The 72,089-nt window shown below is 37.4% G+C and overlaps 1 long non-coding RNA gene and 1 pseudogene across 1 annotated transcript; one reads left to right on the top strand and one right to left on the bottom strand.

Annotated features, from left to right (window-relative positions):
- The first annotated feature begins 16,789 nt into the window (after positions 1-16,789).
- On the top strand, positions 16,790-17,706 carry LOC123610695 (annotated as a pseudogene).
- A 14,509-nt stretch (positions 17,707-32,215) lies between these two features.
- Positions 32,216-45,991, bottom strand: LOC123610696. The gene is made up of 2 exons (XR_006718252.1): positions 45,679-45,991; positions 32,216-32,395 (listed from the first exon to the last, which is right to left on the bottom strand). It is a non-coding gene; the product is annotated as an uncharacterized LOC123610696 (long non-coding RNA).
- Positions 45,992-72,089: the final 26,098 nt, after the last annotated feature.

Below are 72,089 nucleotides of genomic sequence, written 5' to 3'. Positions count from 1 at the left end.
TTCATATGGCTGCAAGGAACCCAGACAAGCCAAAACAATCTCTAAAAGGAAGGATAAAGTTGGAGGATTCACACTTATAAGTTCAAAACTTAACTACAAAGTTCCAGTGATTAATACAGTACAGTACTAGTATAAGGGTAGATATATAGAACAATGAATGGAATAGAACTGTAATTCCAAACATACACTTTCCGCTTACGGTCAATCAATTTTCACAAGGGTGCCAAAGCAATTCAACAGGTCAAAAAAAAAATCTTTTTAAAAAGAATTCTGAGCCAACTGGATATCTATATGCCTAAGAATGAAGTTAGATCCTTACCTCATACAATATACAAACGTTAATTCAAGATGAATCACAGAATTAAATGTAAAATCTAAAACAATAAAACTCTTAAAAATAAACACAGGAGGGGCGCCTGCGTGGCTCAGCCAGTTAAGCGTCCAACTCTTGATTCCAGCTCAGGTCATGATCTCACAGTTTGTGAGTTCAAGCCCCACATGAAGCACTGCACTGACAGTGCAGAGTCTGCTTAGGATTCTGTCTCTCCCTCTCTCTGTGCCCGTCTCCTGCTCATTCTCTCTCTCTCTCTCTCTCTCTCTCTCTCTCTCTCTCTCAAATTAAATACATAAACTTAAAAAAAAAAAAGAAATTAACATAAGAATCAAATTTCATAACCTGAGATTAGACAATTATTTCCTAGATGCGACATCAAAATCACAAACAACAACAACAAAAACAGATAAATTACACTTCATCAAAATTAAAATGCTTTCTACTTCAAAGTCCACCATCAAGAAAATGAAAAAAAAAAAACTGAATGAAAGAAATATTTGCAAATCATGTATCTCATAAGGGACCTGTATTCAGAACATTTAAAGAATTCTTACAAGTTGGCAACAAAAAGATAATCAAACCAATTTAAAAATAAAGTATTTCAAGATATTTCTGAATTTATACAAATATCCCAATAAGCACAGGAAAAAATACCCAACATCATTAGTCATTAGAGAAATGCAAATCAAAACCACAATGTGGTATCAATTCACACACACTAGGATGGCTATAATAAAAAACACAAACAACAACAAGGGTTAGTGGGACTGTGGAATAATTAGAGCCCTCATACAATGCTGGTAGAAATTTAAAATTACACAGTCACTTTGGAAAATGGTTCCGAAATTCCTCAAAACAAAACATAAAGTTACCACTTGATCCAGCAGTTGCACTTCTAAATATATAACCAAGACAACTGAACTTGCACAGGAATGTCACAGCAGCATTACAGGAATGAACAGGAATGTCACAGCAGCTATTCACAATGGCCACAAAGTAGAAACAATCCAAATGCCCACTGACTGATGAATGAATAAATACAACGTGTCATATCCACATAATGGAATATTATTCAGTAACAAAAAGGAATGAAATACTGACACATGCTACAACATGGATGACCTTGAAAAGTTAACACTACATTAAAGAAAGTCTGTGGAGTAGGGAAATATGGAGAGAACTGACAGTAGGTATGGGCTTTCCTCTTTGCAGTGATGAAAATACTCTAAAATTGGATACTGATGATGGCTACTCAACTTCAAAGGGTGAATTTTACATGTGAATTATATCTCAATAAAGTATTATTTTAAAGCTTTTAATAAATAAATAAAAGACAGCTGGATTACCAAAAAAATGCCTAAAGTCGCCAGCTAAAAGGCAAAGAAGCTGGGAAATACACTATTTTTATTATAAACCCATTTTAATAACCATTTTACTATGCTATAGCCATATCTGAGCAGTAAATTGGAAAAGATCACCAAAAAGAGGTACACCGTCTCTAAAATTCCTGAATTCTATGGTTTAGTGCAAAGAGGTTGTATAGGTTTATACCTTACTAATAAGGAACAAAGTGGGTACCAGGAATAACAGACCCCAGTGACTTTAATGTAAAATCACAATCAAGAGCTAACTCTCTGAACTCACATTGACAAGTAGTTCTCAGCTTAAAAGAAAATACCTCCCCACCCCTCAACCCTGGAAAAAAAATTCCCTCCAATATATAAGACTGGCCACTATTGACCTAACTCTTCTATTCATACCTTAGTCACTAGTACCCCACTTTTCAACACTTTGCATATTATTAGCTTTCACAAACAAAACTCCCTACTCCATCAAACACTTCTACAATCTGCCTCACAAAAGTATCTCCATGATTCCAGAAAAAACTGACTCTGTTCAACAATCAAGTCAATCAACAGGTCAAGTAGTAAAAACTGAGATGTCCAATCAATGTTTCCCAAATGCAAAATCTATAAGGCACAGATTTCTACAATTCTACAGAACAGAGAACAGAAATAAGAAAGCCTGGGAGGGAGGACCAGGATGGAGGAACAACATGGAAGTTTTTTTGTGTCTCACATCCCTGAAATACAGCCAGATCAACACTAAACCATCCTGCACACCTAGAAAACTGATTTGAGGATTAACACAACAATCTGCACAACCTGAACCACAGAACTCAACAGGTATGTGGTGTGGAGAGGTGAACTGGGGGAGAGAGAGAAGCCATGGAGGGCAGGCAGCTGTTTTTGCGTGGGGAGAGAGGATGCAGATGGGGTATGGGGAGAATACGGGAAAAGCACCACCCCCAAAAGCAGCAGGAGAGGAAGTGGAAAAGTGGAAACAGCTGCAGAGACTGAACTAAAAAGGGAGAAAGGAGAAAGCTTAAATTCCATTAAGAATCTATAAACAGGGGGAGCACAGAGTCTGAAACTATGCAGCCCAATACCTGGCGGTGCTCTGGTGAGAAGGGCGAATCCCCAGAAGTAGAGTGAAGTCCAGCAGTCTTTGAACCACATGAGGAGAGGCGGTTCCCCTACTGGGAGGACATCTGATAGAGGCTGTGTGGCTCCCCCAAAGGCAAAGGCCCCAGTGGACCCAGGAGAACAGCCACATTCACTGGTGACGGAACAAAGTCATTGGGGGTAAAGCCTGGTGCCACATGTGTGTTGTGATTTGCCATAATCCCTGAAACGCTGCTGCTACACGATAGCATGAACTTTTTCTGGGGCGGGCTGGCACCCAGCCACAGTCTCTGGGCATTGGCAGCAGCATGGTCCCACGAACATTCCTGGGTGCTGCCGGCACCTGGCCATTGCTCTGTGAGACCCTCCCACATAGGGGCAGAACAGGTCAAAGATGCAGTCCCTCAGGAGTAAGGGGTCGGAAAAAACAGCCACATCTGAGACAAAACACAGGAGGGAGGTGCTGCCTGGGGCTTGGTCATGGACAGTGTAAAAGCAGGGAGTGGATGGAAGCTGAAGACAAAGGAGGAGTGGGTGATTGCTGACCAGGGAGAACAGAGTTCTGATACTAAAACTGGGTAGCTGGGTGATGCCATTTTCACCACTCCTGCACTATGCATACACACCTACAAGCACCACAAAAATCCACCCCAGTAAGCTAAGCAGAGCCATCTAGTGGAGAATGGAGCCATTACACTAAGCCCTGCCCAACTGGGCCAGCTTCCCTCTTCAGGAACACAAGTCTCTGCCTGCTTAGTTTATGGGCTATAAAGCACTTCATAGTTTGACCTGCAGGGGAAAATGAAGTAATTTCAATTATATTAAAGTCTGTTCACTGGTCCATCCATTCAACTTTCTTTTTTTTTTTCTCTCTCTCTTTTTAGTTTCTTTTCATTTTCTTGAATACATAAAGAAAATATTTTTTTATTTTCAATTTTTATTAAAAATATTTTTCTTTAATTTTTTTACTATATTTTTTACTTTTGTGTAAACTTTTTCAAATTCTATTTTACTTCCATCATTTCATTTTATTCTATTTCAGTGGATTCATTTTTTCATATTTTCAAACGATTTCCTTTTTTTTCCCACTTTTTGTCCAATCTATCAAGCCCCCTTCAACACCCAGACCAAAACACACCTAGGATCTAGCATCATTTATTTGATTTTGTGTGTGTGTGTGTGTGTGTGTGTGTGTGTGTGTGTTGTTTTTAATTTTTTAATTTATGTTTTTACTTTAATTTTTTCTACCTCATTAATTCTTTTTCTCCCTTCAAAATAATGAAATGAAGGAATTCACCCCAAAAGAAAGATCAGGAAGAAACGACAGACAGAGACTTAAACAACACAGATACAAGCAAGATGTCTGAGCCAGAATTTAGAATCACGATAAGAATACTAATTGGAGTCAAAAATAGATTAGAATCCCTTTCTGCAGAGATAAAAGAAGTAAAATAAAGTCAGGATGAAATAAAAAATGCTGTAACAGAGCTGCAATCTCAAATGGATGCCACGGCAGCAAGGATGGGTGAGGCAGAGTAGAGAATCAGCAACATAGAGGACAAACTTATGGAGAAGAATGAAGCAGAAAAAAAGAAAGAGACTAAGGCAAACGAGCATGATTTAAGAATTAGAGAAATCAGTGACTCACTAAAAGGGAATAACATCAGAATCATAGGGGTCCCAGAAGAGGAAGAGAGAGAAAAAGGGGTACAAGGGTTATGTGAACAAATCATAGTGGAAAACTTTCCTAACCTGGGGGAAGACACAGACATCAAAATCCAGGAAGCACAGAGGACTCCCGTTAGATTCAACAAAAAACTGACCATCAACAAGGGATATCATAGTCAAATTCACAAATTACCCAGGCAAGGGAAGATTCATGATAGTAGCAAGGGAAAAAAGTCCTTAACCTACAAGGAAGACAGATCAGGTTTGCAGCAGACCTATCCACAGAAACTTGGCAAGCCAGAAAGGAGTGGCAGGATATATTCAATGTGCTGAATCAGAAAAATATGCAGCCAAGAATTCTTTATCCAGCAAGGATGTCATTGAAAATAGAAGGAGAGATTAAAAGTTTCCCAGGAAAACAAAAATTAAAGGAGTTTGTGACCATTAAACCAGTCCTGAGAGAAATTTTAAGGGCAACTCTCTGAGAGGAGACAAGATTAAATAAATAAATAAATAAATAAATAAATAAATAAACAAACAAACAAACAAACAAAGACTAGAAAGGACCAGAGAACACCATAAGAAACTTCGACTCTACAAGCAGCATAATGGCAATAAATTCATATCTTTCAGTACTCACTCTAAACATCAATGGACTCAATGCTCCAATCAAAAGACACAGGGTAACAGAATGGATAAGAAAACAAGATCCATCTATATGCTGTTTACAAGAGACCCACTTTAAACCTAAAGACACCTTCAGATTGAAAGTAAAGGGATGGAGAACCATCTATCATACTAATGGTCAACAAAAGAAAGCCAGAGTGGCCATACTTATATCAGACAATTTAGACTTTAAAATAAAGACTGTAACAAGAGATAAAGAAGGGCATTATATCATAATTAAGGGGTCTATCCACCAAGAAGACCTAACAATTGTAAACATTTATGTGCCAAATGTGAGAGCACCCAAATATATAAATCAATTAATCACAAACACAAAGAAACTCATTGATAATAATACCATAATAGTAGGGGACTTCAACACCCCACTTACAACAATGGACAGATCATCTACTCAGAAAATCCACAAGGAAACATTGGCTTTGAATGACACACTGGACCAGATGGACTTAACAGATATATTCAGAACATTTCATCCAAAAGCAGTGCACATGGAACATTCTCCAGAATAGACCACATACTGGGACACAAATCAGCCCTCAAGAAGGACAAAAAGATCGAGATCATACGATGCATATTTTCAGACCACAATGCTATGAAGCTCGAAATCAACCACAAGAAAAAATTTGGAAAGGTAACAAATACTTGGAGACCAAAGAACATCCTATTAATGAATGGGCCAACCAAGAAGTTAAAGAATAAATCAGAAAGTACACGGAAGCCAATGAAAATGATAAGACCACAACCCAAAACCTCTGGGACGCAACAAAGGCTACAGAAATCCAGGCCCTAAAGAAGGAAGAAAGGTCTCAGATACACAACCTAACCTTACACCTTAAAGAGCTGGAAAAAGAACAGCATGTAAAACCCAAAACCAGCAGAAGACAGGAAATAATAAAGATTAGAGCAGAAATTGATGCTATCAAAACCAAAAAACAGTAGAACAGAATGAAACCAGAGGCTGACTCTTTGAAAGAATTAGCAAAATTGACAAACCACAACCAGTTTGATCAAAAAGAAAAAGTAAAGGACCCAAATAAATAAAATCGAGAATGAAAGAAGAGAGATCACAACCAAAAGAGTAGAAATAAAAACAATAATAAGAGAATATTATGAGCAATTATACACCAATAAAATGGGTAATCTGGAAGAAATGGGCAAATTCCTAGAAACACATACACTACAAAAACTGAAACAGGAAGAAATAGAAAATTTGAACAGACCCATAACCAGTAAAGAAATCAAATTAGTAATCAAAAATCTCCCAAAAAGCAAGAGTCCAGGGCCAGATGGCTTTCCAGGGGAATTCTACCAAACATTTAAGGAAGAGTTAACATCTATTCTCTTGAAGATATTCCAAAAAATAGAAATGGAAGGAAAACTTCCAAACTCTTTCTATGAGGCCAGCATTACCTTGAGTCCAAAACCAGAGACCCCATTAAAAAGGAGAACTATAGACCAATTTCCCTGATGAACATGGATGCAAATATCCTCAACAAGATATTAGCCAACTGGATCGAACAATGCATTAAAAAAATTATTCACCACAACCAAGTGGGATTTATACCTGGAATGGAGAGCTGGTTCAATATCCACAAAACAATCAATGTGATAACATCAATAAAAGAAAGGACAAGAACCATACGATCCTCTCAATAGATGCAGAGAAAGCATCTGACAAAATACAGCATCCTTTCTTGATAAAAACTCTCAAGACAGTAGGGATAGAAGAATCACACCTCAAGATCATAAAAGCCATATACGAAAGACCCACTGCTAATATCATCCTCAATGGGGAAAAACTGAAAGATTTCCCCCTAAGGTCAGGATGAAAGAAAGAAAGAAAGAAAGAAAGAAAGAAAGAAAGAAAGAAAGAAAGAAAGAAAGAAAGAAAGTGAGAAAGGTATGAAGGAAGGAAGGAAGGAAGGAAGGAAGGAAGGAAGGAAGGAAGGAAGGAAGGAAGGAGAAAGATGAGAGAAAGAAAGAAAGAAAGAAAGAAAGAAAGAAAGAAAGAAAGAAAGAAAGAAAGGAAAGAAAGGAAGAAAGAAAGGAAGAAAGAAAGCCAGCCAGCCTGTTAAGAGGGAAAGGGCACTTAAATATTCACAGGCCTCTGCCAGCTATTTATTCTATTCAGGACACTGAGAGTACAGGGGTTTCAGTCTTAGAATAAAGCAAACATACAATGATTTTCAGAGTTTGAAGACACCTCAGAAATCAAACAAATCAACCTCAGTGTTTTACAGGCTAGAAAAGTATAGTGTGAAGAAAAAAACACATATGATTAGCTCACAGTTAGCTGCAGATGTGGGGTCTGAATGCATGTTTCTTGATTCATGGACCAGTTGTCCTTTTGCAGTTTTAGCTCCCATGTCTTCAGAGCAAATGCAAATTGTTTGAGAAACTTGTCCTTTTTTAACAATACAAAGTACGCAGCCTAGAAGTAGAGTCCAGATGAGGAAGTTTAAATTACTCCTCCTGACCCTCTAAATTGCTCAGATAGAACCCCAGCACCACGAAATCTGTTTTCCTGTCAGTCTCAGATTTTTCCCTAAATGTAATACTACAAAGGTAGGTTAACTGTCTCAAAGACATGACTCATTGGAAGATGAACACTGAGTAATGTCCTTTACCTAAGAACCAAGAACTCAACATTGTGGATGATTCAAGAGAATAAGAATTTCTTCACCATTATTCCCTTATAACATTTCTCTTCTGTTCCTCTTTGCTGTTCCTGAACTCCTTTCCATTTCTCCTTTCCATCTCTCTACCAAAAAGTCCAAATATACAGCAGAGAGAGTAGGACAAATCAGAGAGGTGAAGATTGAATTTTCAATTCTCTTTGCTCCCCATAAAGATTCTCCCTATTCTCTGCACCCAACAAAATATATGAACAAGCTTTTCACTTACTGCCTGCTTTCCATTAATTCAATCCTCATTTCTTTTCAGCTCTTGGCACTTTGTATATAGGTACAGTCCTCTCACAATTTTTCATAAAATAAAAACCTAGTAGTGGGAGTGAGGAGCATTGACATTCTGATCATCTATTATAATAGTAATATTTTGTTGTTTTTTTTTTTAATTTTAAACAAGCTGCAATTTGGAAAAGCAATGTGTTTTGTTTATCATGTCAAGTTCTTATGAAAGTATTTGAGTTGGACTTCATCCAAAATCTATAATTCACCATGTAATGCATAATTTTGCTGTCATATGGCTGCAAATTTTGACACTTATTTTGCCAGAAAACACAGGTATGAATATGAAAGAGGCCCCCTCGGAGATTTATTGCTTAATATCCCACTAGTCCCCAGTCTTTCACTGTCAAAGCTCAGCCATCCATTATTTACCAAGCAGATTTTTTTGCTCTTTGTTTCTGCTCAGATTCACTTAAAAATCACCCTTTGAAAGATCCATAGCCTAGTTTTCATTGTTGTTAACTGTTTCAAATCCCTTATTATTAAATGTCATAAACTGTTCTGGATAAAGATTTTCACAGCAAAAATTAATATAGATGAGTTTACAATTCCCTTAAAATGGTCATAGTTGTATATATTAACAATAAAACTTTTTATTATTTCAATTTTTGTATTATTTCAATTTCAATAAAAATCACTCCTTCTCTTCTGGCTTATCTGCCCCAAAATACTTTGCTCCAGGTATACAAGAGTCATTATTGAAATAAAAATGGGTACTTTTCTAACCTAACAACTATTAAAATTGAAATAAGTCCAAAATTCAGCATTTTCTGGGTTAAATTAGTGCACTACTTCAGTATCTGCAATTCAAATAAGTCCTCTGAGAAATTGGCCTCCACAACCAGTGACGTGCTGCTGAACTGAACAGATCTCCAAAATATCCTAACAGATTTCTTTCTTTCATTGTAGAATTGTTTCCATCTGGTGCTTAGATATTAAACCTGGAATATGTAAAGACTCTCCCCTCTCACCCTGTTTGACTTCCAAATGCTGGCAAATAATATGCATTGTCAATGAATTGAGGATTAAAATTGTGAACTTAACTGTGTAGTTATAAGATGCACAATTTTAAATGATAGATCTTCAAAGTGGTGGATTTTTTGTCTTTTAATTCATCTTTCAAATTTGGACATTTGAAGTGTTTGTTGTTTGTAAAATATTCTAACTCAAACCTACTTTGTTTGAAAAAAATAAAAGTCTTTTTAATTTTTTTTCCAAGTTCAGAATGTTGAGAAATGAATTTATGAAGGCCAGTTTTTGTGAGTATGCATATATTCATAACAGAATGGGAGCATCTAAAAACACATGAATCTATTTGTTTAGATAGATGAGTGGATAGATATTTAGATGTATACATGTAGAAGTTTCCAAGATCCTGGGTCTATGGACAACAATTTCTTCATGAGAATTTTAGGATCCTTCACAACAACAAAAAATGTCTGACTTTTAAGACTGGCAACATTTTTCATAGCATCTTAATTAGAAAGCACAGAGTTACTTCTAAGAAACATAATTGCTTCCAGACATATTTAAACCACTAGGGGGATGTTTATATGAAATTAGCAATAAGTCACAGGAGTGAATAAACCAGTTCTATGCACTGAATGTTGCAGTGTAAAAGCTGAGGAGCACACATGGAGAGTTATAAGAGAACCATGTGTAAGACACAATCATTATGTTCAATCTCTTCCTTCTTGTTGTTAGTCTTGCAACTTCTACCCATCCCTCTTTTATTGGCATGGATCTTCCATGTCTTCCAGAGAACACAGTTATCCAGTTCTCTTGTTCAAATCTTCACACTTCATGCCTGGCCTCCCTTCACTGTTCTTTTCTTTTTAATATCCCATCATAATACTTTCTTCACATTGTCTCTTATTTAATTGCTTTCTTGAATCTCTTTCTCTTAATTTGATCTGCCTTGATCTCCTGGAATGTTTTCTGATGCACTTCTCCATTTCACATTCATTTCATGGCTAGTTAAAAAAAATAACTGAGTTCTTGGGACATCTGGGTGGCTCAATCGGTTAAGCATCCAACTCTTGATTTCAGCTCAGGTCATGATCTCATGGTTTGTGAGACTGAGCTCCACATCAGGGCTCTGTGCTGATAGCATGGAGCCTGCTTGGGATTCTCTCTCTGCCCTTCCCCCACCTCTCTCTCTCTCAAAAAATAAATTTAAGAAAATGTTTAAAAGTAACTGAGCTCCTCCTGTACAGCACATGAAACTACTTACCATTTCTATTCACTGTGCTGCTCCATTTAACTGTAAAAAAAATTTTTTTTTGAGGAGACTCACTGGAAAGGAATTGATACAGCTTTGGAACGGACAGTTAAGAATGTTTTGCTGAGAAGTATATAATTACTTGACTGATTCTAGCAAACATTTGTGGGAATCTTTTAAAGCAATTTTGTTCAGCTAAATCTCAGTTGGACACAGCATCTTGACCCAAAAACTTTCAAACAAAAAGATTCATTAAAATGAGCAAGAATTTTCCATAAAACTTCAAGATGCCATGCAATGAATTTCTATAGTTGCCTGCCATGCAAAATATTGTAGTATAAATTTAGAGATAACATTATAACTAATCTTTTAAAACAGACATTCTAAAAAACATTATATATGCTTGGGGCGACTGGGTGTCTCAGTCTGTTAAACGTCTGACTTCAGCTCAGGTCATGATCTCATGGTTCATGAGTTCGAGTCCCACATCCGGCTCTATGCTGACAGCTCAGAGCCTGGGGCCTGCATCGGATTCTGTGTCTCCCTCTCTCTCCAACGGTCCCCTGTTCACACTCTGTCTCTGTCTCAAAAATAAATAAACATTAAACATAAATAATAAATAAATAAATAAATAATATTCCATATGCTTTATTTTTTTAAGTTTATTTATTTATTTAGAGAGAGAGACAGCAGGCGAGCAGAGGAGGAGCAGAAAGAGAGGGAGAGAGAGAATCCGAAACAGACTCTGCATTGTTAGTGCAGAGCCCAATGTAGGGCTCAAACTCACTAATCATGAGATCATGACCTGAGCCAAAATCAAGAGTAGAATACTCAACCAACGGAGCCATCCAGGTGCCCCAATACTGTACATGCTTTAAAATAAAATCTGAGAAATACCCAAAACACCCATTGCAGTTGGCATCATATGAATATTATAGAAAATCACAATGTGTTCTTCTTGCTCACACAACAAACACAAAATATCTATGATAAGAAAGAATTGGGGTGCCTGCATACCTGAGTCAATTTCAGCTGAGGTCATGATCCCAGAGTTGTGGGATCAAGCCCTGTATTGGGCTCCATGCCAAGCATAGAACTCACTTAAGATTCTCTCTCTCTCTCTCTCTCTCTCTCTCTGCCCCCTCCCTGCTTGCGCTAAATAAAATAAAATAAAATAAAATAATAAAATAAAATGAAGGAATTGATGTAATGGTTTTGTGTCTTTTCATCTATTCAGAAAGCAGAAAGAAAAGAGAACTAACTTCATCTGATGAAAACTTGCATTTTCTTTTGCCTCCCTTTTCCCTTCCTCTCTCCCATCTGCCCTCCACTTCACCCTCCATCCCTTTAAGTTTTCTCCATTTGTATTACAGTGGCACAGATTCAGAGAAGGGGTGGAGTCTGGTATTTTGGGTGGTCTTAATAAACCTTTAGTCTTTGGCTAACCTCTCCTTAGACTGAAAAGTAGCCAAGAATTTCCAATATTAGGAAGAGTCACTTTGAAGAGCTATACATGTATGATGAAGTGCATGTCAATATATCTGCTCTAATTTAATAAACAAAACTGAACAACAGGGCCTTGTCAGCCAAAGCAACAACTATTTCTCCCAAACTTAAAACACATCCTTGTGTAAGTTATGGTTCTTATTTGGTTATTGTGTTCATTTATTTCAGTTTATTGTTTGACATCTCCCACCAGCTGAGCCAGGAAACTCATGGCAGTGCTTCAAAAAGTAACTCCACCCTACATTTAGTTTTTAATTTGTTCTGATTCTTTACTCTTTTAAACTCACAAAGTTTCATGGAATAAGTGCCCAAGGAAGATAGCATTTGCTTTTTATTTCTAAGCAGTTTTAGAAACCATATATAAAATCTCCCTTGCAGCTCCTCCTTTTTGTTAGAAAATTATATTAGATTCATATGTGTTTTGAGAAGTCAGTTGTATATTTTAATTAAAGGGAGAAATAAAAAGTCCTTTCTCCTAGTGGGCTTACAAAGAATGTAGAAGTTATTTCTCCCAATAATAACTTAACAAATGATGTTTTAGTCTCCTGAATTAGGGTAAAGATGAGGGGGAACAGTCATCTATACAGTGAGTATATATTATCATGGACTTTGAAAGTGCCTATCTTTTTGGTGCTTGGCAACACATAGTAAAAATATCCACAAGGGAAAAAAAAAAGTCAATGTTATTTCAACAAAAATAGCCAAACTGTTTCCAGACAACAAAATAGCAAATCCATCTAGGCTCACTGGTGCATGTCTGGACGTTCCAAATGAAACCTTGCATCAAAGAGAAAATGTGAGCACTTTCCTATAATATCAATAAAAATTAAACTACAATTGGTACAACTTTTAAGAGTTACAAATTTCCACTATTCTAATCCCTAATTCTTAAGAGCAATCTTTTTTGTTTGATTGCACTTTTGTCAGAAGAAAGAAAGAGGATATTTAAAATGAAGAATTTGTAATACAACACTGATTTCCTTTCTTAAGTGGTTGTCACTACAAAGAGCGCCAAAACTTTGTAAACTGGTACTGGAAAATGTAAACAACACTACAAAATAATGATGAGAACATTTTATCCAGGTTAGTACAAATAGATAAGACTTGCTTTTAAATGAAAAATTCCATGGAGACTAATGTACAAAAGGAGGGAGCATTTCAAGCTCACACTAGAAAGGTCATTGGCAGGGACCAATTTCATAGTATTTAGCATACCTGTCCTGGAACAAAATAGGGCTAAGCTGATTGAGCACGCATTTGAGTCTACAAAGGAATAAGTCCAGGTATTACAGATTAATGTTTAAAGAACTACACTACCTACTTTCAACATTCTCTTTATATATTTTGAGTTCTTGAATGAGTTCTAGAAGAACTCTATAACCCAAACCATTTTCAAAATGATAATGCACAGGAAGGTCCCCATATAATCAATCCTCTCTGAATGTGCCTCTGTTCCAGAAGAATGTAAGAAATTAGGTTTCTTCAGAAAGTGAGAAACCTAATTTCAATGATGATGACTTTTCCTTATTTTCAGTTGAAAAAGGGAAAAGAACTAACTTTGAATTTGAAGTTTTACAAGTCTACATTTTGAGAATATCTTTTTATCCTGAGAATACTTAGAAGAATGTTAATAATTACTTGCTAACTAATTTGGATATAAATTAAAACAATAAAGTTAAAAAAACGGTTAATAGTTACTAATGTTGACTCTATTTCAATATGGTAGACCGACCATATGCATCTAATTACAATATTTTCTGGAACCCTACTAAAACTATAGTAAAGTATGCTTTTAGTAAAGTACTTTTTAAATAAAAACCACTTTATTGAGCTATGACTGACATACAAAAAGTTGCACATATTTAATACATACTACTTTATGAGTTTGAAGATGAACATATGCCCGTGAAGTCATCACCATAATCAATCTCATAAACATATCATCACCTCCAAAAGTTGCCTCCCACCCTACTTATGCATTCGTGTGTGTATGTATGTGATAAGAAGGTTTAATATCCAGGAAATGCAAATCAAAACCATAATGAAATAACACCTCATACCCATTAGTATGGCTATTATCAAAATAACAAAAGATAACAAGTGTTGATGAGGATGTGGTGAAAGGGAACTCTTGTACACTGTTAATGGTAATGTAAATTGGTATAGCCTTTAGGGAAAACAGTATGGAGTTTCCTCAGAAAAATGAAAAAACAGAATTACCATATGATCCATCAATCCTATTTCTATGTATATACTCAAAGGAAATAAAATCACTATCTTGAAGAGATATTTACACTCTCACGTTTGTTGCAGCATTATTCACAGTAGCCCTATGGGAGCAACCTATATAGCTATTAATGGAGGAATGGATAAAGAAAAATGTGGTATGTTTATACAGTGTGATGTTAATTCTGCCTTAAAACGGAAGGAAACCCTGCCATTTGTGACCACATAAAAGAACGTTAAGGACATTATGCTAAGTGAAATAAACCAGACAGAAATAGACAAATACTGCATGATCTCACGTATATGTGAAATCGAAAACAGCCAAACTCATAAAAGCAGAGAGTAAAATGGTAGTTATCAAGGGTTGGGGATGTGGGGGTAAATGGGAAGATGTTGGTCAAAGGGTACAAACTCTCAGCTATAAGATGAAGAAGTTCTGGAGACCCAATGTACAGCATGGATACTATAATTAGTGGTAATGTGTTGTGTATTTGAAACTTGCTAAGATTTCTTACCCAAAAAAGGGGATAACTGAAAGAATGAACTGTTACTACAAATATATTCCATGTGTCCATAAGTTAAGACAAGGAAGATTTTTTTAAACCCAAATCAAACTTTAAAGATAAAAATTATATGATGGATATGTTAATTAACTTGATTACAACAATCATTTCACAGTGTATATATATGTATCCATTCACATTGGATATCTTAAATATGTAGAGTTCTTATAAGTCAATAATACCTCAATAAAACTGAAAAACAATTACCAGGCACCAAAAAACTAGGAAAATATGAGTCACACTGAGAAAATAAATAAATCAATATAAACTGAACCAGAGCCACTGTTAGAATTAGGAGACAAATACATTAGAACTGTTACTACAAGCGTGCTGGGTGGCTCAGTCATGATTGGCTCAGGTCATGATCTCACGGTTCGTGGGTTCAAGCCCCACATTGGGCTGTATGCTGACAGCTCAGAGCCTGGAGCCCGCTTTGGATTCTGTGTCTCCCTCTCTCTCTCTCTCTGCCCTACCCCCGCCTGTGCGCTCACTCTCTTTCTCTCTCTCAAAAATAAAATAAACTTAAAAAAGAACTGTTATTATAAATATATTCCACATATTCAAAAATTAAGACATGAAAATTGTTTTTTAAACCCAAATCATGGCTTAGTCAGTTAAGTGTCCAACTTGAGCTCAGGCCATGATCTCATGGTTCGTGGGTTCGAGCCCCAAGCCAGGCTCTGTGCTGACAGTGCAGAGCCTGGAGCCTGCTTGGGATTCTGTGTCTCCCTCTCTCTCTGCCCCTCCCTCGCTCGTACAGTGTCTATATCCCTAAAAAATAAACATTAAAAAAAATTTTTAATTAAATTGAAAGAATCTCTAATATTTAAAAACTAAGAAACATAATTTTAAATAACCCACAGGTCAAAAAAAAAGTAGAAAGAAAAATTAGAATGTATTTTGAACAGAATGAAAATACAATCAATTATTATGGGTTAAATTGTTTTCCTCCAAAATTATATTCAAGTTCTAAACCCCCCCAGCATCTCTGAATGTGACCTTATTTGAGAATAGAGTCATTACAGGTATAATTAGTTAACTCAGAATGAGATAATACTGGATATTATAATATTAAACTGGATAATACTGGATAAGGTGGGCCCTAATCCAATATGACTAGTGCCCTTACAAGAAGAGAAGAGACACACGAAGAAAAGACATCACACGATGACAGGCGCAGAGACCAGTATAATGCACCCGCAAGCCAATGTACACAAAGGATCACTGCTACCATCAGAATCCAGGAAGGGGTAAGGAGGACTGTACCAAGAGTCCCACAGGGAGCATGGTCTTGCTGACACCTTGATTCATGACATCTAGCCTCAAGAACTGTGAGAGAATAAAATTTCTTTTGTTTTAAGTCACCCAGTTTATAACACTTTGGTACGGCAGCCCTATAAAACTAATATGACATATCAAAACGTGTGGGATGCCACTAAAAAACAGTACCTGGGGAGAAATTTAAAGCACTTATTGCTTAATACTGGAAAATGAGAATCATCTCAAGTCAATGACATCAGCTTCCAAAATAGAAAAAAGAAATACAATAAACTTCAGAGCCTAAATTATCTAGAAATCAAAATTAAAAACAAAAACAAAAAAACAATGAAACCAAAAACTGGTTCTTTAATAACAAAGATAAAATTGACATACATTCTAAGCAGTCTATTAGGAGAGAATAAAGGAGAGTAGACACTAGTTGTCCCAATATCAGGAGTAAGGGAAGTAACATAACTATAGATTCTAAGAATATTTAAAAGATAATAAAGGAACATTTTGAACATCTTTATGGCAATAAATTTGGCAACTTAGAGGAAATGGACAAATTCCTCGAAAGCCACAACTTATAATGGCCACACAAGATATAAAAGTTTTATCTATGAAAAATATTAATTGTAGTTAACTTTCCCACAAAACAAAAATTCCAGGCACAAATAGTTTTACAGATCATTTCTCCCAAAATTCAAGGAAAAAATAATACCATTTCCGCACATATGCTCCTAAAAAGTTAAAAAGAAATAATTCACAGACAATTATATAATGCCAGATTCACCCTGACATCAACACCGGACAGGGACAGCGTGCTTTCCCGCTCCCGAGTCGCGGCCATCTCTGCCACGCCCAGTCACATGCTCTTCAGCGGCAGCTCACACTAGGACCTGTCCCTGTGTGTGGCTGACTGGCTGGGCCTGAAGCTGGGCAAGGTGGTCACTAAGAAGTTCAGCAACCAGGATACCAGAGTCAAGATCAGTGAAAGCGTGAAGCCAAAGATGTCTATAACATCCAGGGTGGCGTGGAGAAATCGACAGCCTGATGGAGCTCCTCATCGTGATCAACGCCTGCAAGATCACGTCGTCCATCATCCAGGGTAACTGCCATGACCCCAGGTTTTCCATACTCTCGACAAGGTAAAAAGAACAAGAGCCATGCTCTGATGTCTGTGAAACTTGTGGCATATATGCTCTTGGTTGCTGGGGCAGACCACATCCTCACCATGGACCTGCATGCCTCTCAGACCCAGTGAGTCTTTGACATTCCAGTGGATAATCTGTACGCGGAGCCTGTAGTCCTGCAGTGGATTCAGGAGAACACCGCCAAGTGGAGGAACTGTATTATCGGTTCACCTGATGCCAGAGGAGCTAAAAGGGTCACATCAATTGCAGACAAGGTAAATGTGGAATTTGCCTTGATTCACAAATAGAAAAAGAATGCAAATGAAGTGGACTGGATGGTTCCTGTGGGCCACATGAAGGACCACATGGCTATCCTTGTGGACAACATGGCTGACATGCGTGGCACTATCTGCTGTGCTTCCAACCAGCTACTCTCAGCAGAAGCCACCAAAATTTATGCTATCCTTTACCCACAGGATCTTCTCTGGGCCAGCTATTTCCAGAATAATGCCGCCTTTGAAGCTGTTGTCACAAACACCATTCCATATGGGGTCAAAAGGAAACACTGTTCCAAGATTCAGGTTATTGATATCTTGATGATCTTGGCTGAGGTAATCCAAAGGGCACACAATGGTGAATCTGTGTTTTACCTGTTCAGCCACATACCACTATAGATCCCAGATGTAAGGTATGAATGAAGCCCACGTTGGCCTCTGAATTGCCAGAGTTTTTCTGACTTTTTAGTTTCAGGACTCAGCAATTATAGGATAATGCAAAAGCACCCAATCTTTGTATACTCCAAGACCCATTGTTTCCCTCTCCTCAAGCTCAAGTCCATTTATTTTCAGTTTGAGGGGAGGGTAGTGGTTATTTGATTTTTCTAAGTGACCTGCTGTTAGTGATACATGTTTCATCATCCTGACTTGTCGGATAGGTGACCTTTTTCTTTGTTTTATCAGTACTTTGAGGCCACAAGTTTCAAGTATATAATTACATTGCAGAAGTTCATAGTTTATATATTCTGAAGGTGCCAGAGATGACTTCAGATTAAAGCTTTCTGTGTAAATAATAATGTCAATGGACATTTGGGTAAAACCCTGTATACAGAATTATACTCAGTGAACCTTGGAAAATTTATAATACCCTGAATTTTGAATTTTTTTTTCAGTAACCAGGTTTCAAATAAACCATTGTGGTTATTGTGCTTAATCTGACCAAATTTTATGTGGCTTTAAGATGGCCACTGACATGTTTACTTTCTGATAAACATTAGACATATCAGAGGCAATGTAGTTCATTAATTTTTTTACTGCAACTTCTAAAAAATGTAACTATTACTCACCTGAAATGTCATGTTCTAAAATTTCAAAATTATCTTTAGCAATAGACTGACTAAGAAAATGTTTAGAGAAAGACTCTGCAGGCTCACTGGTCCATTCATGCTGTGCTCTGACTATCCCAGGAAGACAGCTCTTTGAGTGGCTCCTCCTGTCCTGCCATCTAGTTTTATGGTCTATTTTTAGCTCTAGCCTTTACTTTGCCTTTTTTGCAATAATTTCATGTTGTGGATTTCCACCAAAATAAAGACTCCCCTAAATCCCCTCAAGTTTACTAGTCTGATCATTATTTTGATTTGGACATAATAAAAAGTGAATTTTTGTGAGTGCCACCTAAATCATATTTAAACATTATTTCTTTAGTTTTGATTTCATATTCTTTTGCCTTTTGTAATCAGAAGTAGCAAGTCTCTTAGGCAACTGATTATTTTAAGTAAAACTGTTAGATGGAAAACGTGGGCAAGTCAGGCCTATGAAAAAAGTACAAATCAGTAAGCATTAATTTTTGATCCATTAAGATAATGTTCAAATGGTGGCCCAAGAGTAATCATGGAAGTCAAGAATGCTTTCTCCACAAGATGGCCCTTGACAACACCCTCCACAGGGAGGCGCATTCCTGCCTGCGGCAGAAGGCAAGCGCTGGCTCCCTGTGAGCTTTGTTATACGCACACTTGTGTGCAAACAACTGAGCTCTTCAGCCCCCAAAGAAGAGAATTTGTCTACAGAAGACAAAGCCTTAGAATAATAATCTCTCCCTTCTGCTGACTCTTAAAACTTGAAGAGAGGAAATTCTCTGATCTACATTCTGCAGGTAGAAAAATCAAATCTTTAAGTCATTAACAAATTTCAATGGCAATCTTTAAGGTTTCAGACTTCACCACAGCAGAGGTTGAAGTTAAAAGTTCATTTCAGTCACTGCAGAAACTAGCATTTTGCTATACCTTAAAATGACTTTTGAGGAAAAAAATGGCATTATGTAGCTTTGTAGAGCCCCCTATGCAATATAGATTGTCTATACCTACAAAGAGTTAACTTAAGATATATAAAGAGCCTATTTAGATATACTTTTTCGTTTTAATAAATGAGTGATATCTCTTTCTTGGAATTTCTATACATAGACAAATGAAAATGTAGCTATGAACACACATAGGAAGACAGTCTTGGCATACATGTTCACATGACTCATAGAATACTTAAAGGTAATCATTTCAAGTTAAGATTGATTCTAAGATACAGAGCTAGTTTTAAAATAATCTTCAGATAAAAAATTGAAAAATCTATTGTCATTTTCTGAATTAAGAACTGATTGTTTCTATAATTTAACCTTAATTACTTTCAAGGATTTCTGATATATTAACTAATTAGACTAGACTTGGCCATACACAGTGGCAGTGCAGACCTTAACTATCTGATGGTTTCAGTTCAAGAAAGATGATGAAGGTGGCCCTACGAGCAGCGCAGTCCCAGAACTTGCATATCCCTTGCTGCTTGTGTGGAAACATTTAAGTGAAACCACCAAATACATTAGTCCCACCCAACTCTGCTATATGGGGTTGGATTAATGTACATCCAGTCAAAAGGGGGAGCCAGAGAAATACAAATATACCAGAGCTGCTCATCTTCCAACTTAAATTATACTAATCAACTTACAGATATTCATATTAGAACTTTCCTTTTTAGATGTCAACTAGATTCAGAAATAGATAATTTTCAGTGCTTGTATTAGTTTAGGATATAGGCTTTGGGGGCACCTGGATTAAGCATCCAACTTCAGCTCAGGTCATAATCTCAGCATTCACAAGTCCAGGCCCCATATCAGGTTCTCTGCAGTCAGCACAGAGCCCACTTCAGATTCTCTGTCCCACTCTCTCTCTCTCTCTCTGCCTCTCTCTCTCTCTCCTTCCCTCAATATTAAACAATTAAAAAAAAGAATATAGCTTTTAAGATTGTCTAACACTATACTAACACATTTAAATAAAATTGTGTTACTTCTTTCATTAAAAAAAAAAACAAACACATTAAAAGAAAATAAAACTACCCAATATCCCTTGTTAATTTGGATTTTAAAAATTCTAATCAAATTTTAGGGAAAAAAGCTGTCACTACATAAAAATGATAATACATTATGTTCAAGAAGCGTTCATCAAAGAAATGCAAGATTAGTTTAATATCTGAAAGAAAATCAATGTAATGCATCACATTAAACTAAAAAACGCAAACTCAATACATGCAGAAAAAATCATTTGAAGAGATCCAATTTCTATTCCTAATAAAAACTTGCAGAAAACAAGTAATAGAAGGAAACTTTCTCAACCTGATAAAGAGAATCTATGAAAAATTTAAGCTAACATCACACCTAATTGTGGCAAAATGAATGCTATACTCCAAATTAGGGACAAGACAAGGGTGTCCACTCCCACCTCTTCTATTCAATATTGTACTAGAGTTTCTAGCCATGGCAGTTAGGCAAGAAAGGGAAATAAAAGCCATCCAGATTATAAAGGAGGAAGGAAAACTATCTTTATTCACAACGTAATTGTTTAGAAAATCCTTTGAAATAGAAGATGGCGATGCAGAAAGACCCTGAACTCATTCTTTCCCATGGACACACTGAATCCACAACTACGTGTAGAACAATACCCTCTGAAAAAAAGACCTGAAAACTGGCTGAACAGTTGCTTCACATCAAATGAGAAAAGGGCCACATCAAGGTGGATAGGAGAGGCTAAGACATGCCAAAAATTTACTGCCCCTGGCATGGTAAACCACAATTGAGAGGGATCTCACAAATCGAGCTTCTCCCAGAGGAATGAAAGTTTGTAACCCACATCAAGCACTCCAATCCTAAAGACCTGTACCTGAGAGACAAGCTCCTAAAATAGCTGCCTTTGAAAACCAACAAGGCTTGCATTCACAAAACCTGGGAGTCTGTAGCAAACTGAAAGACTGCTCTTAAAGGACTCATATACTCACTTGACCCAGGGCCCAGTGCAAAGGCAGCAGTTTGGAAAGTACCCAGATTAATCTGTTAATCTCCAAGCATCAACTGAAAGGGCAGAGACCTGTTGGGAATCTCTCCAAGGATGGAGACACTGGTGGGCACCATTTTTGCACTCTCCCTCTCCCTTGCGATAGCCAGTGGGCACATGCCATCCCTTCTCCCCCTGCCTCACTAAAAGTGGGGGGGGGGCGTGCAACATCCCTGCACTTGCTCTCTGCCTTGCTAAAGCTGACAGATGCATGCCATACCTGTTTTCTCTCTGCCATGATCCACAGTGCCCGTGTCTCCTGGAGGGGAACTTTTACATACATCTAATGCCCTAGTATTTTTTTACATCTTGTATCCAAGTTTTTACAATGGAAGCCCAGGAGATGCCTCTTGAGCACTTGGCTCTGGAGGCTACAGTGGCTTGCATTCTTAAGTCCCAAGGGACTATAACAATCAGAGAGGCAGAGTACCACCTCTAGGGCAGTATTCAGATCAAAAACTGAAACACTCCATCTTTCTGAGAAGGGGGCCTATTTGCCTGCCCAGGAGCACTGGCCTGATGAGCAGGCTCCTGGTCTGGCAAACTCTTAGAGGCCTACCGAGGTACTCTAAGGGAACGGGGCCAAGGGACGCAGGCCTCTGCCTCATGCCAGCTTGCCAATATCCCCAAGAAGGAGTTTGTACTCTTGTCTGGCACCTTGATTTTTGCAGTTGCTGCCAAGGAACACGTCTTCATCACCTGACTCTGAAGGCCAGCAGGTCTTACATTTATGCATCCCACAAGACTATAACCAACAAAGTAAGAGTTTTCAAATAGCTACCACCCTCAGCACATAGCAAGAAGCAATAGACCAGGAGCTGAGTCTCTCCACAAAAAGTACCTATAAGCTTATCACCATAGCTACAGCCTAAAAAGTAGGCTTCTAATTAAATACATATCTAAGAGTTGACTGTAAACCTTTCAAGAGAGAAGACAGGCCCTATCTTCATGCTCCCCCTCTACCACATTCCAGAACACCAATGTCTCTTGGAAGGGAGTTCTTATTTGTGTTTGGTATCCCAAGTTTTACATTTGGTACCCCAATATTTGCAGCTGCCACACAGAAATGCTCCTGGATCACCAAGACAGCTTGAGTCCCTGGGACCCATGGGACTATAACAATCGGAGAGACAGTTCTTGGCAGGCCACCACCTGCAGAGCACTGCACAGCCAGCACACTAAAACACACTCCCAGACTTTCTCTGTAAGAGGCCTATTTATTATCCTGGAGCTTTAGCCTGAGGGGCAGGTTTCAAGATTTCCTTGAGGCTATACTCTCAGGGAATGTAGGTGAAGAGACATCATTTTTATACTCTCCCTCTGCCTTATTACAGTTCACCTGTACCTCCCAGAAAGGGGCTTATACCCTCCTCTGGAGCCCAATTTTTGCAACGGTTGCAAAGGGGACAACACCTGACTTCCTAGTCTAGAAGCCAGCAGGATCTACAATGTCAGTCCCACAGGATTGTACACATTACATACTAAAAGCTGCTGCCTAAGGGTCTGGCTTCCAATCAGCCTGAAACTAGATGCTGGCACATTCTCAACAACTGAAGCTATTAAAAATAAATCAGGCTGCTTGGACAAAGACAAAGATTCAAGAAACAATCAAAAGCTAGGACAAAGTTAAACAATAAGGTTCATCTTCTACAGGAGTACATTCCTGAAAGACTGGGAGAAATAGCTGTTTCACCTAATACAGAGGGAAAAAAACACAAAAAAAGAGTCAAGTAAAATGAAGAAACAGAGAAATATGTTCTGAACAAAAGAACAAGATAAAACCTCAGGGAAAAAAACCTTAATGAAACATAGATAAGTAATTCACCTAAGAGTTCAAAGTAACGGTCATAAAGATGCTCACCAAACTTGGAAGAAGAATGGATAAACAGTGAGAACTTCAACAAAAAGCAGAAAATAGCAAACTGGTGCAGACACTCTGGAGAACAAAATGGAGGTTCCTCCAAAAGTTAAAAATACAACTACTCTATGATCCAGCAATTGCATTAATAGGCATTTATCCAAAGGATACAGAAATACAGATTTGAAGGGGTACATGCACCCCAATGTTTATGGTGGCATTATCAACAATAGCCAAACTATGGAGAGAGCCCAAATAAAGATGTGGTGTGTGTGTGTGTGTGTGTGTGTGTGTATATACATATATATATATATATACACAATATGTGTGTGTATATATATATATATACATATATATACATAAAATACACTATCACTCACCCGTCAAAAAGAATGAAGAAAGAATGAAGTCTTGCCATTTGTAACACCATGGATGGAGCTAGAGTATATTATGCTGAGCAAAATAAGTCAGAGAAAGGCAAATATGATTTCACTCATATGTGTTAACAAACAAAACAGATGAACATATTGCAAGGTGGGAGAGAGAGGGGGAAAAAAAGCCATGAGAGACTCTTAAAGTTATAGAACAAACTGAGAGTTGATGGAGGGAGGTGGCTAGGGGATGAGCTAGATGAGTGATGGGTATTCAGGAGGGCACTTATTACGATGAGCAATGGATGTTGTCTGTAAGTAATAAATCAATGAATTCTGCTCCTGAAACCAATATTACACTATATGTCAACTAACTAGAATTTAAGTAAAAATTTGAAAAGAAAAAAGATAGGAAATATAATGAACATATCAAACAGAACTCACAGAGCTAAACAATATAATAACTGAATTGAAAAATACACTAGAGAGATTCAATAGATTACTTAAAGCAGAAGAAAGGATCAGTGATCTCAAAGACAGGGCAGTGGAACTCATCTAAACAGAACAGCAAAAAGAAACAAATAATTTTAAAAAGTGAAGATATCAATATCAAGCTAAACAACATTCACATTATCAGGGTCCCAGAAGGAGAAGAGAAAGAGACAAAAAATTTACTTTGAATAAATAATGGCTGAAAACGTCTTCAACCTGGGGAAGGGACCAAACACTTCAGAAAGCAAAGGAAGTTCCAGATAAGATGAATCCAAAGAAATCTACAACATGACGTTTAACAATTAAAATGTCAAAAGTGAGAGCAAGAGAAAAACAATGTTTTAGTTACAAAATAACCCCCAAAAGCTATCAGATTTTTCACAGAAATTTTTCAGGCCAGAAGGAGGTGGCATGAAATACTCAAAGCACTGAAATGAAAAAACTTGCAACCAAGAATACTCAACCCGGCAAAACTGTCATTCACTATTGAAGGGGAAATAAAGTTTTCTAGACAAGCAAAAATTGAAGAAGTTCATCACCACTAAACCAGCCTTACAAGAAATCCAAAGGGAACTTTTTAAAAATGAAAACAAAGGGCTTTAATTAGTAATAAGAAAATATGTGAAAATATAAATCACACGGGTAAAAGGTAAATATACAGTAAAGAAGGTGGTTTAATCACATATAAAGCTAATAAGAAGGTTGAAAGACAAAATTAGTAAAATTATAACTACAATAATTAGTTAAAAATACATGTAATATGTAAAAATGTGACATCAAAAACATAAAAGAATAAAAATGTAGAGTTTTAGAATGTGTTCAACTTGTTATCAACGTAAAATAGACTGTTATAGAGTTTGTTACATGAAAGAACTATGGTAGCCAAGAGCAAAAACATACATTAGATACACAAAAAATAGTGAAAAAGAAATCTAACCATGACATTAATGAAAGTCATCAAACTCTAACAGAAGAGAACAAGAGAAGAAGGAACAGAGATGAACTACAAGACAGTAACAAAAAAAGGTAGCAAAATAGCAATAAGTACATGCCTATCAATACTTACTTTAAATGTAAATGAATGAAATACCCCAATCAAAAAGACAAAGTATAGCTAAATGGATTAAAAAAAAAAAAAAAAAAAAAAAAGACCCTGCGCTATGCTATCTACAAAAGACTCACTCCAAATGTAAGGATTCAAACAGATTAAAAATTAGGGGTGAAAAAATATATTCCATGTAAATGAAAACAAAAAGAAAGCTAAGATAACTAAACTTATATCAGACAAAATAGACTTTAAAACAAAATCTATAATGTAAGACAAAAAGCATTACATAATGATAAAGGGGTCAAACCAACAAGAGAATATAACATTTATGAATATTTATACACCCAAAAGAAGACCACCAAAATATATAATGCAAATATTAGCAGACCTAAAGGGAGAGGTGGACAGCAATATAATAATAGTTGGGGTCTTTAACACCCCACTTACATCAATGGGTTGATCATCCAGACAGAAAATCAACAAGGAAACATCAGCCTTAAACAACACACTAGACTAGATGTACATAATAGATATATACAGAACATTCCATCCAAAAGCAGCAGAATACACATTATTCTCAATTCCAAATAGAACAGTCTCAGGATAGATCATACGTTAGGCTACAAAACAAGACTTAGTAAGTTTAAGAAAACTGAAATCATATCAAACAACTTTTCCAAAAATAATGGTATAAAACTAGAAATCAATTACAAAAAAGAAACTGGAAAAATCTATATGGAGATTTGATCAACATGCTACTGAACAGTGAAGAAATGAAAGGAGAAACCAAAAAATATCTTGAGAAAAACACAACATACCAAAAGTTATAGGATACAGCAAAAGCAGTTTTAGAGGGAAGTTCAGAGCAATACAGGTCTACCTCAAGAAAAAAGAATCTCAAATAAATAATCTAATTGTACATTCCAAGGAACTAGAAAAAGAATGAAGCCCAAAGTTATTAGAAGGAAAGAAATAACAAGGATCAAAGCAGAAATAAATGAAATACAGAATAAAAAGACAACAGAACAATCAATGAAGCTAACAGCTGGTTCCATGAAAAATAAACAAAACTGGCAAAACTTTACATAGACTAAGGGGAAAAATGTAGATGACATGATTTTATTTTTTTTATTTTTTTATTTTTAAATTTACATCCAAGTTAGCATATAATGCCACAATGATTTCAGGAGTAGATTCCTTAATGCCCCTTACCCATTTAGCCCACACCCCCCCACAACCCCTCCAGCAACCCTCTGTTTGTTCTCTATATTTAAGAGTCTCTTATGTTTTGTCCCCTTCCATGTTTTTATATTATTTTTGCTTCCCTTCCCTTATGTTCATCTGTTTTGTATCTTAAAATCTTCATATGAGTGAAGGATGACATGGTTTTATATATAGAAATTTCTAAAGACTCCACCAAGAAACAGAATAAATAAATGCAATAAATTTGTAGGATACAAAATCAATATACAAAATATATTACATTTATATACACTAAAAATAAACTATGAAAAGGAGAAAGAAAATAATTCCACTGACAATTATATGTAAAAGAATAAAATACCTATCAATAAATTTAACTAAGGAGGTAAAATATCTGAACACTAAAAAATATAAAATACTGGGGTGCCTGGGTGGCACAGTCGGTTAAGCGTCCGACTTCAGCCAGGTCACGATCTCGCGGTCCGTGAGTTCGAGCCCCGCGTCGGGCTCTGGGCTGATGGCTCAGAGCCTGGAGCCTGTTTCGGATTCTGTGTCTTCCTCTCTCTCTGCCCCTCCCCCGTTCATGTTCTGTCTCTCTCTGTCCCAAAAATAAAATAAAACGTTGAAAAAAAAATTTTTTTAAATAAAAAAAATATAAAATACTAATGGAAGAATTTAGGGGGTGGGGTGTGGGGAGCACAAATGAATGGGAAGATACTCCACGCTAATGGGTTGGAAGAATTAAAAAGATCACTCACCATGAACAGGTGGGATTTACGCCCAGGATATAAGGATGGTTCAATATTCACAAATCAATCAATATCATACACCACATCAACAAAACAAAGCACAAAAATCATATGATCAAGGGCGCCTGGGTGGCAGTCAGGTGGCAGTCAGTCAGTTGAGCATCTGACTTTTGATTTTGGCTCAGGTCATGATCTCACAATTCATGGGATCAAGCCCTGCATGGAACTCTGCTCTGACAGCAGGGAGCCTGCTTGGGATTCTCTTTCCTCCTCTCTCTGCCCTTCCCCCGCTCATGCTCTTTTTCTCTCTCTCTCTCAAAATAAATAAACATTGTTTTAATCATCTGATCATTTCAAAAGATACAGAAAAAGCACTTGATAAGATTCAACATCCATTCATGGTAAAAACTCTCAACAAAGTGGGGTTAGAGGGAACATACCTCAACATAATAAAGGCCTTATCTGAAAAACCCACAGGTAACAACAAACTCAATGGTGAAAAACTGAGAGCTTTCCCTTGAAGGTCAGTAACATGACAAGGATGTCCACTCTTGCCATTTTTATTGAACATAATACTGGAAGTCCTAGCCACAGCAATTAGGCAGGAAAAGAAAAAAAAGTTATCCATATTGGTAAAGAAGTTAAATAGTTACTATTTGTAGATGACGATACTATACATGGAAAATCCTAAAGACTCCACCAAAAAACTACTACAAGTAATAAATGAATGCAGTAATGAAGCAGGACATGATATTAATACCAAGAAATCAGTAGCATTTCTATACACTTACAGTGAAGTCACAGAAAAAAAATTTAGAAAACAACACAATTTTAATTGCATTAAAAACAACAAAATACCAAGGAATAAACTTAATCAAAGAGGTAAAAGACCTCTACTGTGAAAATTATAAAACACTGATAAAAGAAATTAAAGATGACACAAACAAATGGAAAAATATTCCACGCTCATGTACTGGAAAACTTAATATTGACAAAATGTCCATATTACCCAAAGCAGTCCACAAATTCAATGCAACTGCTTTCAATATTCCAATGGCATATTTCACAAAACTAGAATAAATGATATTAAAACTTACAGAGAACCACAGAAGATCTTGAATAGTCAAAACAATCTTGAAAAATAAGAACAAAGCTGGAGGTATCACAATTCTGGGTTTCAAGATATACTACAAAGCTATAGTAATCCAAACGGTATGGTACTGGCACAAAAACAGACACATAGATCAATGTAACAGAATAGAGACCCCATAAATAAATCTATAATTATATGGTTAATTTATCTATGACAAAGGAGACAAGAATATACAATGGGGAAGCTATGGTCTTTTCAATAAATGGTACTGGGAAAACTGGACAGCTACATGTAAAAGAATAAAACTAGACTACTTTGTAACACCATACACAAGAATAAACTCAAAGTGTGTTGAAGACTTAAATATGAGACCTGTAGCCATAAAAATCCTAAAAGAGAACACAGGCAGTAATTTCTCTGACATCAGCTATACATAGCAACAGTTTTCTAGATGTGTCTCCTAAGACAAGGGAAACAAATGCAAAATCAAACCATTGGGACTATACCAAAATAAAAAGCTTTGCACATCAAAGGAAACCATCAAAAAAACAAAGAGAGAACATACTGAATGTGAGAAGATATTTGCAAATGATGTATCTTATAAAAGGCTAATATCCAAAATATAAAGAATTTATACAATGCAACACCAAATAGCAAATAATCTGATTAAAAATGGGCAGGGGACCTTAGTAGGGAGAAAAAAGAATACTCATTCACTGTTGGTAGGAATGCAAACTGGTTTGGCCACTGTGGAAAATATGGAGGTTCCCCAAAAAATTAAAAAAGAATTACCAATATGATCCAGTAATTCCACTCCTGGGTATTTACCCAAAGAAAATGAAAACACTAATTTCAAAAACTATATGCACCCCTGTTTATAGCAGCATTATCTACAATAGCCAAATTATGGAAGCAGCCCAAGTGTCCATCGACAGATGAATGGATAAGAAAGATATGAGGGATAGGGAATAATAATGGAAGATTATTCAGCCATAAAAAAGAATGAAATCTTGCCATTTGCAACAACATGGATGGATCTAGAGGGTATAATGCTAAGTGAAATAAGTCAGTCAGAACAAGACAAATATTATATGATTTCATTCATATGTAGAATCTAAGAAACAAAACAGAGGAAAAAGAGACAAACAAACAACAAGGAGCCTTAAATATAAAGAATAAACGCAGTTACCAGAAGCTAGGTGGGTGAGGGCATGGGTGAAATAGGTAAAGGGGATTAAGAGTGCACTTACTGTGATGAGCACTGAGTAATGTACGGAATTGCTGAATCACTATATTGCACACCTGAAACTAATATAACACTGTATTTTAATCATAGTGGAATCTAACAATTAAAAACTTTTTTAAACAATAATTCAAGGTAGAATTTAAAAAGAATGGCCACAGGACTTGAATAGACATTTTCCAAAGAAGACATACAGGTGGCAAACAGACCCATGAAAGAATGCTCAACATCACTAACCATCAGGGAAATGCAAACCAAACCCATGAAAAGATATCACTTCATATCTGTCAGATTGGCTATTATCAAAAAGATTTTTTTTTAATAACGAGTGTTGGCAAGGACGTGGAATAAAGGGAACCTTCCTATACAGTTGGTAGGAATGTAAATTGGTATAGCCACTATGGAAGAGCATATGGAGCTTCCTCAAAAAATTAAAAGGAAAGCCAGTGTACAATACAGCAATTCCACATCTGGGTAACTATCTCAAGAACACTAATTTGAAGAGATATATGCACCCTTATGATCACTGCTGCATTGTTTGCAATAGCGCCAAGATGTGGAAGCAATCTAAGGCATATTACTCAGCCATAAAAAGAATGAAATCTTTCCATTTGCAACAACACTAAGTAGACTTAGAGGGTATTGTGCTAATTTAAATAAGTTAGAGAAAGACAACTATGACTTCACTTATATGTGGAATCTGAAAAACAAAACAAAAATGAACAAACAAAACAAAAACAGACTAACAGATATAGGAAACTACTGGTTACCAGAAGTGGAAGAGATTGGAGGAATGGGAGAAACAGGTGAAGGGAACTAAGAGGTTGATACTTCCAGTTATAAAATAAATAAGTCATGGACGGGGCACGTGGGTGGTTCAGTCAGTTGAGCACCCAAGTCTTGATTTTGGCTCAGGTCATGATCTCACGGTTTGTGGGTTTGAGCTCCATGTCAGGCTTTGTGCTGATAGCTCAGGGTCTAGATCCTGCTTCAGATTCTTTCTCCCTCTCTCTCTACCCTCCCCTATTCATGATCTCTCTCCTTCTCTCTCAAAAATAAATAAACATTAACAAAAAATTAAGGGGCGGCTGGGTGGCTCAACGGTTAAGTGTCCAACTTCAGCTCTGGTCATGATCTCACAGTTCATGAGTTCAAGCCCCACGTCGGCTCTGTGCTGACAGCTCAGAGCCTGGAGCCTGCTTCAGATTCTGTGTCTCCCTCTCTCTCTGCCCCTCCCCCACTCGCACTCTCTCTCTCTCTCTCTCTCTCTCTCTCTCAAAAATAAACATAAATTTTTTTTAATTTAAATAACTAAATAAGTCATGGGGATGTAATGTATAGCACAGGGAATATAGTCAATAATACTGCAATAATTTTATGGTGACAGTAACCAGATTTATTCTGAGGATCGTCTCATAAAGTATAAAAATACTGAATCAACTATAATGTACAACTGAATCTCATGTGATATTGGAGGTCAATTCTGCTCCAATAAAAAAATGTGCAGTATACTATATGCCAATTATATCTCAATAACGCTGTTAACAGGATTGAAACACAAATTGGTGAAAATTTGAGCACCACAACCACTTCAGCTCAGATCATGATCTCACAGTGCATGAGTTCAAGCTCCACATCAGAGGGGCACTGACAGCACAAAGCCTGCTTCAGAGTCTCTGTCTCCCTCTCTCTCTGCTCCTCCCCCACTTGCACTCTGTCTCTCTCTCAAAAATAAACATTTAAAAAATTAATAAAATAAAAAACAATAAAAAGGAGAAAGAGAGAAAGAAACTGGAGAGAGAAGCCTCTCTTTGGAGAAGAATGCAAGATAAAAAATACAAAGTAAGTGTGGTAATCAGAAAAACGATCAGGGGCGCCTGGGTGGCTCAGTCGGTTAAATGCCCGACTTCGGCTCAGGTCATGATCTCACAGTTCGTGGGTTTGAGCCCCGCGTCAGGCTCTGTGCTGACAGCTCAGAGCCTGGAGCCTGCTTCGGATTCTGTGTCTCCCTCTCTGTCTGCCCCTCCCCTGCTCATTCTGTCTCTCTCTGTCTCAAAAATAAATAAAAACATTTAAAAAAAATAAGAAAAAAAAAAAAAGAAAAATCATTTTTGCAACCATATCATAATTTAATCAGGCAAAAATCAGTAATTGATTCTAAAACATGGTTAATACTCTTTCATACATTTTATATATTTCATATTTTATTAAAGCTACTAGCATTCTTAGTCTTATAATTTTAAGCTTGCTGATATTTCTCACCCCAATTCAACCTGGTGAACTCTCGTAATGCGCAGCAGTTCTGATAAAAGTATGGTGAACTACAAACACATGGTCGCATTCTCTAGGGAAGACCTTGATACAAATGAAAAATTCTGGCAATTGTATAGAGGTTATTCAGAAGTCGTGATCTAGTCTGGAAAATAGCTTAGGTCTCTGTTTCAAGTCATTTTCACAAACAACAGAGATGCATATTCCCAATAATCAACAATGAAAGATGCTTTTTTACAATGTTTTCCAAGATTTTGTGATAATGACAAGAATGCATATAAAAAGTTCCTCAATTTCTATACATTTTATGAGGTGAGACAGAAGCAAAGAATCTTTGTTATATGTTTATCTTCCATTCTTCTTGCTATCTGTGAGAGCTGGCATTTCTCTTTACTATAGAAATAAAAATAAAATAGAAAAAATATCTCAAATGTTACTGATATGTTTTTAGCAAAAAAAAAAGCATGCAATTTGAACACTTCACCTCTAGCAATTTCAGTATCATTTTATTTCAATTAGCCAGGGAACTACTGCTTTATATAGCTGCAGGTGTAAAAAGAAGTAAAATTCCTCCAGTGATTAAGGCTGCTGTCAGTATCCTAATAGGATTTTTAAATATGCATCTTCTGCTTCTCTCCTCTTCCTCCTTCCTTTTAAGCATCAAAATACCTGGGGAAATTAAGTTAATTCTGAACTGTTCTGTTATATTTATAATACATCCTTAGTCACAAAAATAATAATAAAGCTTTACACTACTATAAAATTCTATTAGTCATTATTAAAAGGCTGAAACAATCCGAGAAGCAAAACCGCAAAAAAACGAAGATCATATTACATATTTCTGAATTTGAAAGTAGTGTGATAACTCTTAAGGAAATGAAGTAGACTTTAGTGATTAAAAAAAAAAAAACTATAAAAAAGGAGAAAAATTATTTATGTTCTCTTTTCTTTATTTTTCTTACCTTTACTAAGAAATTATTTCTCAGTTCCTGCTTCCTACACCCAAGGCAACTGAAAACTTCTTCCCACTTTAATCTGGGAAAATTATTCAGTGGTATACTATCTTGTTTCCAACTCAAATGGTCTAACACCAATTGGGTGTACTGCAATTCATTTATGACACCAAGTTAGCATCAGACTTCACAGTTTAAGTTTTTCCACAAGACTGCTCTCACTTCAGAGGCCAGCTGCAAGTCTGAGGGCCACCCAGGCACCTGCACTTCTGACCAACAGTCTACCAATTTAGGAGGTCCCTACAATCACCCTCAGGTTTAGTAATTCACTAGAACAACCCATAGAACTCAGGAAAGTGCTATACTTATGATTACCACTTTTTTTAATGTTTGTTTATTCATTTAGAGAGAGAGTGTAAGAGATCAAGCAGGGGGGAGCACCTGCGTGGCTCAGTCGGTTGAGTGTCCAGTTTCGGCTCAGATCATGATCTCATGGTCTATGGGTGCAAGCCCCGCGTCTGACTCTGTACCGACAGCTCAGAGCCTGGAGCCTGGTTCTGATTCTGTGTCTCCCTTTCTCTCTGCCCCTCCCCCACTCACACTCTGTCTCTCTCTCTGTCTCTCTCAAAAATAAATAAGCATTAAAAGAGAGAAGGGAGAGAGAGAAAGAATCCCAAGCAAGCTCTGCATTGTCACCGCAGAGCCTGATGTGGGGCTTGAACTCACAAACTGTGAGATCATGACCTGAGCCAAAATCAAGAGTTGGACACTCAAGTATCTGAGCCACTCAGGCACCCCATAATTTTAGAATAAAGAATACACATATGAGGACCAGACGAAGAGATTCATGGAGCAAAGCCTAGAAGGACATGCAGAGTTTCCATGCTATCCCTCATGGAGTCAGGGCACATCACCCTCCTGGTACCTCTATGTGTTCACCAACCAAGAAACTCCACTAGGCTTCAACGTTGCAAGTTTTTATTGGGGTTTCTTTACACAGGTATGATGGATTAAATATTGGCCACATGATTGAACCCAATCTCCAGCTATCCTCTTCTCCCCTGAAGTCAGGCTAACCCAAAGTTACAACCTTCTAATCACATGGTTGGTTTTTCTGGTGACCAGCCTCCATCCTGAAGCTATTTAGGGGCCCACCATGAGTCACCTCAGCATAATATAGTCCTATTACTCAGGAGATTCCAAGGGTTTTTAGGAGCTCCATGCCAGGAACACAGGACAAAGACCAGACAACTTTTTTATTGTACCACACATGTCTAGCTGGTTCTGGTGCCTTTGAGTAGCCACACAAGCTACTCCCACACTTTCTGTTGTCTAGGGTTCAATGCCCTGAACTATCCTATCCTACCTACCTGTTCCAATTTTGAGGCTCACTCTATTTGCTCAACACCTTATGATTCATCAAATAGGCTGGTTCTTCCACCATCGCACCCTTGCCTGCACCTCTCAGCTTGGCCTGTATCTCTTCTTTTTCCAGATTACATCTACTCTCCTGCCCATGAATTTTCTTCCATTTAATAAATTAAATAATCTCCTTGGACTAATGAATTAATGCCTTGAGAGAACAAGCTGCCTACAACTAACATCTTAATAGGATTAAGAACTAAGACTGTGCATATGAACATGACTTTACTATTGCGGGAAATTCTTGTGCAGTAAGATAAAGTTGCAGAAAATCCTGAAGAAAATCCACTTATCCAAATAGCCAACTATTCAATTAGCCCCTCTCAAAACAATAGATTGCCCCTCAGAATAAATAGCTCTTCCTGTGGTCAACACATAACTCAAAAGGACAAATTACTTGGTTATTAAATGACTCTCTATGTATCAAAACTTAATTCAAAATCCTCACCTTGCTGTGCTCACTAAGCTTAAATTATTATATCATGAGGACTGTTCAGTCCTAATTAGCCAAATCATTGAAAGACCTCCAGACCCCAGATTCTTATAAATATCTGCCCTTTTAAAATTTTTTTTAATGTTTATTTATTTTTAAGACAGAGAGAGACAGAGCATGAGTGGGGAAGGGCAGAGGGGGTTACATAGAATCTGAAGCAGGTTCCAGGCTCTGAGCTGTCAGCACAGAGCCCAATGCCGGGCTCAAACTCATGGACCATGAGATCATGACCTAAGCCAAAGTTGGACACTTAACCGACTGAGCCAGCCAGGCGTCCCTATAGATATCTGCCCTCAATCTCTCCTTTTCAAAGATACTACTAAGATTCTGTCTAGAACATGGCCTCCCTTACGGAGAATAGGAAACTTCAGTTAACCAACATATTATTTCAGTGCTCTTTTCAGAAAGTTGGCTATCAGCAATGGCCACTGAAACTTTTCTTCCTGTAAAATTCAGATAAGGGTAATAATCCTTCCCATCTAACCAGTTTGACCTAGTCTCAAAGAAATGATTCTGCTACGGGATGTTGACGGTTCTCTGGCTATTGCTATTTCTGTTATTTCTGTGAGTAATAAACTTCGACCCAGGAGTCTAGCATCTTCTGACAGCATCCACAAAACTACAGTAGGCTAATTTCTTATCTTGCAAGGAGGATAAAATCCTAGGATCGTCACAGTTCTTGACAACCTATTGTATTAGAGAGTAGAAACAAAAGATTTCTAAATAACAACATGTGAATAAAAAAATATGTGGCTCTTTTATATGATAGAACAAAATAGAAAATGAAATTGATAAAAATCCATCAAACTTAACTTTTAGTGGAACTGGATATTTGATTTTAAGCAGTCCACGGAATGTCAAATAGTGCCATAATTCAGAGTTCTTAAAATGAATTTAAACCATTTTGATATATAGATATGATATTAAAAATGAACACAAAATGATTCTGCTTTTCTAAAAGATATCTAGTATTATTCAAAATAATATAATTTATTTGTTGTCTAGGTAGAAATGTTATAAATTTTCTTTTGACATAACTCTGGGGTTTTTAATTCCAGTGAAAGCTATTGGTAATAAATGTTACCATTCAAGAATATGAGGTAGTTGAGGGAAATATATTATTTTTATTATCTTTGTGTACCTTACAATACACAGCAGCATCCTACATATGATACATGCTCAATAAAGAAAAAAATGGGGGAGGCTGGGTGGCTCAGTCAGTTGAGCATCCAACTATTAATTTCAGCTCAGGTCATGATCCCAGGGTAATGGGATCAAGCATCGGGCTCAAGTGCTGACTGAAGGTGGAGTCTGCTTAAGATTCTCTCTCCCTCTCCACTCCTCCCCTGCTTGTGCACACACTTGCATGTGGTCTCTCTCCCTCTCTCTAAAAAAACAAAAATGGAAAAAAAGAACAGAAAGAAAATAGGAAAAAATGAAGAAGAGATGATGAAAATGGTAAATCTCATGAAGAAGAAAAAGGAGACAGAAAAAGAAGAAAATCGTGAAGGAGAAAGGGAAGGTCATGAAGGAGAAGAAAAGAAACAAAAGAATTCTTTTTGTATCATGTAACAGTAACATGGCAAGAAATTCTCAAGATTTAGTAAAGTTTTGGCAGAAACTAGAGAGATTACAGAATTTGTGTTTAAAATATTAATAAAGTGAAGCAAGGACACATAAAGGGCAAAGTGGCTTCCTTTCATTTTTCGCATCTGTAGGTGATCATCCTACAAGTATAGCCAGTTCACAGGCCACTGCAGGGTCCACAGCTGAGACGGGGGTCTGTATGCCTAATACCAAATGCACAGGGGGGCAAGACTCCATCTGGGTCCCCTGGCACATGATACTGGCTGCCACAGCGCCCACAAAGGCGTTTTTGTCCACAGATGGATACCAAATTATTTTTGTTGAGTGGAGAACATGATTAGAGACGTCTCATTCAGCCACGTTGCTGACATCCCTCTCAGAAACACACTACTTCTACGTTGATGGTATATTGATATTGGGTGTTTGCTAAATATCTGTTGAGTGAATAAATTTAGGATATAGTTCTGTCGAAGTATATTCATGTATTTGAGGGGCGCCTGGGTGACTCAGTTGGTTAAGCTTGATATTGGCTCAGGTTATAATCTTGCAGCTGTGGGATCGAGTCCCACGTCGGGCTCCATAGAGGCTGCTTGGGATACTCTCTCCCTCTCTCTCTCTGCCCCTCCACCACTCACACTCTTTCTCCCTCTCAAAATAAATAAATAAACTTTAAAAAAAAAAAAAGAAAGAAAGAAAGAAAAAGAAGGGCTCCTGAGTGGCTCAGTCAGTTAAGCATCCCACTTCTGTTCAGGTCATGATCTCGCAGTTTGTGAGTTTGAGTCCTGCATCTGGCTCTGTGCTGACAGTTTGGAGCCTGCTTCAGATTCTATCTCCCTCTCTCTCTCTGTCCCTCCCCTGCTCACTCTCTCTCTCTCTCTCTCTCTCAAAAATAAATATTTTTTTTTTAATTTTATATACTTCAGGTACTTAAAGTCTCACCATCTATCACTAAAAGAAAATGTTTTTTAGTGGAATCCAGCTTTGTCATGTACGTTCAACCAAATAATTTTTATTTTACATATAGATTATAGTTTTGTTCCTCTAAAGTATACCTCTATTATGGAGTCATTATTGGACATCTGATTGGGAAATATAGGCATTGCCTTTTCTCTTGAACTTATTGCCCTTTAAGTGGTAGACTGAGCCTAAACCTAGAATCTAAAAAAGGGAGAGAGAGAGACAGAAACAGAGAGGTATAAACCATCAACTTGGGAATAAAATAGAGAAAAGAATCAACAAATTAACATATCTCCTTCCTTCTTTTCTATGAATGATGTAGCTGAGCAGAAATCAAGACAGTAACAAGTAGAGTCATTTAATGAATCAAAGTAGTTCTCTTCTTTTGACTTAGAATCATAGTGTGTTAAATCTAACAAATCATTCATTTTCCATACAGCTGTAAACTCTCAATGTATGCAAAATTAATTGTGTGTAGTATGGGATTCAGAAATAAAGGCTCCAACCTCCACTAAGTTCAGCCTGGCTAAAGCTGCACTAGATTATAACTGTTCAAAAAACTCAGAAAATTTCATTCAATTTTATATATGACACATAAATTTTCCACTGCTCAAAATTTGCCTTGCAAAATTCTTACAACTTGACATTACAGATGAATAGTAAGAGCAGTACACAGGATATTTCCATTGTTTTAATGCTGTAGAGAAAGTCTAGGGCTAAGTCAGAATTAGTCTGAATACTACCTTAGACCAGGAAGTAAACTAAGTCCCAAAGAAAAAGCTCACTGTCGCAGGGCCAGACCTGGTGAATAACCAGCTAACAGTGAAGCAGGCAGTCAAACGTCTAGCAAGGTGTTGAAGGCATGAGAGTATCACATCTCTTGTCCCTTTCTTACTATACTGTTTGTACCCATTCATCTTTGTGGTACCCAGTAGCAGGGCATCTAGGAGTTCACAGAGACAGACATAGGCAATGATTAGAAGTCAGGTGAGCAGTCATTGCCAGATACTGTTCCCTCTTAAGCAGGACCAGCCTGCATCCCATTAAAAGAGGTGAGAAGGATTGGCCCAGGGCAGACACCCAAAAGATCTAAGCAGGCTCCTAGCCAATAGATCCAACATCAATTTAGATAGGGCTCTCACTGTAGAGGAGACCGGGGGAATTGCTGAATTATCTCTAATAGGATGTTTATATTAAAGAGTCTTTTAAAAAGACAAGACACGCTTATGTCAAGAGAGTCTTCCATTCTAGTAGATAATACTGTGTGCTGCCTAAGTCTGACTGTAAGCACCCAGTCACTCCCTTAGCTCCTGGGAGTGTTGACTGCAGACAGCTTGCCCATGAGTCCCTCTCCAGGAAATGTCCTTAGACGAAGGCCTTATGTCATACCCCCTCCTCAGGGGCAGCCTATAACCAATGAATGATGCAGTGGTATAAAGACCCAAGCCCTTTGGCTCAATTAGAAATCCTTACACTTCCAGATCTCCCCATAGAGGAGCTGAGATCTCTATTACGAATGCACCCCAGCTCAACTTCTCCCTCTCCTAATCCTGCTGCCTTCACACCTCCACAGAGGCTTTGAAAGCACTCCTGTGGAGTATCAAGTCACTCTGTGAGGAGGTTTACTATAGCACATTCATGTATTTTTTCCCTTCCTTCCTACCTTCCTTTCTTCCTTCTAATTAGACAAATCCACAAAGGATTTGACGATGCTGTAGTGTGCCTTATAGGAAACACAGTCATTAGCCATATGTTTCTTCCTTCCTTACAACAGTGTTCACTTTAATTACTTATAATTTGATTCTGAAGAAAAAAATATACAAATTATATTTAGTTGGAATCATTCAAAACATTTTAATCTTTAATTGACATGGTCTACAGCAGCTGGACTCAGAATTTTGCTTTACAAGTTTCTGTCAGTTCAATAGCATCAAACTAATTCCTAAGGAAAATCTGAATTTTCTTTTGGAATATAACTTCACCTCTATTTTATACAGAGATACACTGAAGTCTCTTACGATTTCAAATTCACTAAACTTTCTGAAGTGAATTTTAGAGAGTAAAATGTGGATCACTGCAACAAATCAACTACTATTTACAGATATGTTTGTATAAGAGATGGATGAATGGATAGATAAATTATAGATATAACACATACATGAAAAATAAATGGTTGATTCAGACAGTAAAAGCAACTAAGCAAACAAACTCCTGTTTTGTGTGTAGTATGGGATTCAGAAATAAAGGCTCCAACTTCCACCAAGTTCAGCCTGGCTAAAGCTGCACTAGATTATAACTGTTCAAAAAACTCAGAAAATTTCATTCAATTTTATATATGACACATAAATTTTCCACTACTTTTTTATAAAGGTGAATCCTTTATAAAATAATGTAACTATTTTTTGGTCTAAACAAATTGGATGCTAATAGCACAAAAGAAGGTTTATACATGAAATAAGCAAAATTAAAATCATTCTAACACCTCTGAACATATTGTAAAAACAACGTAATTGGACACAACTTTTGAACTACAAAGGTCATAGCTTGCCATTCATCTTTCAAAATAAAATATTTAATGGCTGTTTATATGGAGATATGACAGAAAAAGAAATCTATTATCATTGCAGTTTTAATTCACATTTATTATAAAGACTATATAGACAAAATAATGTGTATGGCTGAGTACCTGAGTATGTAGGTAAAGTATTAGGGTTTTTTTTAAGATTTCACTTACATTAAAAAAAACTAAAAAAAAAAAAGATTTCATTTAAACCTCATGCCATTCACTAAAGGCAATTTTACTTAAATTATCTCAATCAGTTTTTTGATGATTAAATTAAGACTAATACAACAAAGTTCCAAAATCACAATTAAGTTGAACTAATATTAAAGAAAATTGTCAACTAGGTGTGTTTAAATATATGATCAGTCATTTTTCAGTGATTTTGCTAGCATTCCTGACTCTTTTTTATCAATCCAAGTATTTTTTGTCAATAGACACCAATAGTAGACTCAAACACGTAGGGTAGTGCCACTCTGATCTGAAAACAATCAGCAAAATATGTAACAAAATATGGAGACAAATACAAGTCTATGCAAGTGGGAATACAACCTGATAATACCAGAATAGTGCACAGATTTGCCTTTTTAAAACTTTTAAAAAAAAAAAGAGGCTATTTAATGCAGTTTACAGCATACAACTGAAGTTGAGACATGGGTTCTATTTTTAAGCATAGTAGCGTAATAGGAGATTTAGACCTGTGTTAAATTCCTGCTGGGTGACTTATCTGCTGTATATTATTAAACAAGCTGTTAAACTGTCTGAGAATCTATTATCTCCTCTGTACAGTGATAAAATTAACATCTACCTTGAAGAGTTGTGAAAATTGGGGAAAATGTGTAGAAAATGCCTCGGACAACACCAGGTGCACAGCATGTACTCTATATTGATTTACTCCCCTCCCCTGGCCCCAGTCCTGTTATTAGTGCACCATGAGGTCTTCCATAAGTTACTCTTTAGGTCTCGGTTTTAACCTCTGACAAAAGAATAGAGCTGAACTAGCGCATTAACTCACAACCCCGATGTCATGACATACTGTTGTATCACAAGCAACTGGGCAATGTGTCACAGGCAGTTCAACCTAGTAATAGTTAAATTATCAAGATTTACAGATAATTTTCTTCTAAAAATGTATAGCTGTTCCAAGGTTGTCCCCATTATAACGTCAAAATCAGTCACTGGCACTTCACTTGCTTTTGAGGTGGAGTAAATGAAGTAGCATTTCAGACAACAAAGATGAAATTGCTCATAACACACAGGCTACTTTATATCATATAATAGCCTTTATTTACCCTTAAGAGTTGGGTGATTACAAATTATTGTAATTCTCATAAATTATACTTTTCTAACTGAAAATTTCTTAGTGACTTTTTCTATGTATGTTTTTAAAAGAAAAAAGAGAAAGCTAGATGGGGATTTAAAAAAATAGTCTATAGTTCTATGTGCCTTATTTCCTGCAAAACTCTTTGGCATTTCTCGAATCAGAATATGTGGATGACAGTGTTCTGAGTACAACATAATCATCCTTGATGTTTGTTCCAGGGGTGAAAATGTTGGGGATCACTAGATTACATCATCTCTGTCTTCATTCACAACTCCTTAGTACCTGAAATTTCTTCTAATATGGAAAGAATAGGACTCCTGGTAAAATAAAGCAGCGTTTTAATTCCATTCTCAACCTAGTAGACATGTTAACTCAAAAATATAATAATATAGAAAACATACAGATGGCCAATAGACACACACATGGAAAGGTGTTCAACATCACTCATCATCAGGGAAATGTAAATCAAAACCTCACATGTGCCAGAATGGTTAAAATAAAAAATACAAGAAAACAACAAGTGTTTGCAAGGATGTGGAGGAAAAGAACCCTCACGCTTTTGGTAGGAATGCAAACTGTGGAAAACACTACAAAAGTTCCTCAATAAGCTAAAAATAGAACTACTCTATGATCCAGTAACGGTGCTACTGGGTATTTACCCAAAGAATACAAAACCACTAATTTAAAAGGACATATGCACCTCTGTGTTTATTGCAGCATTATTTATTGCCAAATTATGGAAGCAGCCCAAGTGTATACATCAATAGATGAATGAATAAAGACATGGTATATATATATATACAATGGAATATTATTCAGCCACAAAAGAAAATGAAATTTTGCTACTTGTAACAAATGGATGGAGCTAGAGAGTATTATGCTAAGTGAAATAAGTCAGAAAAAGACACCATTTGATTTCATTTGTATGTAGAATTTAAGAAACAAAACTAATTAATAAGGGGGAAAAAAGAGAAACAAACCTAGAAACAGACTCTTAACTACAGAGAAGAAACTGATGGTTACCAGAGGGGAGGTAGGTAGGGGATGGGTAAAATAGGTGATGGGTATTAAAGAGTACACTTATGATGAGCATTAAGTAATGTATAAAATTGATGAATGACTATATTGTACACCTAAAACTAATATAACACTACATGTTAAGTATTCTGGAATTAAAATTTTTAAACTTTTTTTTAGGGATGCCTGGGTGGCTCAGCCAGTTGAGCATCTGACTTCAGCTCAGGTCATTGTCTTATAGTTCATGGGTTCAAGGTCTGTATCAGGCTCTATGCTGACAGCTCAGAATCTGGAACCTGCTATGGATTCTGTGTCACTCTCTCTCTTTCTCTGCCTCTCCTCCATTCATGCTCTCTCTCTCTCTCTCAAAAATAAATAAATCGCTAAAAATAAATAAATAAAAACTTGTTTTTTTTTTATTTTAAAGAGAAAGCACAAGCAGGGGAGGGGCAGAGAGAATCCCAAGCAGGCTCTGCACTGTCAGAGGGGAGACCAAAGCAGGGCTCGATCCCATAACCCTGAGATCATGACCTGAGCTGAAATCAAGAGTCGGACATTCAACCAACCAAGCCACCCAAGTGCCTCAAAATAAAAAACCTTTTTTAAGTTTACTTATTTATTTATTTTGAGAAAGAGCACGTGCACGTGCAAGCTGGGAGAAGGGCAGAGAGAGGAGAGAGAGAATCCCAAGCAGGCTCCGTGCTGTCAGCGTGAAGCCCGTAGTGGGGCTGCATCTCATGAACCATGAGATCATGACCTGAGCCAAAATCAAGAGTCAGACGCTCAACCAACTGAATCACCCAGGCACCCCTTAAAAACTTTTAAAAAATAATAGTGTATACCTTGGGAGCAAAATATGAGTACTTTATCTTTTTGGAACATACACTTCTAGGGTTGCATAACATATACCACAAACTGGCTCTTCTGTTAAGCATTAAGTCCTCGACTGTCACCCAATCCCTCTTTTAGGTTCCCAAGCTCTCTGGAAGTCCATGATATGGTTCTATAAGTAGACATTTAGTTTTCCACCTGTTTTCCTAGACCCAGAAAACCTAAGAGCCAAAAACAAATTCTTAGTATCGTTATTAGTGTTAGTATTCGTATTCATATTTAGAGGTGCAACATTCTAAACAAATTTTTTCACGTTTATTTTTGAGAGACAGAGAGAGACAGAGCATGAGCAGGCGAAGGGCAGAGAGAGAGGGAGACACAGAATCCGAAGCAGGCTCCAGGCTCTGAGCTGTCAGCAAAGAGGCTGATGCGGGGCTCAAACCCACAAACCATGAGATCCTGAACTGAGCCGAACTCGGACACCCAACTGACTGAGTCACCCAGGCGTCCCTAGAGGGGCAACATTCTAAATGGGTGCGTAGGACTCTGTAGCATTCAATATAAATATTTGTTAAATGAATAAATGAGCAAGAATGTCAATAGAGCGTCCGTGTTATTAATGTTTTTGTCAATGATTTAGGTCAGAGGTGGAATCAGGCCTGTAGACAACTTTTAAACTGATTTTTCCCAGAAAGGCATTTTTGTTTTTAAGTTAAATTTTCATACCTTTAGGTAAAGCATGTACTCCTCTTTCCAGAGTCCTAACATCATGCACTTTCTCTGATCTGGCAGCTTCACACACTATGGTTCCCTGACTGACCTTCACAGTAACTGAGTTTGCTGCTTTACATAAGAAATAATATTATCTTTACAGATATAAAGTAAGTTGGACACACAGATTGAAATAAGATGTACTTTAAAAGAACTTTAAAAAAAAAGATTTGTATACTTAGGCGAGGAAAGAAATGAAAAAAATATACCAGAAATAATATCCCATGACAGATTTTAAAAGCAAGCTCTATAATACGATAGCTATGGATTAGGCATTAGGGTGTATAATCATCCCACATCCTTAATACCCATCTAGACCAGAAACAGGCTGACAGGGAAAATGAGGAGGGTTCCCAGGATGGCCACCAAGATCAGTAGAGGTTAGAAGAGAAAGCCTGATCATGGAGATTATCTCCAAGGAAGACTACAGAATCACATCATGTGGCTGTTTCTAAAGATGGAAAAGGATGGGCAGAAGCAGCACCACTTTTCATTTAAGTCAGCCAGGGAGATCTCTGGAAACAGGAGAGGAGGGGAAAAAGTTGTTTCAGTTTCATTTATTTATTTTGCAAGAGAGAGAGAGAGCACACGAGTGAACAGGGGAGAGGCAGACAGAGGGAGAGAGAGAATTTCAAGCAGGCTCCGAGCTCTCAGCACAGTGACCGACGCTGGGCTCAATCCCATGAACTATGAGATCATGACCTCAGCCAAGATCAAGAGTCAAACACTTAACCAACTGAGCCACCAAGACACCCCAGGAGAGGCAAACTTTTAAAGAAAACAAAAGGGCACCTGGGTGGCTCACTGGTTGAGAGTCAGACTCTTGATTTTGTCTCAGGTCATGATCTCAGAGTAATGGAATTGAGCCACATGTCATGCTCCGCACTGAGCATGGAACCTTCTTGAGATTCTCTCTCCCTCTGCTCCTCTCCCCTGCTCCTGCTCTCTCTCTCTCTTTAAAAGAAAAGAAAAGAAAAAAATTTTGTTTGTAAAATAAGAGTTGTAAACAGACAAATTCTGCTAAAGAAAGAACAAAGTAAAAGCAAATTTTAGTGCAACATTCTTAAAGACACTCCTCTTTGATTAAATAAGCAATCGGGTTATTCGAGCAAGGATAATTAATCACTGCTGAAAGACGACTTCCAAGAGTCATCAGCCCAATTTAGGGATCACAGTCAACTAAGCAAACTGTGTGTATTAGACTTCAGAGAAATAGTACCAATAAGATACACAGAGATACACATAGGAGATTTATTATAGCATTTAACTGGGATGGTTATGAAAGTCTAGAAGTTCCCTGATCTGCCGTCTGCAAGCTGGAGAAGCAAGAAAGTATAATTCAGTCCAAGGCCAAAGCCGTGTGAGACAAGAGGGGAGATGCTAGTGCAAGTCCCACAATCAGAAGGCCTGAGAACTCAGAGCTCCAATGTGAGAGGGCAGGAGAAGGTGGAAGTCCCAGCTCAAGAAGAGAGAGATTTCACCCTTCTGCCTCTCTCTCCTTCAACAGATTGGGTCCTCACCATTATTAGTTCATAAGGGCAGATCTTTACTCAGTCTATAGATTCAAATGCTAATCTCTTCCAAAAACACCCACACAGACACACCTACAAATGTTTCCCCAGATATTTAGTCAACGCTTAGCCAATTAGGTTGACACATGAAATTAACCATCACATTGTGTAAACACATCCTGAGTTCAGATTTGTTTCCCTAGTACAAAAAGACATTAATAAATACTTACTGAAGATTTCCTGTGTGCTAGCTACCATGACTAGTGCTGAGAATAAGACCTACAAAGGACAAGCTATAATCGTCATATAGCTATGTGATCTTGTGAGGTGGCCTCAGCCTTTTCTTTCTTCCAAGATACAACTTACACGAAAAACAACTGTTCCATCAGTAACATTTCTTTATAGTCAACGATTTCTGTGAACATTCCCCTACTCCCCTACTCTCTCTTCCTCTCTCTCTCTGTCACACTCGTGCATACACACACACACACACACACACACACACACACACACATCTTCTCTGTACCTCCAGGAAGCCGAGTCAGCTGGGTATGTTCCACTTGACCCTTCAGATCCATTCTCCACCTGCTCCACGGCCCAAGAGACTGGCTGGATTCTATCAAGGGATGGGCTGCATTTAACAGGCTCCCGTCCCCCTGGCTTCTTATTGAATTCAGCCAATGAGGAGCATCTAGAAAAGATCACAGGGAGAAAAGGGAGTCAAGATACTATCTCCTTCCTTGTGGGATTGTCACAGGCTGTCTTCATCTACCAAGGATACCCAACTTCTGCCTGGCCATCCTGCTGTTTCTAACCTGAGTCCTTCACTGTCCCCTGTGGTCTCCTCACACCTTAGTAAACAGTCCCTCTGCTAAACTCTCCTGAAATTGCCGAATTTAAGTATGCCATCTCTGGATCTTCCAAGACCCTGAATGACACACTGAAGACTGACTTGTTCTGGAACCAAGACCCCCTAGGAGGAGTAGACATGATAGAAACACACCTGGATACATTGTGGGGAGGGAAAGGATAGATCTAAAAATCTTGGAGCTGATTCTTCCCCAGGCCTAGTCTGGGGAATCGCAGTTAAAGAAACGCAGTAGAGAAAGTAGTGCAATATCCAGCATGGCGTAAGTATTGGAAAACATCAATTTGTGAGGGAGATTCCTAGCAGGAATACCTGAAGGCAGTCATACGAGGTGACTATGCCTCTGCCTGATAGGTGCAGAAAGGATGAGCTATAGAAGAGACCAGAAATGTTGCAAGGGCAACCACACCATTAGAGGCAGTGGTGAAGAAAGAAATCACCAAGAGAACACACCTCAAAACCACAGTGGGACAATTCACACCTCAGTGGAGACCAGCTCAGGATAGTTAACAGACCAGGTAAACGAGCCATTCTATGTGCAAAAGACACAGACGGCTACCAAAGACCTGCTGAAGTGGGCTGGAGATCACAAGAGTGAGTGGAAAAGAGCTATGATCCGGATGCCCCTCCCCCACTGCTGTGAGGTTATAAAAGCTTCCTTCTGCACCCAAATGCTCTCTTGGGAAAGAGGAAAGGGAAAAGAGAATCCTTGAGAGTAGGAGGAAAATTTGAGAGACTGAGAAATTACAAAAAAAAAAAAAAAAAAAAAAGACTAATACTCAGAACAGACTGATTTATAGGTCTAAAAAGCGTAAGAACATAATACCCGCCCTCAACCCTGAGAACAAACGGAGATATTCTAGAACCTCCACCTCTCCACGGACCAGGCTCAATCGCTGACATCGCCGGAGAGTGGCTCCCAGAAGGCTGAGCGCCGGGGCGGTGCCAGCCGACTGAACGCCAAGCAAGACGCCTAGGTAGTTCGTCCTCTCCCGGGAGCCGTAGGCGTCAGGTGACCGGCCCTGAAAAATCCGTCTGATTCCACGGGCAACCGCCAAGAGCCCTGGCAGCCGGTGGGCAGCTGTCCGGCCTCCAGGAGTTGGGGAAGAATACCGTGTTTGTGGGCGGGAACTATGCGGACTACACCTTGGAGCTGCAGAGAGCAGTTCAGCGCAGGACAGGTGCTCTTCCTGAAGCTGTCCACCACCTACGCGCGCTAGGGCTCGGTCATCCTCTTCCCCAACTCCGTCCACAACCTGCACCTTAAGCTCAAGCTGGGTGAGTGTGGTGAGGGACGAAAGTGGCTGCGTCTTCCCAGAGGCCGCAGCCATAGACTGCATGACCAGCTGTGTGCCCTGTGCGTGGATATGACCATCAGCGATATGCAGGACGTGTGCAAGAAGAGGCTTCCCTGATTCTTGCCAAGGGTTTCATGCTCTTCAGCGCCATCTGCACGATTGTGCCCAAGGAGAAAATCTCTGACCCTCACAACCTAAACTCTGGCTGAAGGTCAATGGCAAACTCAGGCGGGAGGGTGTGACATCCTCCATGATTTTTACCATTTTCTACATAATCAGCAATGTTTCTAAGATAATGACCATAGAAGAAGTAGGCATTATCTGGACCAGGATGCCAAAGGGGAATTGAACTCATTAAGAAAAAAAAAAAAAAGCTGAAATTCAGGCTGACATACATGGGGTTGTTAATATGAGATTTAAGGTGGAAAGGCCAAAATATTAAGTCCATACAAAGCACCCTAACTTGTTAAGTTTTTGGATATAAGGGAGCAAGACAGAAGCAAGCAAAGGTACTTAAGGTGACAATCCTGTAATAAGAAACTAATTTTTAACAATGATTTGATTGGATTGCTATCTCGACTCAAGGGATGAGCCTCCAAGGAAAACGTGATCGAGAAGAGCTGGGTTAAAAATGGAAATGAGAAATAGTGTCTTTTAGGAAACAACTGGAATAAAGTATTTGGGATCCTTCCGAAGAGGAGAGTTTATCAAACCAAATGTTTAGAAAACTTACTTTGCTTTCCTAAAAGTGGACTGGACAAGACTTTTCCTTTTGTCATTCAGGGAATAGTAGTTTAAGACTTAAAATCAAAAGGCTGAAAAGCAGGTTACAAGCCAGTTTTCCCACATTTCCTTGACCATGATAATCATCTTGGGATATTTGCAAATATAAAAATTTTCAAGTTACTGGCCCATACTAGGCCCTGTTGTAATTAGTGGAATTAATCTCCAGCTCTCCAAATGATTCTTATCACAGAAATGTGGAAAAACATTACCCTACATAATCAGTTAACTTACAATTTATTTAACGAATGAACAATTAATGAAGACCTCACTCATTTACTTAGGGTGTGTACCATGGCCCATAAATTCTGAGTTTGGGAGGTAATTTTGAACCTATTGTCTTTTTTTTTTTTTTTTTTTTTTTTGTATAGAAATTTTGTAGACACTTTATTCAAAATAACCCAAACTGGAAATAATCCAAATGCCCATCAACAAGAGAATGGGTAAACAAATTATGATGTATCTATACAATGGAATACCCTCAGCAATAAGAAAAAACAAACTATTGATCCTCTCAACAGCTAGAACGACTCTCAGGTTTTTGTTTTTTGTTTTTGTTTTGTTTTGTTTTGTTTTTCAAGAGAGACAGATTGTGTGTGCAAGCAGGGGAGAGGGAGAGGGAGAGAGAGAATCTCAAGCAGACTCCACCAATGCTGAGCAGTGAGCCCGACAGAAGGCTTCATCTCACAACAGAGAGATCATGACCTGAGCCCAAATCAAGAGTCAGCCGTTTAATGGAATAAGCCACCTGGGCGCCCCCTGAACCTCATGTTTATATGAAATATATGAAATTCAAAGCTAGGCAAAGCCAAACTGTGGTGATAGAAATCCTAATAGTAGCTTCCTATGGGATAGTGAGGATTGACTGTGTAAAGGGGCTCATGGTGCCTGGAAATGTTTATCTTTTTCTTTTTTTTTTTATAATTTACATCCAAGTTAGTTAGCATATGGTACAACAATGATTTCAGGAGTAGGTTCCTTAATATCCCTTACCCATTTAGCTCATCTCCCCTCCCACAACCCCTCCATCAACCCTCTGTTTGTTCTCTATATTTTAGAGTCTCTTACATTTTGTCTCCTTCCCTGTTTTTATATTCTCTTTGCTTGCCTTATGTTCATCTGTTTTGTAGCTTAAAGTCCTCGTATGAGTGAAGTCATATGATATTTGCCTTTCTCTGACTAATTTCGTTTAACACAATACCCTCTAGTTCCATCCGCATAGTTGCAACTGGCAAGATTTCATTCTTTTTGATTGCCAGGTAATACTCCATTGTATGTATATACCATATCTTCTTTATCCATTTATCCATTGATGGACATTTGGGCTCCTTCCATACTTTGGCCATTGTTGATAGTGCTGCTATAAACATTGGGGTGCATGTGTCCCTTCTAAACAGCATACACGTATCCCTTGGATAAATACCTAGCAGTAAAATTGCTGGGTTGTAGGGTAGTTCTATTTTTAATTTTTTGAGGAAACTCCATACTGTTTTCCAGAGTGGCTGCACCACTTTGCATTCCCACCAGCAGTGTACAAGAGATCCTCTTTCTCCACATCCTCACTAACATCTGTTGTTGCCTGAGTTGTTAATGTTAGCCCTTCTGACAGGTGTGAGGTGGTATATCAATGTGGTTTTGATTTGTATTTCCGGATGGTTAGTGATGTTGAGCATTTTTTCATGTGTTGGTCATCTGATGTCTTCTTTGGAGAAGTGTCTATTCATGTCTTTTGCCCATTTCTTCACTGGATTATTTGTTTTTTGGGTGTCGAGTTTGATGAGTTCTTTATAGATTTTGGATACTAACCCTTTATCTGATGTGTCATTTGCGAATGTCTTCTCCCATTCCATCGGGAATTTAGTATTAGTTTTTCTGATTGTTTCCTTTGCTGTGCAGAAGCTTTTTATTTTGATGGGGTCCCAATAGTTCATTTTTGCTTTGGTTTCCCTTGCCTCTGGAGACATGTTGAGTAAGAAGTTGCTGTGGCCAAGATCAAAGAGGTTTTTGCCTGCTTTTTCCTCGAGGATTTTGATGGCTTCCTGTCTTACATTTAGGTCTTTCATCCATTTTGAGTTTATTTTTGTGTGTGGTGTAAGAAAGTGGTCCAGGTTCATTTTTCTGCATGTCGCTGTCCAGTTTTCCCAACACCACTTGCTGAAGAGACTCTTTATTCCACTGGATATTCTTTCCTGCTTTGTCAAAGATTAGTTGGCCATATGTTTGTGGGTCCATTTCTGGGTTCTCTATTCTGTTCCATTGATCTGAGCGCCTGTTTTTGTGCTAGTACCGTACTGTCTTGATGATTACAGCTTTGTAATACATCTTGAAATCCGGGTTTGTGATGCCTCCTGCTTTTGTTTTCTTTTTCAAGATTGCTTTGGCTATTCAGAGTCTTTTCTGGTTCCATACAAATTTTAAGATGTTTTTTCTAGCTCTGTGAAGAATGCTGGTGTTATTTTGATAGGGATTGCATTGAATATGTACATTGCTTTGGGAGTATTGACATTTTAACAATATTTGTTCTTCCTATCCAGGAGCATGGAATCTTTTTCCATTTTGTGTGTGTGTGTGTGTCTTCTTCAATTTCTTTCATAAGTTTTCTATAGTTTTCAGTATATAGATTTTTCACCTCTTTGGTTAGATTTGTTCCTAGGTATTTTATGGGTTTTGGTGCAATTGTAAATAGGATCAATTCCGTGATTTCTCTTTCTGTTGCTTCATTGTTGGTGTATAGGAATGCAACCAATTTGTACATTGATTTTATATCCCGTGACTTTGCTGAATTCATAAATCAGTTCTAGCAGTTTTTTTGGTGGAATCTTTTGGGTTTTCCACATAGAGTATCATGTCATCTGCGAAGAGTGAAAGTTTGACCTCCTCCTGGATGATCTGGATGCCTTTTATTTCTTTGTGTTGTCTGATTGCTGAGGCTAAGACTTCCAATACTATGTTGAATAACAGTGGTGAGAGTGGACATCCCTGTCTTGTTCCCGACCTTAGGGGGAAATCTCTGTTTTTCTCCATTGGGGATGATATTAGCGGTGGGTCTTTTATATATGGCTTTTATGATCTTGAGAACCGATTGTCTTCTAAATAAGTATGCTATCTCTTGGGAGGTAAATGAAATACTATAGAACATAAAGTTACATTTATGCCTCCCAGTTTGTGACTATTCAAACTGAACTTTACCATGTGCATAGTGATTCAATTTGGGGTAGAATGTGACATCTTTTTGGACATCTTTTTGAAGATGGCCCTCTATGTTTACAGAGAGATTTGGAAGTCATTTGGACGTAGATGAAGCAGCAAAGGCAGAAAGTGGAGAATAACATAGGAGGAAAAGGCAGAACCATGGGTAACATCCATATTTAAAGGATAGAGGAGAAATTACTGGAAGAAACAAAAAAGAAGCAGACAGATTGGAAGGTAATACAGAGACCAGGATTGCAGAAAAACTAAGAGAGGGGAAAATCATTATAAAGAGAGAACAATCAACACAGTCAAATTCTTCAGAGGAAAATATAGGATAAAGACAGAAAAGAGGCCATTACAATATGTTCCCTAAAGCCAAAGAGAAAGAAGAAAAGAGAAGAGAAGAGAAGAGAAGAGAAGAGAAGAGAAGAGAAGAAGAAAAAGTCCTAAATCAACAAGTCTGTTGTGCTGTCAATGACTTGAGACCTTGCCTAATACTGGTTAAGAAAAAAAAAAAAAAAAAACTGTGTCTAAACATCCTAGGAACTTAACATAGAGTTTATTTATTCTATGTTATGCATATTTGAATAACATCAAATATATTTATTCAGCTATTAAAAATTATGGGACAACTATATAATACATTAGCAGTTAATGAACAAAACTATATCTGGGTTTAAATGCATGACTCCTCGGTGTTCATTACTTTCATCAAAAAGTTACAAACAGGACAGTGCCCATTTGTGTTACAGTTGATTGTACACTGGTCCATGCTCTCCAACAGCTATTTGTACTCAATAAATGAGACAGCAAAACAGGAGGAGAAGAAACTGATGTGGGGAAAAAAAATGAAATACTTTGGTACTGAGATTTTATATCAAATAATTACTTGTTTCTAACATTAAAATGTCTTACTATCAGCAGGGGTGCCTGGGTGGCGCAGTCAGTTAAGCGTCCGACTTCAGCCAGGTCACGATCTCGCGGTCCGTGAGTTCGAGCCCCGCGTCAGGCTCTGGGCTGATGGCTCAGAGCCTGGAGCCTGTTTCCGATTCTGTGTCTCCCTCTCTCTCTGCCCCTCCCCCGTTCATGCTCTGTCTCTCTCTGTCCCAAAATTAAATAAATGTTTAAAAAAAAAAATGTCTTACTATCAGCAAAACTCCATCAGAAATTTCAGAACTTTCTGGTTAATATGGCCTCATGCTCAAAAGAAATTGGACTTAAGTTATATCAATAACCGAAGTCTGTGCCAGAAGATTGCACCTAAGTATATCACAAAATGAGATAGCAATTTTAATCATACAATAAATGGAATCATTGGGTCTCATCTTTGATCTAGCCTATGATCTCATTTTTCTTTGAACATAGAGTTATTTGTACAGAGTGATATTGTGTTTGCAGGGATAGTCTAATGGGAATGCAATGTATCTATCTCTGTAAATTCACTATGTGTTTGATTAAGTTCTTTATGTACAGCTGTTACTGAATGGGATGCCTGGTCTGTAAGGCTTCTATTTTCTGGGTGATGACCCTACCATAAATTTTGTACATATGTTTGAATACTTAGTCTCCACTGAGATGTTTTCACCATTTATTTACAGAAATATGTCAGTGACTGCCCACATGCTCAGCATGAACTATGCTAGCCTTCAAGTACTGTAATGGGAAAGGGCCTTCAGGTCATGAAAGTGTAACTTTGCTGAAACATAATTTCCCCTGTGATTAGAAGAGAATTTTAGTAATTGTTGGGAATTTCACCCTTACCATCCATGTTGAGGAAAGGGGTTCAAGATGCAAAGTCTGGATCTTAACTTTCCAGATGTTGCCTCCAAAAGGAGTTTCCTGCCCCCTACCTTGAGAAGAAGGGCTGAGAGTATTGTTCTGAGCACTCTAATGTTTTATATAAGTGTTTTACATAGAAGTTGATTACTCTATGCCTAGCATCCAATGGAATAGATCTGGCATGTGCCACCCACAAGCACCCTTCTAGACCAAGGCACTCACATCCCAGCTTCTGGGAGTATAGGCTACTAAGATCTCGTAGCTGAATTCCTCTCCTGAAATCTGGGAGCCACCAAACCCAAGGTCGTCCTTCTCCCCAAGGGCAGTCCACATCCAATGACTGGTTAACTAGGATGGTGTGGGGAGGAATTAAAAGGGCTAGTCCCCCATGCCTTAATTAGGAACAACTTTAGAAAGCCATATAAAGCCAGAGCTTCACTATTACAACTACAAGACAGTTGTCAATCTCTCCTTCTGCGTAATCCTACTTCTTTCAATGCCTTCAAATCCAATTCAGCAGTATCAGATTTGAAAGCATTCACCAGTAAAATGCCTACATGCAAATCTACATCTCAAAGTCAGTTTCTAGGAATATTGACCTAAAGCAAAAGTCAGGAGTGGTCCTAAGAAGCGGATTCTAAAATGGGAGTTTGATGCTGAATCACCTGCTGATGGCTAGCAGTGAAGACTCTATCACTGGTGATAGTGGAGTGCTAACCACCTCTGGCATACTGTAGCAATACAATTGTTAAGACTTTCACCTGGGGTGAACAGAATGGGAAGAGAAAGCATTAGCTACAGGCAACATCTCAAGCATTCGAGAGATTTGGGGGAATTAGTAATTATATGGACTGTGGAAAGGGTAGCTGTTGCTGAGGGCTGTCAATTCACTGGAGAAAAAATGAAAAACTAGAGATAATTAATCACCAATTTAAGGTAAAGTGTGAAAGCCAGAGGGATTCCTTGGCAGCACATAAAGAATCTCTGCTCTGCTGTAGCTGAAAGGCAAAGAAAGCTGAGGGTTTTTATTTTTTTCCCCAGAACTGAATCATAAAATTAGCAAAACTCCAGAGAAGGTTAAATTCTACAATAGGCAATTCCACAATGCTAAGATCAGGACCTGGATTAGTAAACCTGGAAATGGGAATATCTAGCTCTTTGCACTCAAAAATCTTGAAATCTCAGGTTCTCTTGACCCTTTTTGACCCATCAGAAGTGCTCCATTCCTCCTTGCTAAAAAGAAGCATTCCCCCCACCCCTTACTTGAAGACAATAGAGAGATTTCTGTCTCTCAAGACAATACGTGTCCTTCTCAAGATCCACCCCTATCCCCTATGGGCCTCCAGCAACTGAAGAAGAGGTCAAGAATCTATGAGAAATCACCATGCAATACCAAGGCAACATTATATGGTAATAATTCAACCAGTTCTTCCTTGCAGAAACCTATGCCCATTTTCTCAGGCAACTGTACACTGGAGAAAGAGAATTCCTAGGAATTTCAAGGTCATAGTTATTATTCAGGAATGCAAAGTCATCTAAGATTCCATGTCAGAGTGAGTGCACAGGGTAAAAATAAATTCACTGGGTCCAGTTTCCGACAGGTACAACAGGACCTTCAAAGCAACCCTGTAATCATTCCCTCTATCCTTCATGTGATATTGGAATAGACATACTTGGTATTTAGCAAACTCCTACCCTTACTCCAGGTTGGTGGCTTGAACTTTGAAGGTAAGAGCCAGTGGAAATGACCAAGTGAATGCCTGTGTCCAGATCTGACAGTAAGTAGTTAGGCTGCCGCCTGTCCTGAGAAAGGTATGGATGGTCAGGATCACCCATCAGATAAACCACTTAGACTAGCAAAAGTGTTTAACCAAAGGTGAAGAGAATCTAGAATGGGGAGAAGAGGAGTAGAATAGTAAGTATCAGTTGTAGTCTCTCAAGACCAGCTGCAGCATTGGGCAGTTTTTTATTACATATTTTATGTTTTCTATTCTCAAGTTGGTTTACACACAGTGTAGTCTTGGCTTCAAAGTTATTTTTTTTATTATTTTTTACTTGTATTTATTTTTTTTAAGTAAGCTCTGTGCCCAATGTGGGGTTCGAACTCACAACCCCAAGATCAAGTCACATGCTTTATGGACCAAGCCAGCCAGGTGCGCCAATTACATATTTAAATAATAATACTTTGAAGCACCTGGCTTTTGATCTGGAGGTCATGAGTTCAAACCCCATGTTGGATATAGAGATTACTTTTGAAAAATAATACTACTGGGAGCCTGGGTAGCTGAGTCATTCAGCATCTGACTTCAGCTCAGGTCATGATCTGACAGTTCGTGAGTTCGAGTCCCACATCAGGTGAGCCCGAGCCCCACTTCGGGTGAGCACAAGCCCCACTTTGGGTGAGCACAAGCGCCTCTCTGGGTGAGCATGAGCCTTCTTTTGGGTGAGCTCTGCTTCTCTCTCTCTGCCCCTTGTGGGATTCTGTCTCTCTCTCTCTCTGCCCCTCACTCACTTGCACCCTCTCTCTTAAAACAAACAACAACAAAAAAGAATGGTACTACTTTGGACATATATTAAAGAAAATATATCATTAAGTTAATTTTAATTTTTTCAATATGGCTACTTAAAAATGTAAAATAACCTATATGACTCATATTTATGGCTTGCATTATATTTCTGTTTGACAGTTTTCCTTTAAAATATCTGCATGCAACAAAAATTGCATCTAAAATCTGTAACCACTAAATGAACTATTGGGACCTCATCAAAATAAAAAGCTTCTACACAGCAAAGGAAACAATAAGCAAAACTAAAAGGCAACCAACAGAATGGGAGAAGATATTTGCAAATGACATATCAGATAAAGGGTTAGTATCCAAAATTTATAATGAACTTACGAAACTCAACACACAAAAAGCAAATAATCCAGTGAAGAAATGGGCAAAAGACATGAATAGACACTTCTCCAAAGAAGACATCCAGATGGCTAATAGACACATGAAAAAGTGCTCAACATCACTTATCATCAGGCAAATTCAAATCAAAACTGCAATGAGATACCACCTCACACCTGTCAGAATGGCTAACATTAACAACTCAGGCAACAACAGATGGTGAGGATGCAGAGAGGATCTCTTTTGCATTGTTGGTGGGAATGCAAGCTGGTGCAGCCACTCTAGAAAACAGTATGAAGGTTCCTCAAAAAACTAAAAATAGAACTACCCTAGGACCCAGCAATTGCACTACTAGGCATTTATTCATGGGATACAGGTGTGCTGTTTCAAAGGGGTACATGCACCCCAATGTTTATAGCAGCACTATCAACAATAGCCAAAGTATGGAAAGAGCCCAAATGTCCATCAATGGGATAAATGGATAAAGAAGATATGGTAGATAGATAGATAGATAGATAGATAGATAGATAGATAGATATAGATATTACTCAGCAATCAAAAAGAATGAAAACTTACCATTTGCAACTATGTGGATATATCTAGAGGGTATTGTGCTAAGCGAAACTAGTCAGTCAAAGAAAGACAAATATCATATGACTTTACTCATGTGAGGACTTTAAGATACAAAACAGATGAACATAAGGGAAGGGTATCAAAAATAATATAAAAACAGAAAGGGGGACAAAACATAAGAGACTCTTAAATACAGAGAACAAACTGAGGGTTGCTGGAGGAGTTGTGGGTTGGGGGAGGGACTAAATGGGAAAGGGGCATTAAAGAAAGACACTTGTTGGGATGAGCACTGGGTATTATACATAGGGGATGGATCACTGGAATATCTTCCTGAAATCATTATTGCACTATAAGCTAACTAACTTGGACGTAAATTAAAAAATAAATAAAAATAAAATTAAATAAAAATAAATAAATAAATAAATAAATAAATATCTCTAACCAATAGAAAGCCATCAGTTGCTAAATACTGTGATTTAGCCAGTGGAGTAAGAGTTAGGCAACCATGGTGTGCACGGGGAAAATTACAATCTAATGAGAAACTGAAAAAGGAAAATATCCTTCCAGCTGACTCCTTTTTCCCTCTTTATAAGTGTGGCATAAATACCACCCATGAAGCCAGGACTGAATACAGCAGAGATCTGATTATTTCATAATTTTAAAACATCATGGGAATCTTCCCTAAATGCTTGTCCAAACTCAAAATCTCTATCCATCTCACTTCAACAAATACCTCTGCAGAAGTTTGACCTGTCGAGATTGTAGAGGATTCTAGAGACAGGCATGTACAGAGGAAATGCATCGTAAAAATGAAAGCTTTAAATAAGCTATAGTCATTGCATTTTAGAAACAAAATTTAAAATAAGGCAGTAACCACAATATTCATCATCCACCATAAAATTATCTGCTGTAATCTCCATACTTCTGGATATGGATAGCTAAATAGCAATATATAAACAAACAACATCAAAGTGCCTTTTTGGCTAACTGCCACCCTGCCACTTCTGAACTACAGCCAATTATAATGACATCACTCTAGCTTTGTGTCCTTTACTGACCTTCCTACTTATGTTGCCAAAATGTATTAAATTTCTCCTCTACAATCTGTCTTTTTCCTTTTGCCTTTGTTTCTTTAAATAATGACTTGACATCACTTGACCTCAACCTACAATTTTGGCTGATAATATCACTGAGAAATTCACATACATAAATGGCCTTGCATAATCATTGGTTGTGTCACAGAAAAATCTGTGCAAGAAAAGATTGAATTTGTATGACATAAACTGAAGAAAATTCTTTTAAATATTCTAAAAATTGTTCTTCCATTAGGCAGCAAAAATGAGATCTTCTATCATGCTGTAAAAACCCAGTTTCCATAGTACTATAGTTATAGAAATAGATGTTTAGTAAACCCACCTGCAAATATTGTTTTAGTAAAATTAATTCTTCAAATAAAAGCATTCTTTAAGTAAGTCATTTTGACACTAAACTGAAAATGAATATAATTTAATAATAATTGAAAAAGTGGTATCCCATTAGCTGAGATCTTCAAATATGACTAAAGTCTTGAATGTGTTTGAAAATCCACAAATACTAGGAAAGAAAACTAAATCATTTATCTATTTGAAAGAAAATTAATCTTGGGCACCTGGGTGGCTTGGTCAATTAGCGCCCAACTTCGGCTCAGGTCATGATTTCTCAGTTTGTGAGTTCGAGCCCCACGTCAGGCTCTGTGCTGACAGCTCAGAGCCTGGAGCCTGCTTTGGATTCTGTGTCTCCCTCTCTCTCTGCCCCTCCCCACTCATGCTCTGTCTCTCTGTCTCTCTCAAAAATAAATAAACGTTAAAAAAAATTTTTTAACTAAAAAAATAAAAAAGAAAGAAAATTTATCTCTTTGGAATGTAAAGACAATGTTATTTTCTGGAAAAAAATTATGACCCACTTAATAAAGAATGTTTACAATAGGATAATTACATTAAAAAGTGTGTGTTAGGGGCGCCTGGGTGGCGCAGTCGGTTAAGCGTCCGACTTCAACCAGGTCACGATCTCACGGTCCGTGAGTTCGAGCCCCGCGTCGGCTCTGGGCTGATGGCTCAGAACCTGGAGCCTGTTTCCGATTCTGTGTCTCCCTCTCTCTCTGCCCCTCCCCCGTTCATGCTCTGTCTCTCTCTGTCCCAAAAATAAATAAACGTTGAAAAAAAAAAAAAGTGTGTGTTAATCTATATTATGTTGACTCATTATCTATTAATTTACACATACTAATTAAAGGCCATTATAATTGTTTAAGCATGAGGGTATTTTTCTTTTATTTTAAAGAAAAACAATTTTTCACTTGAACAGATATTTAAAAAGCTATGACTGGGGCACCCGGATGGCTCAGTTAGGTGTCCAACTCTTGGTTTTGGCTCAGGTCATGATCTCATAGTCCATGAGTTCAAGCCCTGCATTGGGTCCTGCACTGATGGTACACAGCCTACTTGGGATTCTTCTCTCTCTCTTTCTCAGCCCCTCCCCCACTCATGTTTTTTCTCTCTCTCTCACTCCCCTTCTCTCTCAAAATAAATAAATTTTAAAATGACATTGTTTTTATAAATAAATAAATAAATACAATACAATACAATACAAAACAATAAAATACAATAAAAAACTATGACTGAGGCATCTGGCTGGCTCAATTGGTTGAGTGTCTGACTCGACTTTAGCTCGGGTCGTGATCCCAGGGTCATGCAATCAAGCCCCACATCAGGTTCCATGTGAATGTGGAGCCTACTTAATATTTTCTCTCTCTCTCTCTCTCTCTCTCTCTCTCTCTCCCTCTGCTCCTCTCCCCCACTGGCTTTCTTTCTCTCTTTCTCTAAAAATAAAATTTTAAGGGGCACCTGGGTGGCTCAGTCAGTTAAGCCTCCGACCTCGGCTCAGTCATGATCTCATGGTTCGTGGGTTTGAGCCCCCCGTTGGGCTCTGTGCTAACAACTCAGAGCCTGAAGTCTGCCTCATATTCTGTGTCTCCTTCTCTATTCCCCTCCCCTGCTAGCGCTCTGCCTCTCTCTCTCTCTTTCAAAAATAAACATTAAAAAAAATTTTTTTAATAAAAATTTTAAAATAATAAATAAATAAATAAATAGATAGCTATGACTGACCCTGCCTTTTCCTTACTGTACCCTCTGTGTTTAGCACAATGCCTGGAATATATTTTGTATTAATACGTGTACTTTGAATATTTTAATAATATCAACTTTACAGAGTACTCACAGAACATAGTGGTTAAAAGCAGGAACTATACATTCAAATTATCTGGGCTTAAGCCCTGGCTCTGTTATTTATTGGGTGTGTGACCTTGGACAAGTTATTTAATCTCTCCTCCATTTATTCATCTGCAGTAATAGCCCTGGCCTCATAAGAATGTCATGAGGAATAAGTCAATACATGTGCAACTTTTAGAACAGTGTTTACAGCCTAGTTAAGAGCTCAATCAACTATAGCTTTTATTTAATAATAGCGCTTAAGTGCACTTTAGAGTTCACAAGTTCTTTTCACATGTAACATTCAGAAGAATCTCATGAAGTCTTGCGACCTAGGTAAGATAAGTACCTGTTATTACCCGGGTTTATGGTTGAAGCAACAAAGGCCCAAGGTCACATTATGAGAAAGGAACAAATCAAAACTTGAATCCAATAAAGGCCTTGAATCCAAGGCCTCTCTGAATCTGAATTCTAAATGTATTCCACTATATATAGATAGAAGGTATTCTTTTGATTCTCTCCCTAATAGTATCTGAGAAGTGAGTATAGATACTGAGTAACTATGGTAGAACTGTTGGAATTCATTACTCTCAGTGACCAAATTGTAGTATAAAAATAAATGTAACGAATGATCAGTTTATTTTTTCCGTGGTTTGCTCATGTGATCATGGGTAATTCTTAAGCACCAGTCTTGCTGAGCACTGTAACATAGGTTGACAGATTCTACCTGCCCTCAGAGTTCATCATCTAAAAGAAGAAACAGAATATGTACACATGCACACATAACATGGAGAGGTGCTGCGGAGAAGTGTCAGACAAAAGAACATACAGCACAGAGAAGAGAAATGCTGAGGAACATTGGGAAACATAATAGTTCACCAGAACTTGGCAGATGCCTAAGGTTCCTTCCTAGGACAGAAACATGTCATTTTGAACTAATGTATGTAAGATCAGTGGGTCTTGTTTTTATCTTATGTGAAACTGAATTGTGGATCTTTAAACATTGTCCAGCTTTACATTATTATAATACATTCTCACACACCACGTGAGGAGTATAAATTACTAAAAATCTTTTGGAGGAAGTCGCAAAATTTAAAAACCCCATGCACCTTGACCCAGTAGGGTCTACTTCTTTCTATCTCTACTATTAGCACTGATCACAGTTGACATCCTGTCTTGCCCAAACTATTCCAGTAATTTTACTGAGCCCCTACTTCCACTCTGGCACCACTAAACCCCATTCTTCACACAGCAACTGGAGCAATCATTCTAAAACACACATCAGATTGCCCCTGTACCCTCCTTAAAATCCCCTAGTGGTTTTTCATCATACTTGGGAGAAAAGCTAAATTCCTTCCACAACTTAGAAAGTCTTAGGGATCTGCCTGTATTTCTGATCTCAATCATACCACTTTTTTGCACACCACATTTTGACCACTCTGGTCTTCTTTCTGTTTCTAAGATACAATTTGTTTACCAAAGTTGTTATATATGCCTCAAATACTCTTTATCTGCTCATCCATTTAGATTCCAACTTAAATGTCACCTTCAAACAGGTACACCCAATAACCTAGGCTAAAGTGGCTGTCAAAGCAATCTCTAGCACATCATTGTTGTTTTAATTCTCTGCACAGCATTCTCATGATATAATGCTTTCTTATTCAATTATTTTTTCATACATCTATTTTTCAATGTATTCATGCAGGTAGGTACATAGTATTTACTGGGGTTTTTCTCCCTCCCTCCACTTACTCCAGAGAATTTAAGTTTATAAGGACAGAGACCTTGCCTATTTTATTCAACAGTGTATCTCCAGCGCTAATAATACCTAGCAGGTAATAGGTACTTACTCAATGAATATTTAATTCTAGTAATATAATATATGACCATTTTTTTCAGGCACGATGTTTCCAAATATGCACACGGAGTAAATTTCCAGTTTAATTCACTCACTGATTAAGTAACTACTAGTTCTGCTGTTTGAGGAATTAGGAATAAAATGGGTGTGGTATGAATATCTGATGACCTAAAAGAAAATTTGAGTTCACGTCTGAGAACACAAAAGGTAAAAAAGATAACAAAAAAGAAAAGAAAGAAAATTTAGGCTCACCTAGCTGGCTCAGTTGGTGGAGCACACAATGCTTGATCTTGGAGTTGTGACTTCAAGCCCCATGTTGGATATAGAGATTACTGAAAGAAAGAAAGAAAGAAAGAAAGAAAGAAAGAAAGAAAGAAAGAAAATTTAAATATTAATTAAATATTATTGTCATTGCTATTTTAAAATCAGAAACTCTTAAACCCATCTAAATGAACATGGGAAGGATCAAGTAGAGAGGGAAGAGTGAGCCAATGCCTTATAATAAATCTCCTTTTATGTATATATGTATTAGAACTCTGACTGATACAAAAGGTAGAAGGAATATGATTAAAAACCAAGAGGTGGAAGGACTGAACCTGAGCTAGGAAGGACAATTCATCCTCTGTAAAGGAGACCATGAACAGAGGATGAAAACAGAAGCATCAACGTGTCGGTAAGTCCATAGATTTAATGATGAAAGGTGAGGAAACTCATCTACTGATTTCTGTATACTCTGTGAAGAAATGTAACAAAGTTGCATCCAGAAGTTTAAGGAGTGTAGAAAATTTTGAAATCATTTCTGTACTGAGTGGAAAAATTGGCCAGTAAAATATAGCAGACTCACTAGGCAGTGTTGGAGTCTAAGTAAGGAACTAATGAATTTATGTGGGAAGCAATCTGCTGAGTTCATGATATTCTTTAGTAGTGCTCATTTGCTCATGTGCATGCTTAACGAAAGCCAATATTTAGGTTGATGCAGAGTAGGTGTTTTGCCAGGAAGATGTGTTGGCAAAGCAATTTTGCTATTTTCAGAGAGGTATTAAAATTGGTGTAGGTATGTTATTTGTGAAGAATAACAGAACATTCTATTTTTCTCTAATCAAACTTGATTCTACTCTCCATCTCCATTTAGCCGAGAGGCAGAAAAAATATTTTAAACAATTATTAATACATGGAATCTAAGCTGGATAGGAAGAAAAATGAAGACTGGGAAGAGATATTGATTAGGAAAAGGACACAAGACAGACTGGGCTTCAGTAACTCCCTCCTATGGATGATTACAAGGTATCAATGTTCAGCCAGCCTAGTCTAGAATTGGCTCCATAACTGGATAACGCTGGACCTAAAAATGTTGGAACTCTCTGACTTTAGAGGATCAATACTGGGGAAGACAGGGGCTGACAGTAAACTATTGCCAGATGCAAAAGCTGACCAGAATATTAAGAAGCCCATGTCTTGGCAATTTGAAAACCCAAAGCCTTTCCATCCATTTTTTTCCATCCCAGTTTGTCATATGATTTTTATTTAGATGGAGAATAAAGATACTTGATCATTGTACTGGTTTTACTGGCTACTTTAAAGCTAATGCCATTTCCAATTCTTGCTTAGAAGAAAAGTGAAATTATTTTTGACTGCCTAAAAGCAAGGTGCTATTTAGTAGTCTAAATCCCTCTCCTATATTTAACATTATTCTCTTTCTCTAGCATTAGTTATACAACTATCTACCCTTTGCATTTTAAGTGAATTGGAGCCACAAAAGCTTACTCAGCTGGGTTGTTTCTTAATCCTATCAATTCAAGTCAGAATCATCCTTTTCCACCCACATACACTTAGCTTTCAAGTCTAAAATCCAAAGAAACATTTAAATTATTAAAGTCAATCTTGTGAGACAGGATTTGTCACACAGTAGGCAAGTAATTTAAAGAAATTCCAATGTAAATTTGAACTTACATTGACTAGCAAAGGCTCTCTCCCAAATCAAACCAGTAAACTCATATTTGCTTTGTTCTGATGTTTTGTTTTCATGACCAAGTTTGGGCATTATTTTCATGTTTTACTTTTTTATTAGTTCTATAATATGGAGTTCATAATAATAAAATAATTAATTAAACAAATATCTACTAAGCACCTTCTAGGCCTAAGATACTATCCTATTGTGTCTCAGACTTAAGAAGCAGGAAGTTGTAATTCTTACTATATAGTGTGAAAATTATTAATTGAGAAACCCCACTAAAATAGAGTCAGGAAGTTTCAGCAGGAGGAGCTCTCCACCTTACCACTTGTAGTCAATTGCAAACCCAACATGAAGAGACACACTTGACCTTACATGGACTTGGCCTTGCACATTGATACTCCTATACAACTCGAGCCAGAAGAAAAGATACTTCCTTTCTCTTCTCCTCACCACCAAAAAGCTCATCCAATGAAAAGCCACCATACTTTGGACTCCCAGTTTACTCCAATGGACTTTTAGATCATAACTGCCTTCCCAATTTACCCCTTCTCTTAAAAAAAAAAAAAAAAAGTGTACTTCTTCTTTGTTCCCTGAGCTTGCCTATGATTTTTTATGTGGTTTAGAGTGTTGGGGTTCAGAGCCAATGGCCAAGAAAGAATTCTTGAGACATCTTCAGTGCAAAAAGATGGTTTTATTAAAGCATGGGGACAGGACCATGGGCAGAAAGAGCAGCACTGGGATTGTGATGAGTGACTGATTATATACTTTCAGGTTGGGAGAGGGTTAGGGATAGTGTAAATTTCTACGGTATTTCAGAAACAAGGTTTCCAAGACCTTGAGGGGCTAGATGCTGTTAAGAAAAGGTCATTTATTACTGTATAGTAAACACTTAGTCATGAGACCCTTCAGATGTATATCAGGGGGCCATAAGCTTGGAGTATGGTGCCAAAATACATCTTGGGGGAAAGCGGGGGGGGGGGGGGGGGGGCGGAGAGATGGGGGGAGGCGGTGGTAGAATAAAGGAAGTTTCCAAAGGAATTTTTATATGTTAAAGTAGACTTACAGGATCCTGGTGGATCAGGATAAGGTTAAGCTAAGATTCTCTTTGCCCCTTAGCAATGTGTCATCATTGAGGCAATGGAGCTCCCAGGTGAAGGTCACTCTGCCTGTGTCAAGGACTTGTCAATGGGCTGGAAGTTATAAGGAAATTTAGTTTTTCATTTGCCTTTGTTTCCCACATCAGTTTTGCCACAACATAATTGTCCCAGATTGCAATTCTCTTTTATTCCAGAATAAACCCACGTTTTACTAGCAAAATAACTGGCCGTTTTAATTTTAAGGTTAACAATAGGTTCTAAATAAATCTCCTGATGTGGGCCAATTGAGTGTACAAACAGACCTTAAAATAACACCTAAACTCAAGAGGGGAAGGAATCCGAAGCTGTGAACTAAAGTAGTGATAGGCAGTGTAAAGGAGAAAAAATATATTTTTCTCTCTTCATCATTATCCTTGGCTGAGACTTTTTGTAATAAAAGATTTACAGGAAAAAAACAAACGGAAGTTTAGTAACGTGTATGCCTCCTGTATACATGGAAGATGCCCAGGAGAACTGAGTAAAATTCAGAATGGCCCAAGCCACGACCTTAAATAGCATCTTCAGCTAAAGACAAAAAGATGTTGGAGGTTGAGGTGGCAGATGCCAGTTACTTGAAATTACCAGGAAAAGCACAGTAACAAAGGTGACAAGGGTTAGTTGTTATGCAGATTTAAACCAGGGCCTTTCCACTGATAAAGAGTTTTTGTGATCTGGAGTCATTCTTCTCTTCCTGGTACTGAGAGGGAGATACCCTTACAAATGGAGATTTCTCTTATAAATGTAAATTTCCCTTACAAAAAGGTAAATTGTTTGTGGAACTTCTTGTGTGTCTGCTCTTTCTCAAAAATAATCAACTCAAAATAATCCTTACATCAAAGAGCCATATTTTGGGGTGGCACATTCTGCTACAATTCAGCAGAATTTAAAAATTCTGGAAGGAAGGGGATGTCTGTTAGACAGAGACAAAGAACTCCAAGAAAACTCCCTATTTTTCAGGTTTAGTCAATGGGAGAAAAGTATTATAATTGGCAGAAATTGGAAATTTAGGAACAATGAGTTGTTTTGTGGAGAAAGGTGACAAATCTGGTTTGAGAAAGTTTTAGTTGACGGAAACTGTAGAACATGCAAATAATGATGTCTAGCAGGCAGCTGGAAATGTGTAGCTAGAGTTTTGTAGCAAAGTCAGGGAGCAGGGTGGTAGAACCTGGAATGATTTACAAGAGCAATAAAAAGCTGCTACAATCTCCAATGGTGAGAATTGGATACAAACAAATTGTGTATGGGGGATGGTATGAGGAAAGAAATGTGGTGTTGTAAGAAGAAAAGGGCACAGAAAAGACAGACAGCAAAGCAGTAAACACAAAATTAATATTCAGAGATAGAGAGCCAAGATAATATAAAAAAAAAATCAGATGAGAAAAAGTTCTCATTATGAATAGTGTGATCAACTCTGTCAAATGCCACAGAGATTTTGGAGATAAATCATTTCCAAAATCGCTCAGTATTGTTAATCTTGGGAATATAGAGCATGTTACGCCTAATAAGAGCTACCAGCATTAATTAATTTTCAAGCTAATAATTATATTTTAATTCTCTTTTCAAGTTTGAGACAGGAGCATACCCACAAGAATGATATCTCTGAACTTGTCTGAGCTGAGTTTCTCTTTTACTAGGCAAGGATTTGCAGATATTACCAGAGGTGATGCCTCCTTTTGCCATCAGAATTACGCACCCTTTTCTATCATTTCCAAACAGATGTCATTGGTCTTAAAGCAAGAAGGCTCCTTCTCTTAATTCATTGTCCACTAGAACTCTGTTCTTCACTTAATGCCCCAGAACAGGTGGAGAAAGTGTTGAGAGCCAGAGCTGTGGGTCAAAGCTGCTAATGTTCTGAGGAGCATTTGCACTGAACATTCCAATCAGCAGGAAAACAAAATAAGAATCAAAAGCAATAAGTTTCAAAAGATCATGACATTTGATTGAGGAGATATAAGGAAAAACACCCCTTAAAATAACATCATGTAGGCAACCTCTAATTTAACTTATCCTGAAACTGACATTTTAAATGGACAAGTTTGACTAAGATTATTCTAGGAACTTTTTAAAGCTATACCATGATGCTATTACTTCAGTCCCAGAATCACTTCTCTCAAGAGGGCATCAAAGATTTGGAAGGTTGGAGGAGTAGCTTCTCCAGGTCTTTCCTTTTGCATTTCAAAGAGCTTTTTATTTGAGATACACAAGGAAATTTCTGTTGCCAGTTTTCTAGTGGTGTACTTTCATTGATAGTGGCGGTCAAAAAGAAGCCTCACTATCATGCATGCAGCCAGCTAACTTACATTTGCTTTTATATACGCATTATATTTTCTTCTTTGAAAGTACTTGACCATCTTGTCCCTTCCCAAATTCTGTTTCTTTTTTTCTAGAATATGAAGATAGATGTTATTTAAATTAAGAAAATTCAAAGATATATTTAAAAATATTAGTTAAATAACTAGGACCTGGGAAAGAAGCCAAGGCAGCCAGAGACATAGGAAGGGAGTCGGGACTCAAAAGATGGCCATTAAATAATGGAGAGAAAGGAGGTATTTTGGAATATTTTTTTTTAACAACTAGTGTGTTGAAACAGGTTCCTACTACCTGAATGTCCACCCTGAGCAAACTTTTCTTTTTAAAAATGACTTCTCTTGGGGTGACTGTGTGGCTTAGTCGGGTGAGTGTGGGATTCTTGGTTTCAGTTCAGGTCATAATCTCATGGTTCGTGGGATTGAGCCCCACGTCAGGCGCTGCACTGACAACGCTGAGCCTGCTTGGGATTCTCTCTCTCCCTCTCTCTCTGCCCCTCCCTCACTTGTTCTCCCAAAATAAATAAATAAACATTTTTTTAAAAAATTAATTAAAAAAATAAATATGACTTCTCTTATATAGAATTGCTGAATCACAAAATTCCACACGTGAAGGTAATACAACACTATTCTGGAATTAAAAATGAAAGATAGGGGTGCCTGGGTGGCTCAGATGGTTGATCACCTGACTTCAGCTCAGGTCATGACCTCATGGTTCCTGCATTCAAGCCTTGCATGGAGCTCACTGCTGTCAGTGCAGAGCCCACGTCATATCCCCTCTCCCTCTCTCTCTCTCTGTCCCTCCCCCACTCATGCTCTCTCACTCGAAGATGAATAGACATTTATTTAAAAAAGAAAGAAAAGAAAATTAAAAATAAATAGGTAGATAATCAATCAACAAATAAAAATTATTTATCTTAAATTCTTTTCATTGGAGCACCTGGGTGGCTCAGTCTGTTGAGTGTCCGAGTTTGGCTCATATCATGATTTCCCTGTTCATGAGTTCAGGCCCCGCATCAGGCTCTGTGCTGACAACTTGGAGCCTGGAGTCTGCTTTGGATTCTGTGTCTCCTTCTCTCTCTGCCCCTCCCCACCTCTTAAAATATATAAACATTAAAAATTTCTTTTTTGGGAATGCAAGCTGGTGCAGCCATTCTGGAAAACAGTATGGAGGTTCCTCAAAAAACTAAAAATAGAACTACCCTACGACCCAGAAATTGCACTAGTAGGCATTTATCCAAGGGATAAAGGTGTGCTGTTTCCAAGGGACACATGCACCCCCATGTTTATAGCAGCACTATCAATAATAGCCAAAGTATGGAAAGGACCCAAATGTCCATCAATGGATGAATGGATAAAGAAGATGTGGTATATATATATATATACAATGGAGTATTACTCGGCAATCAAAAAGAAGGAAATCTTGCCATTTGCAACTACGTGGATGGAACTGGAGGGTATTATGCTTATGCTAAGTGAAATTAGTCAGAGAAAGACAAAAATCATATGACTTCACTCATATGAGGACTTTAAGAGACAAAACAGATGAACATAAGGGAAGGGAAACACAAATAATATAAAAGCAGGTGGGGAGACAAAACAGAAAAGACTCATAAATATGGAGAACAAACAGGGTCACTGGAGGGGTTGTGGGAGGGAGGGATGGGCTAAATGGGTAAGGGGCATTAAGGAATCTACTCCTGAAATCATTGTTGCACTATATGCTAACTAATTTGGATGTAAATTTAAAAAAAATAAAAAATTAAATTAAAAATTTTTTTTATTTCATTTTTATTAAAACACAAGAAAATCTGTTTATATGCACTTCTCTAGTTGTCAGGTTAAACCCATTAAAAATGTCGTATCCACAGTCCATGAATCAGCTCTGGCCAGTTAGAAAATGGAACAAGCACGTGGTGTTAGTTTCCATTACTGATTACTTTGCCTTCCCAAATGCTTTTCCCTTCCACCCTGTTCACCTGAGAATGTATTGCACAAAAAGTCAGCCAGAAAATATGTCCTCAGAAGCTCTTGAGTTAAATAATTTAGAAATGTCTTATAAAGATAAGTTGAAGGTACAGAGATATACGGATACAATATAGAGTTGGTATGGAAAGGAAGAATAATTTATTTTTAGTTATAGTAAGTATGAACATAATCCTCAATATTATAATTTCAAATAATTCGCGCCATTTTTTTTACGTGTTCACCACTTTTTTGTTTAGTCACTGAAGTTTGCAACTACTGTGCATATAATAATATATATATTATGTAATATAATAAATATATAAAATAAATCTTACATAAAGCATAAAAGTACTTAACGCTCTTGTTTAAGCCAAATTTAAGAAATAAAAACATGAGGAGTAGAGAAATGTGGTATCTAATGGGTTAAGCTACTTCCTCTGCACTTTGTAAATTAATCAGGGAAGATTAAATGAAATAAAGGTCTTGAAGACCAAGTTTCAGCTTTAAATAACTAGTTCCTCAAGTAGGCCATGCAAAGAGAATATATATTGTTCCTGAGGTAAGTGAGTTTAGAGAAAATCAGCATATGTGTGGCCACTCCTCAGAACTTTGGGAACGGAGTAGCTAAGACAGCATTGTCACTTGAAAATACAGTTTTAGTACTTTACCTCCCAAATTATTTCTCTTCATCTGCTGTCTGCAAGCTCAACCTAGTGGTTTTTAAACCGAAATACAATTAATTGCTTTTTATTAATAATATCCAGACCTAAATTTCATTTTTTTTCAAGAAAAGCACCCCACCCTTGATTTATAAAATCATAAAATATAAAGCTGGAAGTAATTCTTCTATTCCTACAGTAAATATCTTTGCCTTTCTGCTTGAGGTTTGGCCTTTTATTGTACACCTTCATTTCACAGATGAGAAAACTAAAACCCAGAGATTTAAAATGTCTTAACCAAGTTCACAAATCAGGACAAATATGTTTTAAAAGACAGAAGTAGGCTGGGTCTATGAACACTAATTCAGCTTAAATCCAGTTATTAACACACTCAGCTTCCTTCTGCTGAGACTTTCAGGAAATATTAATGTAGAAAAAAATCTGCCAAAGCAGTCGTCCAGTGTGTATCTTGTTGCAATAAAGAACCTCATAAGGCAATCAGATGGCCCCAAGAACCACAGCACTTAGGAAGATGTTTCAGAGCCTTAAAACTCAAAGTATGTTTCCTTGGATTGGCAGCAGCATGTTAGAAATGCAAGATGCTGGGCCCCATCATAGACTACTGAAACACTTCTGCATTTTAACAATATCCCCAGGTGATGTGTACACGCTGTAAAGTTTGAAAAGTACTATGCTAGATGATCTTGGAAATAACTCCCAATCTTAAAAAAAAAAAAAAAAATGTATGAGTCAAAATGTGTGTGTTTAAATGACATCAGGGGTATCTTATCATTCAAAGTAATTCTGTTGTGAATATTTACATAAAGTGAAGAATCTCTTTTAAAATAAGTTATCTCCAATTTATGTTAGGTGTCAGTCGGGAATTTTTATACATGGATTTCTTATTATATAAGATGAGGCCACTCTAGAAATCACAGAGTGGAAGTAGGAAGAAACAAAATGCTCTCAAAAGAAAATGCTAGACAAGCAATACGTAAGTTGCTCTTACTTGAAAATGCACTTGCTCTACAGTTCATTAGTTCAAAACTGATTTACATAAAATTTATTTTAATTCAGTCAGAAGTTGGGTGAAATTACTTTTGCACTATTTATAGACAAGGAAGTCTCGTGAGTTAACTCCAAAGAAAACAATTTTCTTCTTAAAGAAAACACATTATTTTTCAAATTTACAAGTCTCTATTTTCAAGCAAGTAATTGCTATATAAGCAAGAGCATGTATTGTTGTTTGTATACTCGACTAATTACAAATGATTCTTAGCTAGTAATTAAAGTAACTTTAAAAAGGCAACATTTGGTTTATTTGGTTTGCCTGGCTGTGCACATAAAAATAATAAGACCTTTAAAGCCAGCAGACTATCCATGAATTTAAACAAAGCCAAATTAGGCAACATTGCTGAATTTTAATTGATTACTCACTTAATATCTGAATCTTTTCTTCACCTAAGATCCTTCAAAAGTGCTTAAGGACAATGTAACCATTTCAATTTTATGAGCTTGTAAATATCTAAGCTAAATGGAGAGTATGATATTTCTTTCAAAACTAAATCAGTCTCCTGCATGGAACTGAGACGGATGTCTTAACCTACAGTTTCAATGTTTTGTGTTGTAAAACAAAAATCTTTATCATTTTAGACACTTTATCATTTTAAACAGTCTTAGTACTTTTAAGTACACGTTGCCTTGTAGGTGGTTTTCAACAACAACCTCATTTTTAGTGGCTGTTTTGAGGAATTTGTGTAAACTAAAATGTTGCACATAAAATAAATAATGAAAATAATTTTATAGAATTATTTATGTAATAATTATGCACTAGTTTCAGTAATACAATACAGATAATTTCTGAGCATAAGAGAAGTTCTGTGTTACATGCCTATGATTTCCACTTATCTATTTCCACTATTTTCCTTTAAAAAGACATTCATTTAGAAAATGCACGTGTTTTTATGACTGCTGCTGTTGGATCACCATAAAAACTGCATTTGACCAATTTTCTATTGGCCTGTGTCATTTTATCATGTTAAAAATCTATAACCACCCTAGCAAATATCATTTCACCTGACTTTTTATATTGCCTCTGAACTTTAAGGTTTTCAAACAGTGTGACACATAGCTTTTGTGGGACATACAACATATGCTTTTCTGGCATTTCAGCTTTTGGAATTTTTATATGTATTTCATGTACGTAAACTCTTTCACTAAATAGTCTTAAGGCCATTAATAACATTCTGGCCATTTTTTCTAACTCTCAAATAGCTAATAAAGAGTAGATTATTATTTAGTGGACTTATATAACAACTTTCTAAGTTCCTGAAAGAAAATAATGACCAGAATTGCATACTAAGAAGAGTTAAAAAAATGAATTACTCACTTCCATAAATATATTGCTTATAATAATCTAAGTGAAAA

The sequence above is a fragment of the Leopardus geoffroyi genome, chromosome C2 (genome assembly GCF_018350155.1).
Source record: "Leopardus geoffroyi isolate Oge1 chromosome C2, O.geoffroyi_Oge1_pat1.0, whole genome shotgun sequence".
NCBI classification, from domain to species: Eukaryota; Metazoa; Chordata; class Mammalia; order Carnivora; family Felidae; genus Leopardus; species Leopardus geoffroyi.
The sequence above is the reverse complement of the archived record's forward strand: the minus strand, read 5'-3'. Positions and strand labels throughout refer to the sequence as shown.